Genomic DNA, 72,089 nt, shown 5'->3' on the forward strand with positions numbered 1-72,089 from the left:
TTCCTCCGACACACCTCTTCACTCACCTACAGCCCTGTACATTAGTCAAAGATGGCAAAAAAGGAGGCATGCAGGCTGTGGCACTCCAGAAGCTTGGCCCTGCCTTCTTAAAACTTGGCGATTTTTGGAAACCATCAGCTCTAGTAAATGTACAGTTCACTTTTACACCTTAAAGGGGTACTCCGCTGCCCTGTGTCGGAAACTCCGCTCCCCAGCGTCCAGAAGTTTATTGTTCCGGATGCTGTGTGCGGGCTTCCGTGTTCAGGGCTGCCCCTCGTGACGTCACGCCCGCCCCCTTCGGCCATCGCGCCCCCTTCCCATAGACTTTCGCTGAGGGGGCGGGCGTGACGTCACGAAGGGGGCGGACGTGACGTCATGAGGGGCAGCCCTGAACGCGGAGCTTCCGACACAGGGCAGCGGAGTACCCATTTAAGTGTATGTTCACAGTATGAAATTCCACAAGGAAAATGTTCTCATTGAATTTCTCTATGGGTCTGCATCCTTTCTGCTCCATGGTAACTAATGCTGAATCAGCACTTATTTTCCACTAAATTTATTGTGGAAATAAGCAGCAAAAATCTAAGTACCATTGCCTCATGAGCCTTTATTACCGGATTCTGGCAGAAGACTTTACATGTTCAATCTTCCGCCAGAATTCGAATCCCTATCAGACGGTCCGATGCAAAAATTTCACTGTGTGAACATAGCAAAGAAAACCCCATTGAAGTCAATGACAGTGTGATGCAAGGTGGAATCAACACTAAATTCCTTGTAGACATCTCTCATTAAAGAGTACCTGTCATCAAACCATATTTTCCAAACTAACTCAGATTATATTCCCTAACTACTCCTAACACCCTTCCTGCCCTTACACTTTTTTTTTTTTTTCAAGATTTAAAAAGCTGTGTATCATACCTTTCCCCTTTCTCACATTGTGTGAGCTCCCGGCAAGAGAAAGTGAGCATTCCCCAGTAGGCGCGAGATTAATCATGTGAGAGCTATGCCTTGCCATGCCCCGCACGCACTTCCTGAGTTTGGTCACCTGCCAGGCCAGGAGGAGACCAAACTAACTGTTTGACTTGCACAGGGAACAGAACAGAGCCACCTAGTGGACGTTTTTTGAATCACATAAAAAACATATAAAGGTTTCAACAGCAAGTAAGTGGCAAAGAGTCTTATAATTACATAAGGAACTATATATATTAAACTTTTAGTTTGGTGACAGGTACTCTTTAAATTTCTGTAGTGTGGATGAGCCCTAACAGCTATCCAACGGTGTCTGCAGCCCTTAGCAGCAAATACAGCTTACAGATTCCCTTTAAATGGGCACTGTCAGATTCAAAAACTTTTTATATGTTGTACATCTTGGCGAAACATTAATCTTACTAATATAATACATAAGAAAATTGTATTTCCTTTTATCGAAATCATGGCTAATAAAATCATGGCTTTGTCCAAGCTGAAGCACAGCTATGGACAAAGTCCAGTAAGTGAGGGTGGGCTTGCACTCCTCTGTGCTGTCTGTTGTCTGATAAGACAGGAGAGAGCACAGAGGAGTACTACCAGACGGGAAAGAACACAGAGGATTCCTACCTGAAAGGAGAGAGCACAAAGGAGTCCTATCAGACAGGAGAAAGCACAGAGGAGTACTATCAGACAGGAGAGAGCACAGAGGAGTATTATCAGACAGGAGAGAGCACAGAGGAGTATTATCAGACAGGAGAGAGCACAGAGGAGTGCTATCAGACAGGAGAGACCACGGAGGAGTGCTATCAGACAGCAGAGAGGACAGAGGAGTACTATCCGACAGGAGAGAGCACAGAAGAGTACTATCAGATAGGAGAGAGCACAAAGGAGTGCTGTCACATAGTAGAGAGCACGGAGGAGTACTATCAGACAGGAGAGAGCACAGAGGAGTGCTATCAGACAGGAGAGAGCACAGAGGAGTGCTATCAGACAGCAGAGAGCACAGGAAAGTACTATCAGGCAGCAGGGAGCCCAGAAAAGAACTGTCAGACAGAAGAGAGTACAAAGGAGTGCTATCAGACAGGAGAGAGCACAGAGGAGTGCTATCAGACAGAAGAGAGCACAGAGGAGTGCTATCAGACAGGAGAGAGCACAGAGGAGTGCTATCAGACAGGAGAGAGCACAGAGGAGTACTATCAGACAGGAGAGAGAGCACAGAGGAGTGCTATCAGACAGGATGGAGCAGAGAGGAGTCCTATCAGACAGGAGAGAGCACAGAGGAGTACTATCAGACAGGAGAGAGCACAGAGGAGTGCTATCAGACAGAAAAGAGCACAGAGGAGTGCTATCAGACAGGAGAGTGCTCAGATGAGTGCTATCAGACAGGAGAGAGCACAGAGGAGTGCTATCAGACAGCAGAGAGCACAAGGGAGTACTATCAAACAGCAGGGAGCACAGAGAAGTACTATCAGACCGAAGAGAGCACAGAGGAGTACTATCAGACAAGAGAGAGCACAGAGGAGTGCTATCAGACAGCAGAGAGCATAGGGGAGTACTATCAGACAGCAGTGAGCACAGAGAAGTACTTTCAGACAGAAGAGAGTACAAAGGAGTGCTATCAGACAGAAGAGAACACAGAGGAGTGCTGTCAGACAGAAGAGAGCATAGAGGAGTACTATCAGACAAGAGAGAGCACAGAGGAGTACTATCAGACAGGAGAGAGCACAGAGGAGTACTATCAGACAGGAGAGAGCACAGAGGAATCCTATCAGACATTAGAGAGTACAGAGGAGTGCTATCAGAGAGGAGAGAGCACAGAGGAGTCCTATCATCCTATCAGACAGGAGAGAGCACAGAGGAGTGCTACCAGACAGGAGGGAGCACAGAGGAGTCCTATCAGACAGGAGAGAGCACAGAGGAGTCCTATGAGACAGGAGAGAGCACAGATGAGTCCTGTCCGACAGGAGAGAGCCCAGAGGAGTGCTATCAGACAGGAGAGAACACAGAGGATTACTATCAGACAGGAGAGAGCACAGAGGAGTCCTATCAGACAGGAGAGAGCACAGAGGAGTGCTATCAGACAGGAGAGAGCACAGAGAAATACTATCAGATAGGAGAGAGCACAAACGTATACTATCAGACAGGAGAAAGCACAGAGGAGTCCTATCAGACAAGAGAGAGCACAGAGGAGTGCTTTCAGACAGTAGAGAGCACAGAGGAGTCCTATCAGACAAGAGAGAGCACAGAGGAGTGCTATCAGACAGTAGAGAGCACAGATGAGTCCTATCAGACAAGAGAGAGCACAGAGCAGTCCTATCAGACAAGAGAGAGAGCACAGAGGAGTGCTATCAGACAGAAGAGAGCACAGAGAAGTCCTATCAGACAAGAGAGAGCAAAAAGGAGTCCAATCAGACAGGAGAGAACACAGAGGAGTGCTATCAGACAGGAGAGAGCACAGAGGAGTGCTATCAGACAGTAGAGATCACAGAGGAGTCCTATGAGACAAGAGAGAGCACAGAGGAGTACTGTCAGACAGTAGAGAGCACAGAGGAGTCCTATCAGACAAGAGAGAGTACAGAGCAGTCCTATCAGACAAGAGAGAGCACAGAGGAGTGCTATCAGACAGAAGAGAGCACAGAGGAGTCCTATCAGACAAGAGAGAGCACAAAGGAGTCCAATCAAAAAGGAGAGAACACAGAGCAGTGCTATCCGACAGGAGAGAGCACAGAGGATTGCTATCAGACAGGAAAGAGAACAAAGTAGTACTATCAGACAGGAGAGAGCACAGAGGAGTACTATCAGACAGGAGAGTGCACAGATGAGTACTATCAGACAGGAGGGAGCACGGAGGAGTCCTATCAGAGAGGAGAGAGCACAGAGGAGTACTATCAAACAGGAGAGAGCACAGAGGAGGGCTATCAGACAGGAGGGAGCACAGAGGAGTACTATCCAACAGGAGAGAACACAGAGGAGTGCTATCAGACAGGAGAGAGCACAGAGGAGTGCTATCAGACAGTAGAGAGCACAGAGAAGTCCTATCAGACAAGAGAGAGCACAGAGGAGTGCTGTCAGACAGTAGAGAGCACAGAGGAGTCCTATCAGACAAGAGAGAGCACAGAGGAGTGCTATCAGACAGAAGAGAGCACAGAGGAGTCCTATCAGACAAGAGAGAGCACAAAGGAGTCCAATCAGACAGGAGAGAACACAGAGGAGTGCTATCAGACAGGAGAGAGCACAGAGGAGTGCTATCAGACAGTAGAGAGCACAGAGAAGTCCTATCAGACAGTAGAGAGCACAGAGGAGTCCTATCAGACAAGAAAGTGCACAGAGCAGTCCTCTCAGACAAGAGAGAGCACAGAGGAGTACTAGCAGACAGGAGAGAGCACAGAGGAGTGCTATCAGAGAGGAGAGAGTACAGAGGAGTACTATCAGACAGGAGAGAGAACAGATGAGTACTATCAGACAGGAAGGAGCACAGAGGAGTCCTATCAGAGAGGAGAGAGCACAGAGGATTACTATCAAACAGGAGAGAGCACAAAGGAGGGCTATCAGACAGGAGGGAGCACAGAGGAGTACTATCAAACAGGAGAGAGCACAGAGGAGTGCTTTCAGACAGGAGAGAGCACAGAGGAGTCCTATCATACAGCAGGGAGCACAGAGTAGTACTATCAGACAGGAGAGAGCACAGAGGAGTCCTATCATACAGCAGGGAGCACAGAGGAGTACTATCAGACAGGAGAGAGAGCACAGAGGAGTCCTATCAGACAGCAGGGAGCTCAGAGGAGTGCTATCAGACAGCAGGGAGCACAGAGGAGTGCTATCAGACAGCAGGGAGCACAGAATCATGGCACAGATTTTACCTTTGAAATAATTTTACACATAGAATAAGAATTTACATATGAAATATGAGGCAGAGAAAAGCCTCATAGAAGTCTTTAAGTGTGGTTAATAGGCTCCATACCATTCAGAGGTTGTGCAGCGCTAAAATACAATACGAAGTCTAATACATAAAAATTCTAATACCTACTTTCTCTGGGAACGCGTGCACAGTGCACAAAAATAATGCTTATGTTAACTGCACCTTTCTGGGGTGTAAACATTTTCAATATTTTATTGGTAATATTTATACCATTGATATGTGACATAATACCTAAAAGTAAATCGTGGCGTGCCTCATTGTAAATGTGTGCCCAACAGAGATGCTTCAAATACACCGTACAAGGTTCAATTTTCTACTATTCTCTGGCACTTTATAAAAGGATTGTTTAGGCAGAAGCCTCTAATCTTCTCCTCGTAGTTCTCCAGCCTCGGGCAGCTGGTTGCTATACCAACCAGACCGGTCCTGGACTAATGGCTATTTCAGGAAGTTATTTATGGCGGCGATTAGAGCGGATGCAGGATTTATGATGGCTATCTCTCAGAAGTCACATATATAAACACATGTGTACATATATTTATAAATTGGGGAGAGAAAAGAGAGAAAATGCTGTTTCTTGATTGGATAAAATGCCAGAAATGACTGGCCATAAATCCCGGCTGGACGGCACACCTGCACTGCTCTATACTTTAAGCCGCACTGTCTAAACCATTTTGTCCATTAAAATAATCTATGACATTGTGTGCATGCTTTATCTGTTACTTATGGGCTGAAACAAAAACTACAACTCCCATGATGCATTGTAGGTAATAAAAGCAATCATAAAGCACACATATTCTCACACAGTGAAGGTAACAGTCCATCATGCCATTCCTACTGTACAAATATACCATTTCTTTATAATAACAGAAAATTTACAGCTGGCCACATGCAATGCATCCACTGGCACACAGATATTAAAGGGGTACTCCGGTGAAAAACTTAATCTTAAACCTTTCAGTACTTATTAGCTGCTGAATACTACAGAGGAAATTCTTTGCTTTTTGTAACACAGAGCTCTCTGCTGAATCACGAGCACAGTGCTCTCTGCTGACATCTCTGTCCATTTTAGGAACTGTCCAGAGTAGGAGAAAATACCCATAGCAAACATATGCTGCTCTGGACAGTTCCTAAAATGGACAGAGATGTCAGCAGACAGCACTGTGCTCGTGATGTCAGCAGAGAGCTCTGTGTAACAAAAAGAAAATAATTTCTTCTGTAGTATTCAGCAGCTAATAAGTACTGAAAGGTTTAAAAAAAAATTAATAGAAGTAATTTACAAATCTGTTTAACTTTCTGGCACCAGTTGATTTAAAAAAATGTTTTCCACCAGACTACTCCTTTAAAGAGGAATGGTCACAAGAATCATGCTGGCAAGAGAACCATTCTCTAATAGGGCAAACATGCCACAATAGGAGCATATGCCACCCACAGAAGTAATGAAAATACAGCAACCCTGATTGGGTGACTTTTACTAGTGGGGTATCGCAGGGGTCAGTTTAGGATCTTATTCTCCTTATTATAATGCCCTTGTTAAGGGATTGTTTAGTAAAGTATCAATCTTTGCAGATGATACTAAGCTTTACAATGCAGTTAACACAATAGAGGACACTGCATTGTTACAGATTAAGCTGTATAGGTTGGAGGTTTGGGCTGAGAAGTGGAAAATGAAATTTAACACTGATAAATGTAAGGATATGCATATGGGGAGGGAAAATCAAGTCTACGTGTGTGTCCTTTTTTGGGTTTTCTCTGTAAAATGGAGAGTTAGTCGGGTTTTTTTCAATTCTGGCGCAAATTCGGGTGCAATGCGCCAGAATCTGGTGCACAACCTGACAAAACATGTCAGTCAATAGTAAATCAGGGCCAGTGTTTAATGTCCTCAGGGGTCAATTAACAGTAGTGGGTAATGACGTAATATAGAAACAAAATTAGATCAAAACAATAAAATGCAGCCAAGGCATGCATGGAGAGCTTAGAGAGTTACAAGAGGATAAAGTAATAGAGTTACTCGCAGATGATAAATCAACAGACCACCAGGGACTTTTGTAACAGTAGTGATAATAATCCCTGTTCAGCACTGTGGACTAAGTTTTTCATAATTAAATATGCTCCCCCTTTCCTATTTTTTGGAGCTATAATCCATTATAACATGCTTTGTATGAGCAGGAGGTTCTCTTCAACTTGGCTATAACTACTTAAAGGGGTACTCTGGTGGAAAAAAAGTTTTCTAATCAACTGGTTCCAGAAAGTTTGTAAGATTTGTAAATTACTTCTATATTACTTCTGAAAATCTCAATATCTTTCCAGCACTTAGCTGCTGTATGCTCCACAGGAATTTGTATAGTTTTTTTCTGTCTGACCACAGTGCTCTCTGCTGCCACCTTTTTCCATGTCAGGGACAGTTCTTGCTCTGGACAGTTCCTTACAGAGTTGTCAGCAGAGAGCACTGTGGTCAGACAGAAAAGAACCATACAACTTCCTCTGCAGCATAAAGCTGCCAATAAGTACTGAAAGGATCAAGATTTTTAAATATAAGTAATTTACAAATCTCTAACTATTTGGCACCAGTTAATAATAAAAAAAAATGTTTTCCATCAGAGTACTCCTTTATTCCAGCCTAAATTAATAGGTGACCTTGTGTTGTCAGATATACTAGGTGACTAGTCAGATATGATAGGTGACATTGCTGGTCATATATATACTTCATTCATTCCACCATAGTGGCTCTAAACAGTGGGTATTTGTGGGAATGATATGAGCAGGATCACTCCAGATACACTTTGACTTTCTCCAACTTACAGATCCAAGTCTTCTGCTTGTCTTTATATCGCCTTCAAAATTTTGGGCTTCTGGGATGGACAAGCCACTCCATTGAGTCTCTCCACTGTTCTTTTACCCCAACCCCTATATTCGATAACCCAGTTATTCCATTAGGTGTTGATGCCCCACAGTTACTGGGTATCCCTCGCTCCTATGCCATAAAACTATGGAACCTCACTGGTGGTACTATGCTTCATCCCAAATTCTAAAGTCAGCTGGTACAGACTGCAGTACACTATGGGAAGCTGACAATGAGACTTAGGGATATATACAGTTAGATCACTGTTGTCAAACATCTTTTATTTTCTCTTTAAACAGAGAAATACAATATAAAACTAAATAAAGTATGCAAAACATACATAGTATGTACAAAGTTACTTAACTTGACATTTACATGTCATCCGGCATGTCAGCTGGATAGGAAAACTCTGCAAGATGCATTCTCCTATGCAGCGTTTGGACCAGTTTGGCATAACAACTGACAACTGGCGTTACACCAAATGCCAGGAACAACCCCAGGCAACAATGAGATTCTGGCATCAGTTTCCATCCATTGTTTTTCTACAACATCAGAGGGAAACTAAGACGGCTTGTGGGGCATATGGGAATGAGCCCTTAGGTCACGTTCATGAATTCTGCATCCGCATTTGTTCGGTTCAGAATTCTGCAGTTTTTAAACAAATGAATTTTGTGCAGAATTCGTGCAGAAATGTCCGCATGGATTCTGCGTGATTCACCATCTCAGTAAAAAGATAGATTTTATTTAACTGAACAGTGATAGTATGTGCAGATTCCACACAATCTGCATTCCACGTGAATTCCACACAAATTCGGCAGAAAGTCAGCCCCATTAACTTCAATGCGACTCCACAGCCAAAGTCTGGAAAAATATAAGACCAGATTTATACTTTTTGGACCGTGAAAAACAGAATTTCAGCAGCGGAATTCCGCATGCGGAAATTCTGCTGTGTGATTGACATTGAGAAATCCCATTAAAGTTAATGGGCAATAAATTTAGGCAGAATTCCGCATGGAAACTTTACACATAATTTCCGCCGTGTGAACGCGGCCTTACACTTATCATGCCACTGGTGGATTTTCAGGCACTGATGCTTATGGAAGATTATTTACATAATTACAATGATTGCTCATATATCTTATTTATACTTTGTCCAGTTAGATTTTGGTCACATACTTGTACATGCATTAATGCCCCGTACACACAACAAATTTATTTCCTTTTACCGATTCTACATCCTTTCATGTTTTTTTCAGTCCGGTGTGTTATTTTTTATTTTTTATTTTTTTTAAGATTCGGGAAAAGGTACCTTTAAATAGGATGCATATTTTATATGTAAAATGCCTGATATTTTTTGATAGGGGTGCTCAGTGTCCCTGCAGTTTTGCTGCTGGCTGTAGGCATTCCTTGTCTGACTGTTGGCGTTCCTAGTTTGCCTTGGTGGGGGAGAGATCCATTAGTAGCATGAAGACCTTGCTCTTTTCTCTCCTCCCCCCCCCCCCCCCCTCTCCTTTGTCACATGGCCTAGACTGAAGCATCCACCGTATAGGGTGCAAGTCCGCAAGAAATCTGTATTGATGGTCAGTGTTAGAGATGAGCGAACTTACAGTAAATTCGATTCGTCACGAACTTCTCGGCTCGGCAGTTGATACCTTATCCTGCGTAAATTAGTTCAGCCTTCAGGTGCTCCGGTGGGCTGGAAAAGGTGGATACATTCCTAGGAAAGAGTCTCCTAGGACTGTATCCACCTTTTCCAGCCCATCAGAGCACCTGAAAGCTGAACTAATTTATGCAGGATAAGTCATCAACTGCCGAGCCGAGAAGTTCGTGACAAATCGAATTTACTGTAAGTTTGCTCATCTCTAGTCAGTGTGCATGGAAATTGCTGTCCACCTCTGTAAACGCTGTATATGTCTGGCTCTTGTATTCCTTTCATCAAAACCTTTGCAGAGGAAAAATTGCTGAGTTGCCATAGCAGCCAATCAGATCGCTTCTTTAATTTTTCAGAGGCCTTTTAATAAATAAAGGAAGCGATCTGATTGGTTGTTGTGGGTAACTCAGCATCTTTTACTTTGGACAGGTTTTTATAAATCTCCCCCACGGTGCTCACATTTTTCTGTTATTTAGTCAGTTTTGCACTTCCTCTTACTAATGTACACAGGTTAAATACCAAAAGTGTGTGCTATAGGTGTACTACATTTTTAGACAAGTTAATTATATGTGCAAATTGATTCCATTCAATGGATGGTGTAAAACCCACAACCACCTATAGCAGTGGTCTTCAACCTGCGGACCTCCAGATGTTGCAACACCACAACTCCCAGCATGCCCGGACAGCCGTTGGCTGTCCGGGCCTGCTGGGAGTTGTAGTTTTGCAACATCTGGTGGTCCGCAGGTTGAAGACCACTGACCTATATATAGCATTTAGAGAAAGTTTTTTTCAGAATCAACAATTTGTTGGAAAAAAGCTGTGTTGTGATGCAGTTTCTGAGACAGAAGTGGATCCAGCAGGAAGGCAAAGTATAAGTCCTTCCTTTATATGTCCAATTCCTTTGAATCCACTTCTAGATTTGACTCAAGAAATGGAATTAAAAAAACTGTTGCAAAAACTAGAGTGTTTTTTTATCGGCTGAATGCATTTATTGTGCAGCTAATAACATCATTGTTACTAGCTACACACTGCCCTGTGTAAACAGGGAATATGTGACCAACAATGATCAATTTAAATGGCCTTAAGAACAATCCAGTGACTGAACTATGTAAAGGCTTAGGCTGGATTCACATCACGATTTCTCCATCCGACTTGAGTACACGATTTTTATAGCTTAAAATCGTATGAAATTGTTTATAAAGTCGGATCCATTGACCTCCATTAAAAAATCGGATCCATTACACACATCCGATTTGATCCGCCTCCGATTTCACACGATTTTTGTTCGGGTCTGAAATCGGGGTTGACCACGATTTCAGACCTGAACAAAAATCGCGTGAAATCGGATGCGTATCAAATCGGATGTGTAAACAATTTCATACGATTTTAAGTTATAAAAATCGTGTACTCAAGTCGGATGGAGAAATCGTGATGTGAATGCAGCCTTAATAGATGAGCGCCAATCACAGTGATCAGCGCTCATTATCAGACCTTAGGCTTGTGTTACATACAGCGGTTTTTTTCATATTTTTTTTCTGTGGCTTAATGTTATAGTGTCTATAGCGTGTTATTCAGGGCCGGCCTTAGGGGTGTGCGAGCTGTCAGGGCGCCATAGCAACAGGGGTGCCGGGCGGCCGACACAGCTCGCACCAGATATATGTAATTTGTATTGCCCGACGTGCAGTCCGGGCGCCGGGCAGGTAACTTCTTCAGACATTTAGCGCTGCTTTGGGCAAGTGGCGCTAAATGGCGGTGTAATGAAGAAAACTGTGCCCTGTAGCTGAATGTGACCCTCCGCACAGGGACACAGTTTACTGCTTTGCAGGCCGCTCCCTCACATTCCATTCCCACTACCCTCCCCCAACTGTGTCCCTATGCGGAGGATCACATTCTGCATCAGGGAACAGTTTTCTTCATTACACAGGGAGGTTTCACTTACCCCCGCCCTCCTCTGCGTCTCTGATTGGCTGGCCGGCCCGAGTCTGAAGAGGGACGTCGCACATGTGAGGTACCTCCACAGACCCGCACAGGAGGACGTCAGTGACGTCACTCGTCAGGCCGACGCCGGAGAGAAGCGCAGCGGAGGACAGGTAAGTGTGTCTATGTGTGTGTGTGCATGTGTGGGTGTCTGTCTGTGTGTGTGTGTGTGTGTGTGTGTGTGCATGTGTGGGTGTCTGTCTGTGTGTGTGTGTGTGCATGTGTGGGTGTCTGTCTGTGTGTGTGTGGGTGTCTGTGTGTGTGTGTATGTGTGGGTGTCTGTGTGTATGTGTGTGGGTGTGTGTGCGTGCATTTGTGGGTGTCTGTCTGTGTGTGTGTGTGTGTGTGCGTGCATGTGTGGGTGTTGTGTGTGTGTGTGCATGTGTGGGTGTCTGCGTGCATGTGTGGGTGTCTGTCTCTGTGTGTGTGTGTGTGCGTGCATGTGTGGGTCTGTGTGTGTGTGTGTGTGTGAATCCGTGGGGGAGGGGGGGCCTGCTACTACCTAATGTGGGGAACCTGCTACAACCTAATGTGGGGAACCTGCTTCTACCTAATGTGGGGGAACATGCTACTACCTAATGTGGGGGACTATACTGCACCTAATGTGGGGAACTATACTGCACCTAATGTGGGGCATTATATGGCACCTAATGTGGGGGAACTATACTGCACCTAATGTGGGGAACTATATATAGCACCTAATGTGGGGAACTATATGGCCCCTAATGTGGGGGAACTATACTGCACCTAATGTGGGGGAACTATACTGCATCTGATTAAGGGGAGCAGGGGACTGGTGAAGGGGTACATGGGACTGATTAAGGGGACAGGGGACTTATTATCACAAATATTTTTTTCCTCTTTGTGTATGTTTATGGGGGGGGGGGGGGCACAAGGTTAGCTTGCACAGGGCGCCTGAACACCTAAGGCCGGCCCTGGTGTTATTAAATGCACTACATACAAAACATTCTACATTTGCATTGTAGGTGTAGTTTTTCTAGAAATGTAGCATATTCTAGGTATGGCATTTTGTTTCTGTCATATTTTCCATAGGCTTTTAAAACAATCTGTTCATATAGATAAATAAATTCAAATGTTCAATTAGTGTCGACCAAGAAATATTACAGAAAGTTTTCAATCTGATACGGTGGGTTAAAGTATTATTGTTAGTTGCAAAGGCATCTTATAGAAAAAAAAGCATTCCATCTTCTATTCTATTCTTCTAGCTGCATATACAATTACAATTCAGCTTGCCTCAATGATGGCCGTCAGGACTGTGCGGCCCTGAGCTATGTATGTCACATAAACAACTGTGAATTAAAGGGCAGGATGGATCACCATTTAAATATACAGATATGCAAGTAGTGTGTCAGTATAAATATTCCACCTGAGAGGACGGTTTACATTTAAGAGTGTTAAAAGTGTTTAATCAATAGAGGAAAAGCAGTCAATGGGTTAATCTGGCCAGTGGCTCCTGTGTGTTCCTCTCTCTGCTGCAGCCATAAAGATGAGTTACTGGCCTGGCCTGGTCCAAGGAGACAGGGCGTAAATTATCTGCAACAAGAAAAAGGACTGTGGGTTAAGTAAATACAGCACCATATTGACTCTGGCATTCTGTCAATGGCAGCGTCTATCCTGATCCAGGGGAGGGGTGTGGGGGTGCTGAGACTGGGGGGGGGGATGGGAAAACTGCCTATGGCACGTAGCTCCAGCCTAGTCCCTCTCAAATTAACTGGGGACATTCTGGTCTTGTAATAATAATCATAAAAACAAACAGTAATTACATTTATTAAGTGTCTTTTCTAATCTACAGTCAGGGCTTATGGGAGAAAGCTTCCAGAGCGAACACTCTTATAAGGTACAATAACCATCACATCAAAGGAAGCCGGTGTGGCACTCACGTGAACAGTACAGGCCAGGGATTTGGAGCATTGTTAAAGTTAACCCCATAAACTGAAGGTTTACTGTTGTAAACTTTATTTCTCATTAAAAATGACAAATATGGTGTGGGTGCTGCTTAGTGCAGGCTAATGTGCCACAACAATGTCTACTGTGTGAGCTGGAGCCCTGTAGACTCTTAGGCAAGGACTACAAAGATAGACATATATATATATATATATATATATATATATATATATATATATATTGCAATTTGTCACATATTCTGAAAAATATCAATATTTAATGATTAATGTTGCATGTGATCACATGGTCTTACGGAACTCCCTCATTTCTAAGGTGTGATGTGTTGCTAGGACGGCCAACTATTGGCCTGTAATTTAGCAAGCTTTGTCTGAAGTTAACCATCACATTGTCAATGAACATTCCTAGGAATACTCATTCAGCCAATAATCGGCAAGCCAAAAGTGGATTTAACCCCTTAAGAACCAAGCCCATTTTGGACTTAAAGGGGTACTCCAGTGAAAAACTTATTGTTTTAAATCAACTGATGCCAGAAAGTTAAACAGATTTGTAAATTACTTCTTTAAAAAAAAAAAACTTAATCCTTCCAGTACTTATTAGCTGCTGAATACTACAGAGGAAATTCATTCCTTTTTGTAACACAGAGCTCTCTGCTTAATCATGAGCACAGTGCTCTCTGCTGACATCTCTGTCCATTTCAGGAACTGTCCAGAGTAGGCAAAAATCCCCATAGCAAACATATGCTGCTTTGGACAATTACTTCTATTAAAAAATCTTAATCCTTCCTGTACTTATTAGCTGCTGAATACTACAACGGAAATTATTTTCTTTTTGAAACACAGAGCTTTCTGCTGACATCATGAGCACAGTGCTCTCTGCTGACATCTCTGTCCATTTTAGGAACTGTCCAGAACAGCATATGTTTGTTATGGGGATTTCCTTTTACTCTGGACAGTTCCAAAAATGAACAGAGATGTCAGCAGAGAGCACTGTGCTCATGATGTCAGCAGACAGCTCTGTGTTTCAAACGGAAAAGAAATTCCACTGTAGTATTCTGCAGCTAATAAGTACAGGAAGGATTAAGATTTTTTAATAGAAGTAATTTACAAATCTGTTTAACTTTCTGGCACCAGTTGATTTAAAAAAAAAAAAAAGTTTTTCACCGGAGTACCCCTTTAATGACGTTTTATTTATTCTGTGGGTCAATACAATTTAAATGATACCCATAATTACATATTTTTCTATTATTGTACCGCTTAAAAAAAATCTCACTTTTTAACCAAATTCGTTTAAAATCCCTCTATTTTGACAACCTATAACTTTTTGTGGCGGTATGAGGGCTCATTTTTTGCGTACTGTACTGTACTTTTTATTGATAGCACATTTGTATATATAAAACTTTTATTAAATTTTTATAAATTTTTTGGGGAATATGATGTGACAAAAAAAGCAGCAATTTTTTTTTTTTTTTATGTTTATGCCGTTCACCATACAGGATAATTAACATTATATTTTAATAGTTCAGACATTTACGCATGCGGCGATACCAACTATGTTTATTTTTATTTATTTTACGCATTTTGGGGATAAAATGGGAAAAACTTACATTTGACCTTTTTATTGGGGGAGGGGATTTTTCAATTTTTTTTACTTTTCTATTTTTTTACTTCTATTTTTACACTTTAATAGTCCCCATATATACCTCATCTGTATTGATCACGGCATCTGAGGGGTTATTGGCACACATCAGAGGGATCGATGATGTCCGCCATTACCGGCGGGCCCTGGCTGCTGATAGCAGCTGGGAACTGCTTCGCATCGGTGCTTGCGGTCATGTCTATGACGTAAATGTACATCATGGTGCGTTAGGTACCACCGCACCATGACGTACATTTATTTCCGATGTCGTTAAGGGGTTCAAAGGAATGAGAAAAATAAAGGAAGGACTTATTTTTCTTCTTCCTGCCAGATAAATTCTTGGCTTTTGCTCAAAAACTGCATCAAAAACTGCATAGGCAGTTTAAAAAATTAATAAATGCTGTGTGTGAAACCATCCAAATAGAAACAGAACTGGGAATTCACTGGCATACTAATGCTGCCTAGTACATGACTTTCATTGTACATCTTTGTTATTTGGTCACTATGTAAAAGGGTTTTTTACACAGGGTGATTACTGACCAAACAGATCACTTATTTCCCCATGTAAAAAACACAATAAATAAGCAATTGCTAGTTTGTCATCAGATCTCTGGGATCTTGCAGCTATAAAACTTATTGTTGGTTGGTTGCACATCTCCCAATAATAAAATAAAAGGGCCAAAAACCCAGCCATCATTCATGCAGCCTTGGCAGCACAATCCATTGAGCTGTGCAAAAAGTTAATTAAACAAGCAGCAGTCTGCTATTTTGGTGCTTGTGTGAGGAATAGATCTGCCAGTATGAAAAGACCCTAAGGCCAAGTTTCCACTAGTTTTTTTATTTTTTGGGGCGTTTTGCCCAAAAAAACACCAAAATTGCCCCCATGGCGTTTTTTCATTGGAAAAACGCTGCAGCCAGATGTTAGCTGTAAATCAATGAAAAAAACGCAAAATTCTTTTTCCACTTTGCATTTTTCAGTTTGGCGTTTTTTCCCCTGAAATCGTGGCGCTTTTCTCCCATAGAAGTCTATGGGAGTATAAAAAACGCCCAAAAAAATGCCATGTGGGTTTTAACTTTGGCGTTTTTGCAGGCGTTTTTTATTTTTTTTTTGGACTTTAGCGATCCAAAAAAGTGATGGAGATACCTTTTTTTAATAACATTTTGTAGGGTACCATTAAAAAAAATTCTAAAAAAAGATACAGTAGTGATGGAAAAAATTGTATTTAACGAAATTTATATTTTTTATAACGACATTTTTATTAATTTTTAAATAGGAATCAAATTATGTGGGTCGGTAACGCACTAAAAATTTAGCTGACAATAATAAAAATGTAGTGTGTGTGTGTTTTTCACTTTTTTTTAAACATTTGTTAGGTAGTACTTCTACTACTCCCAGCATGGAACACACTGTTTCATAATGGTAGTAGTAATAGCTGAACTAATTCACAGATCGCCCCAGGTCCGTTGCGATCCTTCTGTATAACTAATAGATGCGGCCGCTCTTCTATGGTCCCCTGCACTGCTGTATATATATACACCTATTCATATTTCCCGCAGAGAGCTGTGATTGGCCAGATGGTTCCGGACAATCACAACTCTCTGTGGGAAATATGAATAGGTGTATATATATATATATATATATATATATGTCAGTGCAGGGGACCATATAAGACCGGCCGGCCGCTCGCACCTATTCATTATACAGGAGGATCACAGCAAGTGCCAGGAGTGACATCCACTGTGATCTTTCCTTAACTGCAGGTACTACAGCTCCCAGCATGGAGCACACTCTTCTCCATATTGGGAGCTGTAGTACCTGCATTAATAGACAGATCGCAACAGGTGTCAGGAGTGATACTCTCTGCGATCTGTCCTTTAATGCAGGTACTACAGCTCCCAGCATGGAGCAGAGTGTGCTCCATGTTGGGAGTAGTAGTACCTGCAGTTAAGGACAGATCAAAGCCGATGTCACTCCTGATACCCAATGCGATCGTCCTATCTATTGCAGAGATGCGGAGCGGCTTTCCTCTGCGCTCCACATCTCTGCTCTGAACTCCGGCCGGCCAGTGATATGAATAGAACACCACTCATTCATATTTCCCTCAGAGAGCGGTGATTGGCTGCAACCATTCGGCCAATCCCCACTCTGGGTGGAAAATATGAATGAGTGATGTTCTATTCACATCACTGCCCAGAGTATAGTGCAGAGATGTGAGCGCTATATAGAGCCGCTCCGCATCTCTGCTATATTATGGACAATCGCATTGAGTGTCAGGAGTGACAACCGGGGCAATATGTCTATTAATACAGGTACTACTACTCCCATAATGGAACAGTGTGTTTCATGATGGGAGTAGTAGTACTACCTAAAAAAATTTAAAAAATTTAGAAAAAAAGTGAAACCCCTAAATTTTGCTATAAAATTTTTTAATCTTGTTAAATACATTTTTTCCCATCCCTACTGCATGCTTTTTAACGTCAGACACAGGAAATTGCACTGGTGTTTTTTTCAGTGAAAAAAACGCTGCAAAAAAAACCAAGTGGAAACTTAGCCTTAGACAAGTGTAGTGATTTTGATACACCAATTCATGATCAGTTAGGGTTAGGCAACGTTTCTACACAGGTTTTTTCTGGTGTTTGGGGGGAAAACTGCCACTGCAGTTTTTGAGCCACGGCCAGAAGGGTATTTAAAAGGAATGGGAAATATAAAGGAGGACTTAGGCGATGTTAACACTTTTAAATGTCCACACTGAGAATCTCCATGTGGACATACTGCAGACTGCAGGCGCTGGCATAACCTGCTGGTGCTAGAACCGCACGGGATTGCACTGTGTCATAGACGGCTATACATTCTGTGTGGAATGTGCAAAAAGAATGGAGTTGTTCATTCTTTCTGCGGACACGGAAATCAGAATTTTCAAGCCAGAAACAACTTGCATGGAAATTCCGCCGGGTGCACAGTGCAGCAGAACCCCATTGAATACAATGGGACTCTGCTGCTGCAGAATTTCCGTGTGGAATTCCAATGCGGAATTCCGTATGGAAATTCTGAGGTGTGAACATAGCCTTATACTTCTCCTTCCTGCTGGATCCACTTCTGACTTGGCTCAAAAACTGCAGTGGCAGTTTAAAAAAAAAAAAAAAAAAAAAAACACCTGAAAAAAGCCTGTGTGGAAACCTAGCCTTACAATGGTCAGCCTTACCAATCAGATATTTATGGCATACCCTATGTCATATGCCATATGTCTTTTAATTTGTATAATACTTAGAAGGGGTTTGCTAACAAATAACACCAAAATACACCAAAACAACATTACTTCTCATATACCAGGTACTTGTGCAGACATCAGTGTCCCAGCTAAAGAATGAATCTGTAGTTGACCAACTGAATTACATTTCAGTAACATATGTGCAATGCCATCAGATTAATAGCTTGCCACATTTCTGTCATCTGTTGTTTTAATTTATTTCCCACAGCGTTGTAGAATGTAATGAGACATAGAAGGATTTCCATTCATGAGAACAGATGAGATTTATTGCACGACACTGTATGAAATGAATAGCAGTCCAGAGTACATATACTACTTAGGTATAGGTACAGGAGACACATGCAAGAAAATACGTCTTGTGACCTGTGCGGTGATTTTCTGTCATAGCATTCAATTAAAATTGCTTATAATAACAGACATTAAGACTAATATATTAGTTTACTTCCCTCAACATGAATAGTTCCATCAATAGGTAACACTAAGCTGACGGCTGAGATGGTCCATGTTTTTTGGCTAACCTAGCTACTGCCATTTTCCTTTTTTCTTTGCTATTCCTTTCCTCTGGTGCATAATTACATGCTATCTATAGGGATTTGGGCAGACAATAGCTATGCATATATATTTTTGCAGCAATCATGGTTATGTCTATATTGCTACCAATGATTCACAATACTGAGCAACACAGTTAGTGAATGTGTGGTAAGCCAAGGGATCCTTTAGGTTATAGGTTGAAAATGGGGGTTGTAGTCCTAGATGTCACATGGCTGAAATGGTGCAACTCTTGATCCTTATGCGTACTCAACAATATCCCTGTAACACCTGCTCTCCGGCCAGACACGCCGGCCGTGAGCGCTCTCTGCTTATGTCCCTGCTGCCGTCGGGGGTGGGATTCATGTTGCGGGACGTGCCCGCATGCAAATCCCAGCCCGTCACTCACCTCTCTCATCTTCCACCTCTCCGTGTCCTTGCAGCCCCGGCGCACATGCCCCCGCTTCCTAAGGCGAGCGCGGGAGCTCTTTCACTTAAAGGGCCAGTGCTCAATTAATCAAGTGTCTACACCTGTCCCCTGTCCTTAAATATCAGCTCCTCCCTTGGTTCCCTTCGGGATCTTTGGTTACCTTGTGCCATAGAGAAAGTCCTGTGTACCTTTTCCTGTGTACCTGTTCCTTGCTACCTTTCTTCCCCTGCACCTTACCTGCCCTGACCTACTGCCATCTTGCCACGTCCTGCCAGTCTCCGTCTGTGCCACGCCACCTCCCAGCTACCTGTGTGGTCGAGTCGTGCCAGGGGTAGCGACCTGGGTGCCGCCTGCCACAGCAAGTCCATCTCAGGGAACCAAGGGTGGAGCTGATATTTAAGGACAGGGGACAGGTGTAGACACTTGATTAATTGAGCACTGGCCCTTTAAGTGAAAGAGCTCCGGCACCCTAGGAGATGGGGGCACGTGCGTCGGGGCTGTGAGGACACAGAGAGGTGGAAGTTGAGGGAGGTGAGAGACAGGCTGGGATTCGCATGTTTCACTACCATAAGCTTCCTCAGGGAGCTTCCTCAAGCCCTCTGAGGAAGCTTATGGTAGCGAAACATACGGTATGTTAGGGTTTGTTATATGTCTGGTAAGGCTCAATCTATGAATGCTGGGACTCTGTAATGCTCTTTATATGCTGCTATATTGTTCATCTTTTACTCTGCTACAAGTGTACTGCTATAATATGCTGCCATAGCCTCTGTAATGCCCTGTATATGCTGCTATATTGTTTATTTTTCTGCCCTATTACAAGTGTGCTGATATTACAAGCTACTATAGATATTGGTTTACTATTTTCACAGGCTGCTAGTGTGCCTGTTTACCATACTATATATACATATATGGAGTACATCTAGGGTGTATATTATATAATTACCACATGTTGTTATAGTGTCTATATTATTCTATGCTGCTATAATACTTGCTCCTCTTGTATACATATATTGAGTGCTATATCCCTGTATGGCATGAATTACATTATGCCACCCATATTTTAGTAGCCTTTTCATGCCATATATTGCATAAAAATAGTTACTGGTGCCATATATTTTTACTTATATTTTATATATTGTGTATTCATTAATGAAGACTTATATTTTTCTTGGAGTACTGTGTGACAGTGTTTTTGTTTTGGTGTATAATGGGCAAAGGCTGTAAGGAACTTGCAGGCTTCTGACGTGGAGTCTTACATCTTCTAAGGTGACCAACTAGCAAGGAAGAATGTCCCCAATTCAAGACTTTATATCTGAGTTTAACAGGCACAAAAGATATCACAGGGGGAACAAGCGATCTTGGCAATATTGTCCCCAACAAGTGATTTCACCAGATGTCCAGACAAGTTGTGGAGAATGACGTTGAAGCCGAGGAAGACCAAGAAGAAGCTCCGAAGTACAATGTGGTGGCACATAGAACTCAATTTTTTCTTAGGCAAATTTCCTACTTGCATGACGAGGGGTTCCGTGCGGAAATGCTCCTTACAATTCAGATTCTGTCCATTAAAAGAAGAGATGTAGAAGGGCTTGGCAAGACGAGACACTGGAAGACTGTGTTTATGGACCTGGGAGGCACCAATGAAGTTACCAGCGGAACCGGAGTCCAAAAGAGCAGAAGTGATGAAAGACGTCTTGGAAAATACTTGAACCGGGGTGGTCAAGCGAGGAGAGGTAATATTAACATCTAGGGAAGCCACTCCTACTTGTCCAAGTTGAGGGTGTTCTCCCAGACGCGGAGGACATATAGAACAGTCTTTGATAAAATACTCCGGACTTGCACAATATAGGCACAAATTCTCATTGCGTAGACGGGATTTTACCTGCTGCGTTAAGTGGAAACGGTCCACTTCCATATCCTCATCGGCAAGAGGCAAAGTAGAGAGTAGGGGTGGATGTTGGAACACGGGGGCCAGATGAGGTAAACGCTGTGTTCGGGCAGGTTCTTTATCCAAAGGAAGTTCCTCCTGCCTCTTGGCAAAATGCACATCAATTCGAGTGGCTAAATGGATAAGTTTGCTTAGGTTAGCCAGAGAATCTCGTGCAGCGAGAGCATCCTTGATTCGAGAGGAAAGTTCTTTTTTAAAGGTAGCACACAAGGCCTCGTTGTTCCAAGAAAGTTCAGAGGCAAGAGTGCGGAACTGAACCGCGTAGTCGCCAATGGAGTAGTTCCCTTGGCAGAGGTTCGGTAGAGCCTCTGCAGAGGAGGCTTGCGCGGGTTCTTCAAATGCATTGCGGAATTCTGCAAAAAAGGCTGACCGGTTCAAGGAGACCGGATCTCTACGATCCCAGAGAGGAGCAGCCGTGGCCAAAGCTTTTCCAGACAGTACACTGAACACAAATGCCACGGGCTAACTGCGCCTGATGGGATAACTTCTGCGACTGTTGAGCCATGACGGTGGGAAGATCCGAGACATCTGGCAAAGGCACCCCAGCGGGATCCAACTTTAGACTTTACTGAACTATTCCCTTTACTTGGTGAGCTATACTGGCTCTTGTAGTTCAAATTGAGGTTTTTGTAGCTGTGTGTAGCTGCTTGGTGTCCTGAATAATTTAGCAAACTGTCTAGGATATTCATGGGAGGTGAGCAGTGGTAAACTATATACATTTTCCTTCACTACTTTATGATATGTCACCTTTGACGCACCCAGGAGAAGTTTTCCGTTGGTTAGGTATGGTGCTTGATCGGAACCTGAGGCAGAATGTCGCCAAGTTAATGAAATGTGAGTATTTTCCCATCAAGGCTATCCCAGTCTTCTGTACTTTTCTCTAACAGTGTATATCCTTGCAGCAGGACTTTCTAGGTAAAATAGACTTGGATTTGGATGGTGGATAGTACTGGGAAATGGTGGTCTTACTGTAAAGGTGTGCCTGACGATAGCTACACCTAAGCCTCACTATGTGGAAGACTCCTTAAGTGGTGATAAAAGTAGCTGAGCATCATGTGCTCTTCTGACCAAGGCCAGAACCACATTACACTGACTAGAAGTTCAAACCTCCTAGGGCGTTGGGGCAGGACAACAATTGGCTATGGGTTGGACATGTGATCATACTCTGTGCTCTTAAAGGGGTACTCCGCTGCCCCAGCGTTCAGAACATTTTGTTCCAAATGCTTGGATCGGGCGGCGGAGGGTCGTGATGTCACACCACGCCCCCACAGTGCAAGTCTATGGGAGGGGGCGTGGTGTGCGACATGCCCCCTCCCATAGACTTGCTTTGAGGGGGTGTGGTGTGGTGTGATGTCACGATGGGCATGGCCGTGAAGTCTTGACCCCCGACGCCGGCACCCAGTATTCTAAACGAATACCGGGTGCTGCACAGAGATCGTCGGGGTCCCCACATCTTATCCCCTATCCCTTAAATAGGGGATAAGATCTCTAGGGGCGGAGTACCCCTTTAATGGTGCAACTGAATTTTATGCAAAACCTTGTATTATGCTGATTTCTATGAAGAGTAACCTAGTTCCATGAAGGTTAGTTCTATTTTCTATCTTCTATTTAGCCAAAACAGTGACATGTCTGCAATATAAAACTCATGCTGTATGGACTATGCAAATTCTGAAACAATAATAGGACATAGATTTTACAGTCGTCATGCAGATTCTGACAAATAATCCAAAAGAAAAAAAACTGTGTGAATAGGGCTTAAGGACTATCACATAGCAGTATTTTGTCTTATAATTTGTAAGTCAAAACCACAGGGTACACATAAAACATAAAATGTAACATAAAACATAAAATGTAGAACGAACAGATTCATTTTCGACCTATTCCTCATTCAGTCATAAAAATAATGATACAAAGATACTGACATATATAGAAAGTGGCCTTAATATCAGGCCCATGTTGTTTTACTCCAAATGTTAGAACAGTTATTTTGTGCTAGAGAATTTCAGAGAGTAATGTAAAAAGGCCCCTACTGAATTACTGAAATGGTAGTGCATGTAAACAATTTATGGTTTTCCCTATAAGGGTGGAACCACACTTACTATATTATCAAGCCAGTTACCAAAAATTACTCTACAGTAAAGGGCAGTAATGCCATAACATTAAACTCTCTGACATGTGAAATGGATAGCATTATCTCATGACAATGGCAAATGTCAAGGGGTGGGGTATAATAAGCAGAGAATGAACAGTCAGATCTTGCAGTTGATGTGTTGCACTCAAAAAATGGGTGGGTGTAAGGATATGTCCAAAATAACGTCCGTAGGCTTTCCTTTGTTCCCCACATCCATCAGTGAAAGCAGCCTAAGAGTTACTTTGAGAGGTATAACATACCTAAACATTGTTGCATACCAAGTACACCCCTACAAGGCAACAATATTTACTACTAGCAATGGCCTCTTTCAACAGGATAATGCACCCAGTAATGGTGGAGAATTGTTAAAATAAGGGGTTGAAGAACACAAAAGAGAGCTCAATTTGGTGACTTTGCCTTTAATTTTCCAGAATTGTGCAGAAGAGAGAAATTGTTCAATTGTTATTAATTGTCCATTCGAGACACATAAAATCAGGGCATAGATGAGGGGGTGCAGGACAGAGCGAGGGGCGTGGACTGCACACTCTGTTCTGCACCCCTTCCCCTATGCCCTGATTTTATTTGTTTAGAATAGTCTCTCTGTACATGGTGACTCCAATTTCTATTTCTCTCTTTCTCTCTGGTGAGTGCTCCAATTTCTATTTTTCTTTCTTTTAACAGTTGTGGATTTAACTGTCTGGAATGTCATATGGTGTTTGGGCAATTATCTGGCTAATGTAAGACTTGAAGTCTATCTGCTAGATTTCTGTATTGCCGCACTCTGTGCTTCAGTTAGATCTCATTTTAATTGAGCATCTATGGGATGCCGCCTTGTTCTGAACAATGCCACAGGCAGAGAAGCAGACAGGGTATGAATTAAGCAGTTGCTGGCTGATGCATTCACACATGGTAGATTATTTGCAGACATTTCAAGGCAGATATTGCACAAAAATATGGCTAACATAACTTACATCACATTGTCAAGGTATTTTAGACGCTTTTGTTCCTCATCCAACAAGGGGGCAGGAAAGTGTGTGTGGCTTCTGTATAGAGGTGTGACTGAAATGCACACTGTAATATCTGGCACTTTCTTAAACTGTCTAGTCTCTGTACTTCAGATAAAATTCAGCTGAACCTACCCCCTCGGTGGGTTCAGCCGACTGTCTCAAGTGTATAGCGACCTTTCGACAGATGATTTGGGGGGAGAGAAGGGGCAGGCATGGTGGAACTTAGCTGCCCAACACTATTGATTTGGGAGAAATAAGGCACCATTGGCATTGTCTGGCAGTGTCTTACCCCTCCCTTCTACTCTCCATGGAGGATGCATGTACATTCAGCCATTCAGGAAGACCATGGAAGACAACTGTCACCCCTCCCTTAAAGGGGTCATCCAGGATCAGTAAAACATATCTGCATTCTTCCAAAAAGAGTGCAACATCTGTCCTCCATTGACTTTAATGGAACTGAGCGGCAATGCCACACACAAACTGACATGAGTGGTGCTGTTCTGAAAGAAACAAGCTAATTTTCTAATCCTGGATAACTCTTTAATTTTATACTAAGAATTAGACAGTTTTTTATTCCCCCCCCCCCCCCCCCCCCTATAGTGTTTGAAGGTATAGTTACTTTACAGGGTGTGTTATCTTTATGCTTTATTAGTTGTTTATTTAGATTCCTTGCTTAGACCAGATTTCTGATTTCTTCAGTTCTCATGATATTAGAAATATATATTCATATAAGCATAGGCCTAATTGGTAAGTGTTAACTCTGCAAATCTTTCATTTTTATCCTTGTTGTACCTCTAATTTTTTTCTTGGGTCAGACTTTTAGGACTTTACTAGATTTTTACATGTCAAAAGTATGAAAATCATCCTTGCAACTAGAAATGCACAATGTCCAAAAAAAACACTGATAATAAAAAAGCATCTGCTGCTAACATTTTGGTGGCAGATATCACAAGACACCTTCAGAAGTCTAGTGGAGTCCATGTCCCCAATGGATCAGAGCTGTTTTCATGCTTGCGAGGGTGTCTACTCAATATAAGCCGGATTGTTTTAATCTTATGGCTGATCAGTGTTTATCACAATAGCTACGAGGAGATGAAACAAAACTTCACATTATTCAGAAAATTAATACATAACCAATCAGAATGATAGCAAAAGATGTCAAATAAAACATGAAGAAATGAAATGATACGAGGAGACGAGAAGTGACAATTTGTAGACATAAACATGTGAGTGAGCTACAGTAACAAGGAGAAAAAAGAGAGAAAATATAATAAAAAGAATCAGTGAGATGTAAAGTGAGAGTAGCAGATGGTGAGAGAAAGAATTTATTTCTAGGCACTCTCCTCTCTGCCCTGCGGGTAACAATTTTAATGCCATTTTTTTCCCAGAGACATTTAGAGGAATGCTTTACTTACTCAGCATACTAGAGTAAAAGCTTTCTCTCCATCCCCCATTGCCTTTCCTTCTCCTCCCCATTGCTTCCCCCTCCTATCCACCTCAAGAAAAAGACCAGTGTACATGCTCTGCAGAGCCCCATAAAAATGCAGATTACGGACTCAGGATGAAATAACATCCCATATAAATCCCGCCTCAGGAAGATGGATCTGGCCAGAATTGAAACATTCCTCTGCAGCGCCTTTTTAACTCTTTGCTTTGAGCCTAATTCTGTGTTCTTTCTCAGCCCACCCACAGACTTCCCTGCATCTACCCTAGAAAATATGCCTGTCGGTAGACTGCCAGAACCTACAGGCAGTGAAAGAGTTACAGACACCATAAATAAAAATAGGGATTCCTTGTCAGGATTAATTGCATTTTTACAACTTAATTTTACTAGTGAATCCGTCTAGATGTTTTCAAGCCATAATGTGGTTGACCTAGAAAGAGAAAAGTCCCACAAGATTTTTAAAGAAATGGGTTACTAGAATACTTAGGAAAATTAAAAATGTGTACAATGACCTAATTCTTTGTGGCTTGAGGATATTGGAATAAGTTGTGAACAGCGCAGAGTACTCATCTTTTTATAAGGCGTGCACATGTTAACTCTTCAATAGACCTGCCTTGATAAACACTCAGGCCAAGATTCTGATGAGCGAACATGTCTTCCTCTGTTGGCACCAACATAGCTTGAGTCATGGTGCCTGTGGTTAACTCACTATGGCTTATAGCTAATAACTTTCGATGCATTAAGTGACCCAATCTGGCTTTACAACAGACTTAACAGTACCAACCTGACAACAAAGACTGAAATTGTCAGACTTGCTTTGTTCTTTGAGCAGAAAATACAGTTTTCTGCCATCCTTTCCAGACCTCTATGCTGGCTTGCCCTAAACGCCATTTTCCAAACATTTTCATTCATAGTATGTTAACAGGACCATATTTACCACCATGGGAATAACTGCCGCATAAAGATGTTCACATGTTTTATATCAGTTGCTTTTAGGTTAATATAGCAGGACTTGTGCTTTTTTAGTTTATAGAAAGATATTTTAAAGGGGTTGTCCAGCCCCACAAAATTCTTGTTCACGGACCTCTGGACTGGCAGGAAGGTCAGCCAATCAATCAATAAAGCAGAAAGCACTACTCACTAGGTTGGCTCATTTTTCCACTTTTTTCTTTGATCGGATTCTAATAACAAGCAACAGTTGCCCAAGCATAAGGGCAACTCATCTGCAAAATTTGGTTCCAGTTAGACAATATCTTCTGTTTTCACTACAAGGTTTATGCTTTACATGGGAAATGTTGCTTGAATTGCGCAGAAAAGTATTCTTATACAGCCCCCTGCTCACTTGATAATGTATTGTATCCAACAACCATATGTAAAGTCATCTGAGTCATCTTCAGAAGATCTGAGCCTAATCTGTGTTAAATAAAGATGGCAACAAATTGACCCTTAGTATCAAATTTGGGCAAGGCCTGTCTGGATAAGAGAGTAGATAGAATTTGGTGATGACGCTTCTTGACCACATACACCAGGTCACAACACAGGAGGGACTGTAATGCTGACATCTGGATTATCGCAGGTAATCAGTTTAATATAATCCTTAGCTTCAAAATTGAGATTAGGCACAATTCAAGGCACATTTCCCACGCAAAAGTCAGTTCACACTTCCCTATTTTTGCTGCAGATTTTCTGAAGCAGATTTTGCTGCCAATTGACTTACATAAGTAGCAAAATCGACTACAGCAAATCTGCAGCAGAAAATATGCATAAAATATGCACGCATAAAATATGCACGCAATAAACATGAAGCAGAAAATACTGTCCGATGGGAAGCAAATTTTTGCATGAGTTGCTCTTATTGGTGGGCGGCTTTTGTTGTGTATTAGGGCTCATTCACACTACGGATTTTCCAGGTGGTATTCCACTCAAAATTCAGCTCGGAAAATATGGTGCAGCAGCCTCCCATTTGGGGAGATTTATCAAAACATGTGCAGAGGAAAAGTTGACCAGTTGCCCATAGCAACCAATCAGATCGCTTCTTTCATTTTTGGTTGATAGGTTGCTATGGGCAACTGGTCAGCTTTTCTTCTGCACAGGTTTTGATAAATCTCACCCATTGTTTTCAACTTCTGCGGCAGACATTCCCGCCGTGGAAATTCCTGACCCCAGACTCTGCTAAAAGAATGAACATGTTCATTCTTTTGGTCAAATCTGCTCTGAAATGCATTACTGTATAATGAAACAGCACATTGTCATGTAACGGACCTGGGCCCGCGCCTGTTACATGACACTGCACTCAGCATATCACCAGCCAAGGCGGAAGATCTCTGTGGCCTGCAATAAGCTGATCGATGTGTGACTTGTTGGGCTCCAGGATGCGTAAGAAGACTGGGTCCAGAAGACAGAAGAGTGATATAGGCATACTGGAGGAGCGGCAGAAGGTGAGTTAAAGTTTGTTATTTTATTTTTTGCAGCCCTGGCACAATGGAGAACTCCTTTAATGTAAGAGAAAAGTCGGAAACAATATTTATTGAAGATAAAGTAACATTCAAGATGGCAGTGGGGTTGAGTACCATATGCCAAAGTTGATGCATTGGGATTAAAATAAAAATCTAAATGTGTTTTACATTTAGAGATGAGCGAACTTACAGTAAATTCGATTCGTCACGAACTTCTCGGCTCGACAGTTGATAACTTATCCTGCGTAAATTAGTTCAGCCTTCAGGTGCTCCGGTGGTCTGGAAAAGGTGGATACATTCCTAGGAAAGAGTCTCCTAGGACTGAATCCACCTTTTTCAGCCCACCGGAGCACCTGAAAGCTGAACTAATTTATGCAGGAAAAGTCATCAACTGCCGAGCCGAGAAGTTCGTGACGAATCGAATTTACTGTAAGTTCGCTCATTTCTATTTACATTTTTGTTAGAACACAATACACAGATGCATATACACCAGAAGACATTTTTAAATATTTTAATAAATAAATACAGTGTACAATACATACATTGTACAATACAGTGGTGCCTAAAAGTTTGTGAGCTTTTTATATATCTGCATAAAATTTACCTAAAACAACATCATTGTCATCCAACTTTAAAAGTAACGAGAACCAAATCAAAGATATGATTAAACCTGGTCATTTATTTATGACCAATATCACATATCTGTGAGCATCAAAAGTATGTGAACTTGTGCTTTCAATGTCTGTTATGACCCCTTAGTGCAGCAATAACTGCACCTAAACCTTTCCATTAATTGTTGATTAGTCCTACACATCGGCTTGAGGGTATTTTAGCTCATTTCTCTGTACATATTCAGCTCTATCACGATGGTAGGTTTACGCCTATTAACTGCTTACCTTAGGTAGTTCCACAATATTTTTGTTGAATTACGGTCAGGACATTGACTTTGCCAATCCAAAACTTTATTCTTATTTAACCATTCTTATTTAACCAGTAAAACGCCATGTGTGCTTAGAGTTGTTGTTTTTCTGCATGACCTATGTTCTCTTCAGATTCAGCTCATGGACAGACATCCTTAGATTTTGCTGGAATAATTCAGAATTCACTGTTCCATCAATTATGTCAAACTGCCCCAGCCCTTAATCAGCAAAACAGGCCCAAAGCATGATCCTACCACCACCATGTTTCATAGATAGTTTGAGATTTTTATGCTGAAATGTAGTGTTTTCCCTTCTACAGTCATAATGATTCTAATTTAAACCAAAAAAACTCTATTTTGGTCTCATCCTTCCACAAAACATTATTTCAATAGCTTTCTGACTCGTCCAAGTGATCTTTAGCAAACTGCAGAGCAGCAGATTTGTCTTTGCGATCCTGCCATGTGCACCATTGTTTAGTGTCCTCCTGATAGTTGACTCATAAAGATTAACATAATCTTAGCTTTGGGTTCCTCTGTAACCTCATAGACTATTATACGATTTGCTCTTGGTGTCATCTTTGTTGGCAGATTCTTGGGGGGAAGCGGCAATAATGGTATTGCATTTCCTCCATTTGTACATAATCTATCTGACTGTGGCTAGGCGGAGTCCAAACTCTTTAGAGATGATTATCAAGCCTGATGAGCATCAACAACTCTTCTTTTGAGCTGCTTAGAAATCTCCTTTGTTTGTGCAATGATACACGTCCACAAACATGTGTTGTGAAGGTTAGATCGATAGATCCCTGTTCTTTAAATAAAACAGGTTGCCTACTTACAACTGATTGTCATCCCATTGATTCAAGAAACATCATATTTTTATTTCACCTTCAAGCCGTCTACTAATCCTAAAGATTCACATATCTTTTCCACTTACATATATATGATATTGGATTACTGTATTTTACGGCATATAGGATGGCTTTTTAACCCCGTAAAATGTTCTCAAAAGTCGGGGGTCATCTTATACGCCAGGTGCTGCAGTCGGTCGGGACGCCCGGGGTATGGATTATCCATACCCCGGGCGTCCCAGCCGAGATTAACTTCCCCCATCACATTCGGGACATCTCTGTGTCCCGAAAGATCTTTTTGGGACACAAGGATGTCCCCGTTACCTTTCTGTGGCCCCGCGTTAACTTTAAAAACGTAGGGGCCGCCGGAAGCAAGCACATGCAGAGACATCACTGACGTCCCATGCGTGCACTCAAAGGAATGGAGGAGTGGAGCATCAAGGAGGAGGACGCGCGCTGGCCAGCATGGTAAGTTACCAGCTGCACGTCAGCTTCGGTGCTCCGACCACCGCTCCTCTTGTCCCTTGACCTACTGCTATGGAGTATAGGCTATAGCAGTAGATTGTGACCCCTGACTGGAGGAGAGGTGGACAGAGCACTGAAGTGGGGCAGTACACAGACATACAGCCTCCAGTCATACACTGTATATGGCTGAAGGCTGTAGGTCTGTGGGGGAACTATACTGCCAACCTAATGTGGGGGAACTACAACCTAATGTGGGGGAACTATACTGCCAACCTAATGTGGGGGAACTACAACCTAATGTGGGGAAAACTATACTGCCAACCTAATGTGGGGGAACTACAACCTAATGTGGGGGAAACTATACTGCCAACCTACTGTGGGGGAACTATACTGCCAACCTAATGTGGGGGAACTACAACCTAATGTGGGGGAAACTATACTGCCAACCTACTGTGGGGGAACTATACTGCCAACCTAATGTGGGGGAACTACAACCTAATGTGGGGGAAACTATACTGCCAACCTAATGTGGGGGAACTACAACCTAATGTGGGGGAAACTATACTGCCAACCTAATGTGGGGGAACTATACTGCCAACCTAATGTGGGGGAACTACAACCGCATGTGGGGGAACTATACTGCCAACCTAATGTGGGGAAACTATGCTGACAACCTAATGTGGGGGAACTATGCTGACAACCTAATGTGGGGGAACTATGCTGCCAACCTAATGTGGGGGAACTACAACCAAATGTGGGGGAAAGTATACTGCCAATCTAATGTGGGGGAACTATACTGCCAACCTAATGTGGGGGAACTACAACCTAATGTGGGGGAACTACAACCTAATGTGGGGGAAACTATACTGCAAACCTACTGTGGGGGAACTATACTGCCAACCTAATGTGGGGGAACTACAACTTAATGTGGGGGAAACTATACTGCCAACCTACTGTGGGGGAACTATACTGCCAACCTAATGTGGGGGAACTACAACCAAATGTGGGGGAAACTATACTGCCAACCTAATGTGGGGAAACTATGCTGACAACCTAATGTGGGGGAACTATGCTGCCAACCTAATGTGGGGGAACTATGCTGCCAACCTAATGTGGGGGAACTACAACCTAATGTGGGGGAAAGTATACTGCCAATCTAATGTGGGGGAACTATGCTGCCAACCTAATGTGGGGTAACTACAACCTAATGTGGGGGAAACTATACTGCCTACCTAATGTAGGGGAACTACAACCTAATGTGGGGGAAACTATACTGCCAACCTAATGTGGGGGAACTACAACTAATGTGGGGGAACCATACTGCCAACCTAATGTGGGGAAACTACAACCTAATGTGGGGGGAACTATACAGCCAGCCTAATGTGGGGGAACTATACTGTCAACCTAATGTGGGGGAACTACAACACCAACTTAATGTTGGGGAACTATGCTGCCAACCTAATGTGGGGGGAACAATACTGCCAACCTAATGTGGGGGAACTATAACCTAATGTGGGGGAAACTATACTGCCAACCTAATGTGGGGGAACCATACTGCCAACCTAATGTGGGGAAACTACAATCTAATGTGGGGGAACTATACTGCCAGCCTAATGTGGGGGAACTATACTGCCAACCTAATGTGGGGGAACTTCAACCTAATGTGGCTGAACTATACTGCCAACCTAATGTGGGGGAACTACAACCTAATGTGGCTGAACTATACTGCCAACCTAATGTAGAGGAACTATGCTGAAAACCTAATGTGGGAGAACTATGCTGACAACCAAATGTGAGGGAACTATGCTGACAATCTAATGTGGGGGGAACTATGCTGCCTACCTAGTGTGGGGGAACTATGCTGCCTACCTAGTGTGGGGGAACTATGCTGCCTACCTAATGTGGGGTAACTATACTGACAACCTAATGTGGGGTAACTATACTGACAACCTAATGTGGGGGGAACTATGCTGCCTACCTAGTGTGGTTGACCTATGCTGACAACCTAGTGTGGGGGAACAATGGTAAGGTACTGTATCGCGGTAGAGGGGTAGTCTTATATGGCGAGTATATCCCAAACTCTATATTTTAACTGTAAAAGTTGGGGATAGTTTTATACGCCCAGTCGTCTTATACGCTGGAAAATACGGTATTATCCTCAATAAATAAATAACCAAATCAAAAATTAATGACTTGATAAGTTGGTTTTCTTGTGTGAAAATGTGGTGTAGTTTTAAGTCAAACTTATGCAGAAATTCTGAAGGGTTCCCAAACTTTAAGGGTATGGTCCCACGTAGCATATATGCAACATATGGTGCATATTTTCTATAGCTGTTTTGCTACTCACTCATTGATCTCAATAGGTAGTAGTATATATATGCAGAAAAATACACTGTGTTTACATTACGTGGGACTGTACCCTTAAGCGCCTGAATGTAATTTGTAGATGTAAATGTAGTGCTAAGTTGTCAGATGGGGCCTTGTTTTTACAGCACATCCCATTCAACTGGATTGAGATCTGGAAAAAATATGGAGGCCCGGTCAACACCCTGAACTCTTTGTCACCTAAACTACATATGATATTGCACACTGGGAATTGAACTATCTATATGACCACTAGAATAAACCATGACACTCCAAATTATGGTGCAGTAGCAAAATGCAGTTTTTTATTAGTGCTCTTAATTTATGACACCAAAATAAGGAGGTTAGTAGATAAGATGAAGCAGGTAATTCAATATCAACCAGATCCAGTCAATTGGTAGCATTTTGCCTGAACTCTTAGTCACATTCCTCAAACTATTCCCGAACAATTTTGCAGTGTGACAAAAATATATATATATATATATATATATATATATATATATATATATATATATATATCTCTATCTCATGTGTCACCCATGGCATTTTTTTTCAGAAAAAAAAACACCTTCAGTGTCACCAAAAACAGAGAGATTTTTCACAGAAATGGTACTACTGTATGTTTTTCTATAGATAATGTATATGTGGCCAATGTGAACTTGAAGGACCACATGCAGTGAATTGAGATTTTTCACATTTTGGAACATATTATAAGGATAAAAAGGAATTAGAATTATTAAATGGGCACTCTCATTAAAACTTTTGCTATTGCCCTCCTCATGGTACATAAAAAATCTATCTATATGTACTTTGCTTAAATGGGCACTGTCATGATATCCAAAAATTGATATGTTGTAGTACTTAAGTACTACAACATATCTCTAATATACTTTAATTAAAAAAAGTGATTTTAAACCAGTTTAAAATCACTTTTAAATTCGGCCACTAGGGGTCGCCCTCCTAGTGGCCGAATGCATTCGGCAGTGGCGTTACTACAGTATTTGGACTCATTTAAGCCTGGCAATAAGTCGAAATTCAGTCACTGCGGCGCTCGCTCCCACCTGTCAATCAAACAGGTGAGAGCGAGCACGCTGATAGCTGGGGCTGCGCACATTGGCCAGCTCCACTGGCCTCGCGCACGGCCCTGCCCACCCCCGTTACCCTGTCCGGAGGCAGCGCGCGCACTCATTGCTGCGCTGATCCTCCGGATGGGTAAGTCTGATAAATATATATGTTATATACATCTGGCATGAGTGTTATTTATCTAATAGGGTGCCTCCAGCTGTTTCACAACTACAATTCTCAGCATGGCCTGACAGCTTATAGCAATCATGGCATGCTGGGAGCTGTAGTTGGGAAACAGCTGGAGGCATCCTATTAGAAAAAGAACACTCATGCATAGACGATCTGAGGGAGGAAGTAAGGGTGTCGCGCCTGTTGGGAAGCGCTGCTTCCTGCCCTGCATTATAGAGCAGATTTAGAAGCACTAAATCTGCTCTATTAAAGCGATTAAAAAAATTTGAAGCCAGGTAGGGGGTTAGGGCTAGATTACTACTAGGTAGGGACTTATTAGATTATACAGTACTTGGTGGGAGCTACCCTTTAAAAAAATTATGTTTTAACGGTCAAACCAAGAAGCTTTTATTGTAGCATAAAGTTCACACAAGAGTATACGTAGAAAATGCAATGGTATGGCCAACTTGACCAAAACAAAAGTCAAAAAAGAGGTGTACAATATAAGGTTCAATGACATATGAAGATCCAATTAACAAAGGACATATAATCAAGACAAAAGTAATGATAAAATGATTACCAGGCTAGCTGACCTCCAGGAGCTAAAAGGAGGCTCTCCCTTTTAATACAAAGAAAAACAAAGCATATCCGGGCTATGTTGTGAAGAGAGCTACGGTTCCCACACTACATCGAATCGGTCCATCGTATCTTCTCTGCTGCTATTTTCTCATACAACATGATAAGATTTACTCTATTAACTACACTAGTGCAGCTCAGACCAGTCTGCTTTCACTAAGCGGCTAAAAGAATCAAGTGCACAAGACGGAAAACTCGGTAGGTCATCCTACTAAGTCTATGACCCAAGAGGCAGAAGGCAGGCATCCTAGGGATATGGCTTCAGAAAAGAGAGGTAAGAAGGACTACAACTTGGGTCTAAAAAAAAATAATTTGTGCTTAAAAAAGCTGCCACTAAGTGTCTCCCTACTTGTCCAGAGCACATTTCCCCCCCCCATCTCTTGCACAGACTTTGGACTCCTGCTGGCCTGGCAGAAATCTAAAATCAGGAAAAGCAGTCTGGAGTGCAGAGGGGTGGGGGTTTGCAGCCTTAGCCAATCATAGCTCATCTCACACACTGAACTGCTATGGGCTGTATGTAGCAGAGTGAGGGAGGAAGTTCTCCCCTGTATGGCTTCCGATGATGTCATGCCTGCTGGGTAACGCCCCTTCCCAGTCTGTGAATGAGACAGAGCAGAAAATACAGAGCAATATCAAGGTAGAAAACTAAAATATAATAAAAATAAAGGCAGGGGGTGGTTTATCATGATGGGGGCAGTGAACTGGGGGGATTATAACATTTAACAAGATATTTAACAAGAGATTTGCCATGACATCTATTCTGCCCAAATGAAAAATCTCAGAAACTGCTTATCACTAGTAAGAACATGAGAGGATCAGTCAAAGTAAATCTAAAGGGACTGATAATCTTTTATCTTGTGAACAGATGTTTTCTGATACGTATACATATTAGACTGAAAGTCAGGGATGAGATCTGCCAACAAATTTTATTGTGTAGGGGCAGTCTGATGGCATCTGAAGTCTGAATCAGATGAAACACAGATTAAATTTTTTTTTGCCAACCACAGGTTAGAGGTCATACTGTATATCAACAGTGTTTGTAGGACACTCACGTTTTCGTAATGCTTCGTAAATGTTGGCACGCCTGAAATTTTTCAAGAAAATGAAGTATTTCTCACAGAAAAGGATTGCAGTGATACATGTTTTGTTATACACATGTTTATTCCCTTTGTGTGTATTGGAACTAAACCAAAAAAGGGAGGAAAAAAAGCTAATTGGACATAATGTCACCAAACTCCAAAAATGGGCTGGACAAAATTATTGGCACCCTTTCAGAATTGTGGAAAAATAAGATTGTTTCAAGCATGTGATGCTCCTTAACCCCTTAACGACGCAGAACGTAAATGTACGTCCTGGTGATGTGGTACCTAACGCACCAGGACGTACATTTACGTCCTGAGCATAACCGCGGGCATCGGAGCGATGCCGGCATCATGCGCGGCAGGTCCCGGCTGTGGATCGCAGCCAGGGACCCGCCAGTAATGGCGGACACCCGCAATCCCGCAGATGTCCGCCATTAACCCCTCAGATGCCGTGATCAATACAGATCACGGCATCTGCATCATCGCGATCACTTAACAGGATGATCGGATCGCCCGCAGCGCTGCCTCGGCGATCCGATCATCCTGCACGGCAGACGGAGGTCCCCTCACCTGCCTCCGCTGTCTTCCGGGAGTCTTCTGCTCTGATCTGCCTTCCCACAGACCAGAGCAGAAGATGACCGATAACCCTGATCAGTGCTGTGTCCTTTACATAGCACTGAACAGGATTAGCAATCGAATGGTTGCTATAAATAGTCCCCTATGGGGACTATAAGAGTGTAAAAATAAAAGTGAAAAAAAATTTGAAAAACCCCCTCCCCCAATAAAAACGTAAATTGTCCCATTTTCCCTATTTTACCCCCAAAAAGTGTAAAAAAATTATTTTATATACATATTTGGTATCGCCGTGTGTGTAAATATCCGTACTATTAAAATATAATGTAAATGATCCCATACGGTGAACGGCGTGAACATTAAAAAAAAAAGTCCAAAATAGCTGTTTTTTTATAACATTTTATTCCCAAAAAAATTGATAAAAAAATTTAATAAAAGTTTTGTATAAGCAAATATGGTATTAATAAAAAGTATAGATCACGGCGCAAAAAATTAGCCCTCATACCACCGCTTATACAGAGAAATGAAAAAGTTATAGGTCTTCAAAATAGGGGGATTTTAAACGTACTAATTTGGTTAAAAAGTTTGCGATTTTTTTAAGCGCAACAGTAATAGAAAAGTGTATAACCATGGGTATCATTTTAATCGAATTGACCCAGAGAATAAAAAAAACACATGCCATTTTTACCATAAATTTTACGGCGTGAAAACAAAACCTTCCAAAATTAGCAAAATTGCGGTTTTCTTTTTAATTTCCCCACACAAATAGTATTTTTTTGGTTGTGCCATACATTTTATGGTAAAGTGAGTGATGGCATTACAACGGACAACTGGTCGTGCAAAAAACAAGCCCGCATACTAGTCTGTGGATGAAAATATAAAAGAGTTATGATTTTTTGAAGGGAAGGAGGAAAAAACGGTCCAAATGGGCTGAGTCCTTAAGGGGTTAAAACTCACATGGGGCAAATAACAGGTGTGGGCAATATCAAAATCACACCTGAAAGCAGATAAAAAGGAGGGAAGTTCACTTAGTCTTTGCATTGTGTGTCTGCGTGCCACACTGCATGGACAACAGAAAGAGGAGAAGTGAACTGTCTGAGGACTTGAGAACCAAAATTGTGGGAAAACATCAACAATATCAAGTTTACAAATCCAGTTTTGCCTTTGTCCACAGTGCGCAACATTATCAAGAAGTTTGTAACCCATGGCACTGTAGCTAATCTCTATGGGCGTGAATGGAAGAGAAAAATTTATGAAAGGTGTCAATGCAGGATAGTCCGGATGGTGGATAAGCAGCCCCAAACAAGTTCCAAAGATATTCAAGCTGTCCTGCAGGCCCAGGGGCATCAGTGTCAACATGAACTATCCGTCAACATTTAAATGAAATGAAACGCTATGGCAGGAGACCCAGGAGGATCCCACTGCTTACAGAGACATAAAAAAGCAAGACTACATTTGCCAAAATTAACTTGAGTAAGCCAAAATCCTTCTGGGAAAACGTCTTGTGGACAGATTAGACAAAGATAGAGCTTTTTGGTAAAGCACATCATTCTACTGTTTACCAAAAACGGAATGAGGCCTACAAAGAAATTAACACAGTACCTACAGTAAAACATTGTGGAGGTTCAATGATGTTTTGGGGTTGTTTAGCTGCCTCTGGCACTGGGTGCCTTGAATGTGTGCAAGGCATCATGAAATCTGAGGATTACCAATGGATTTTGGGTTGCACTGTACAGCCCAGTGTCAGAAAGCTGGGTTTGCGTCTGAGAACTTCGGTCTTCCAGCAGGACAATGACCCCAAACATATGTCAAAAAGCACCCAGAAATAGCAACAAAGCGCTGGCCAGCAATGAGTCCAGATCTAAATCCCATTGAACACCTGTGGAGAGATCTTAAAATTGCTGTTGGGAAAAGGCACCCTTCCAATAAGAAAGACCTGGAGCAGTTTGCAAAGGAAGAGTGGTCCAATATTCCGGCTGAGAGGTGAAGGAAGCTTATTGATGGTTATAGGAAGCGACTGATTTCAGTAATTTTTTCAAAAGGGTTTGCAACCAAATATTAAGTTAAGGGTGCCAATTATTTTGTGCAGGCCATTTTTGGAGTTTGGTGTGACTATGTCCAATTTGCTTTTTTTCCTCCCTTTTTTGGTTTAGTTCCAATACACACAAATGGAATAAACATGTGTATAGCAAAACATGTGTTACTGCAATCCTTTTTTGTTAGAAATACTTCCTTTTCTTGAAAAATTTCTGGGGTGCCAACATTTTCGGCCATGACTGTATGGTCAAGAGCCAGTTATACATGAAAATTTTTTTTTACCTTACTTGTTTCTCCATTGGACTACTAAAGAGAAAACACTCTGTACTTCTGCCAATTATAAGGGGCCGTAAAAAAAAAGTTAGATTATTGTTAATCATAAGTGAAGTCCATGCCTCAAAGAATTCAGTTTACATGGTTATAAAAGCCCAAGGATGAGGAACAAAGTCCTAACTGGGAATGTATTTAATTTTTTTCCAATTCAAAAAGGGTTTTTATTAAGTAAATAACACATGAAAATACATAGAGCATATAATAAAAGGCAATGAGGATACATAGGTGACCACTTAGGTCCAGGTATCAGACAATGCTCAAAAAGTATTAGATGCAAAATATGGTTGCAATCAATTTTTAAGAAAGGGGGGGGGAGATTTGAAAACAGGAGAAGAGTACGCAGAAGGGGCAAGAGGGAAAACAGGGTAAAGGGAGCAGGAGGGGAAAAGCATGGACAATGAGAGAGCAACCCAATGGGGCAAATAAGAAAAGTAATGGCTGGAGAGTGAAGGTAAATCAAGAGGCATCACGGAACAGCTGAGAGCTTTACTAAAAGCTATTCCAAAAATAGAAAAAAGATAGCATAATAAAGAATGCGAGGGTAAAAAAAAAATGTGTGTGTGTGCAGTAGAGACAGTAAGAAGAGAAGGGGAAGAAGGTGGAAGAGAGTTAAGAGGCTACCCGGTGGCCGCACTATGGGAGAAGGACTCAGAACGAAAGGTATCCGAAGAACAGAAACTAGACCAGGGCAGCCAAGTGGAGGCATAACGAGACACTTCAGAGGGGGACGCAGCCAGTAGTTCTTCTATGCGTTGAGTAGAGGCTATTTCAGCAACCCACTCATTTACAGTAGGCGCTTCCCATGAGTGCCAATGCCGCGGGATTACCATTTTTGCTGCCTGTAAGAGATGCCGTAGAAGTGAACGTTTAAATTTAGGAGCAGACATGGGGAACATAAACAATAGGACTGCACCTGGTTCATGGGGAATGGAGACGCCAGACACCGTTTGCATGATGGACAGAACGGAGCGCCAGAAAGAGGACAAAGCTGGACAACTAAACCAGATATGAGTCATCGTGCCCTCGGCAGTTCTGCATCTCCAGCAGGAAGCAGGGACCGATGGATACCAACGGTGGCACACGGTACCAATGGGAGAGAATTTTGAAACTGGTCTCCTGGGCCTTGGTGGCCATCACCGACTTATGAGTCAGGTTAAAACAGCAAGACAATTGCTCTGGAGAAAATTGGCGGCCTAGTTTGGCCTCCCACGACCCACAGTAGGACGTGGGTGTCCGTGACCTGGAGGAGAGCAAAAGAGCATGCAGTTGGGAAACGGAATGCCGAGGGCAGGATGAGGCCATGCAAAGGCGCTCAAAGGGGGTCCGTGAACGAGCAGCAAGGAGGGTACTAAGTAGAGTAGAGTAGAAGTGCTTCAGTTGCAGATATTCAAATACAGCATGTCAGGAGACCGGCCAGGACTCCTAAAGGGATTCCAGAGGCATGAGGACCCCTGTGGCCAGGACATGACATAGGCGCATGGGTTTGGAAAGAGAAAGTGCCCAGGAAGCAGCCCTCTGAGGACCAGCCAGGGGGGGAAATCAGGATGGTCAGAAATGGGGAGTAGAGGGCCCAAACACCGGTCCACCAGGGAGCTCCCCCCGCCTGCTGAATATATGGTGGCCAGGGTATGCTTGGTGGAGAAGGAGAGCGGAATGGAGTCTGAGAGTGGGGGAGACCAGGCCCAGGGGAGTGTGGAGAGGGATCGGGGGCACAAAGCTTGGGCTAGTTTAACCCACAACTTGCAGTCGCGGTTATGGAACCAATCCAACATCCTAGCGTGGGCGCCTGCAAGGTAGTAGTGTCTGCCATCAGGGAGTCCCACCCGAAAGTCTCTGGCGAGTCAGAAGGAGTCTGTTAATCCTGGAACAGGAGGACGACCACACAAAAGAACTGAAGCATCTCTGGAGGTGCAACCAGAACACAGAGGGAATGCGTATCGGAAGCGTTTGGAGCAAATACAACAAACGCGGCATGATCGTTATCTTCAGTATGGCAATCCGACCGAACCAGGAAAACTCCCTGCGATCCCAGGCAGCTAGATCGGAGCAAATACGTGTCAGCATGGTAGAAAAATTAAGAGAAAACAAAGTGGACAAATCAGCAGGAATGACAGTCCCCAAGTAGGAGATACCCCAGGAGGGCCAAGTGAAAGGGAAGGAGGAGTGTAAGGTCGTCAGTTCGCGATCAGGCAATGAAACACCAAGCGCCTCAGATTTGGAAAAATAAAATTTCAAGTTGGACCAGCGGCCATCAGAGCTGGAAGAGACAGCACCGGATGAGTGAGGTAAACCAGCAGGTCATCAGCAAATGCCGAGCACTTGTATTCATGATCACTCACCAAGAGGCCTTGAATATTAGGATCTTCACGGATGGAGGAAAGCAGGTGTTCCATTACCAGAACGTACAGGAGGGGAGAGAGGGGACAGCCCTGCCGGGTGCCATTCCGTATTTGAAAGGGAAAGGAGAGGGAGCCGTTGATTTTTAGCCGAGCGGACGGGGAATTATACAGTGACATAACTTTGGCGATGAAGGTGGGGCCCAGCCCAATACTTTGGAGGGTTTGCAACAGGGAGGATCAGGACACACGATCAAAGGCCTTTTCGGCATCCAACGAGAGGACCATCAGGGGGATCCATCATGACGGGGCATAGTGAATGAGATCTACGGATTTCAACGTGTTATCCCTGGCTTCCCTCCCCGGCACAAAGTCTACCTGGTCCAAGTGAATGAGGGAAGAGGGGACGGTGTTCAGGCGATTGGCCAAGAGTTTGGAATATATTTTAATATTTACATTCAGCAGGGAGATAGGGCGGTAGCTACCACTGACTTGAGGATCTTTCCCGGGCTTGGGGAGAACTACTACTTTTGCTAAGGTGGAGTCCAGTGGGAAGGGAGCTGTCAGGGAAATAGAGTTGAAAGCGATGAGCATGAGGGGAGAAAGTGAAGATTCCAGAGTTTTATAGAACCGGGCCGTGTAGCCATCAAGGCCCGGGCTTTTGCCCCCTGGGAGGTCCTCTATTACTTGAGATAATTCCTCAGCTGAGAAAGGGGCCTCCATATGATCTATTTGAGCAGGAGAAAAAGAGAGGAAAGAGGAAGGAATGGAACGGTGGGACGGTGGGGGGGGGGGGGGGTTGGGCAGGTTTTAAAGTTCGGAGAAAAAAGTATGTAATACAGAAAGAATGTCAGCGGTGGTATAGACCAGGGACCCGGAGGGAGATTTAATGCAGGATATGTGAGTCTGCGCCAATTTAGAGCGTAACGCCCTGGCCACCATGCGACCTCGCTTGTTGCCGTATTCATAAAATTTGCTACAACCGACTTGTATAAGGCAGTCCCAAGAGGCCTCAAGAAGGTGTCTCACTTCCAATCTAGCTAGTTCAAGGTCCCGGAGGACAGGAGTGGAGAGGGATCGCTTGTGGGCCAGTTAGAGGGAGGCTACATTGGAAAGGACATTTCTGAAATCAAAGGCCTTCTGGCGTTTAAGGCGGGCACTATGGCGCATAAGCACACCTCGGAGAACGCATTTAAGGGCTTCCCAGCGAATTGAGGGTGGGGTGGGATCAGTTGCGTGGTCGGCAACAAAGTTGCAGTCTTGCAAACAACAAACAGGGGTACTGGTGTGCAAAGGGTAAGCGTGGTTCACCTGAGCGCTCTACTCTGCTTGACAAAGAAGGCGTTGCCTTTGAAACATTGTATGGACTTCCACACCCTTGGGTACAGGAGATGGCCGTTCCAATGGACACAGGTTATATGAATACAAAGAACCTGGTGAGCTGCTAAAAGATCTCCACCGGACACTGCTGTTATATTTTTTGTGAACATAGATGAATATATTTTTTTGAGAATTGTATTTCTCTGTGAAACTTTATAAAAGAAGAATATTGAGTGGCAACAAAGTTGGTCACAGTCTGCTTGAGATGTGCAACACACACAGTGTCCAGGAGCAGGGATTCATTCAGCCTCCAAGACCACACAGAACTGGACAAAAAGGGAACAGTAAGAGAGCAATACACAGGTGCGTGATCTGACCACAAAATGTGACCAACCGAAGCCGAAGTCGGCCAGGGGAGGGAACTGTGCTGTAACAGAATTAAGTCAATGCGGCTATAGGAGGCATGGGGAGAAAAGTAAAAGCTATAGTCCCTGTCGAAGGGATGTAAGAGACACCAGGCATCGCAGAGCTGGAGCAGGGCAAGTGAGCATTTGACTCTCTTAATAGCAGAACAGGAAATGCAGGAGCAGCCGGAGGAGTTATCCATGGTAGGGTCAAGGGTAAGGTTAAAGTCTCCATAAAAGAACATGGTGCCATGCAGCAGGGGGAGGGCAATGTCAACTAAGGAGACTAAGAAATCGACCTGGCCTTGATTAGGGGCGTATGAGTTAATGATGGTGAACGTCCGGCCACCCAACGTGAGAGATAGTATTATGTATCGGGCAGCTGGATCAGCCGTCACCGAGACAACCTGGTGAACCCGGGATTTGTGTAAGGCAATAGCCACCCCCTTAGAACGGAAGTCGGGATTGTCAGCACAAAACCAAACTGGGGAACCTAACTTATCCTATATACATAGGTGGATACGTGTCTGATCAAAGAGGGTCCGACTGCTTGGACCCCTGGCGATCAGACTTTATCCCCTAGCCTGTGGATAGAGGATAAGGATAGGAGATAACTAGCTGATCATTGGGGGTTCCTCCACTGTGACCACCACATATGACAAGAACAGAGGTCCCCTGAATCAATGTAGCGGCAGCACGCATACTCGACCACCACTGCATTCCACCTTTTATGGAACTTCCAAAAATAGCAGGATACAGCACTTGCCAATGTTTGTAAGTTTATGGAGAATGAATAGAGTGGTGGCTAAGCATGTATGCTGCCGTGACAATCACTCGAGGGCAAGGTACCTCCATTCTTATGATCAGTGGAGGTCCCAGCCATTGGACTCCTCCACAGCCAGCTTTAAATCTTATAATAACGCAATTTCTATTGTTGTTCTCTCGGTCATTGTTGTTTTAGAGCAAAGCTCATAGATTTTTGGGCAGTATGTTGATGAGGGCACATACAAGCATTAATATAAGTTGAACATGATGTGGGTATATACAACTTCTTCGATTGATTCTAGGATAAGGGTAAAGCAGAACTAAGAAATACTGAGTTGGAGGTGGCAGTTGACTTTTGAGCCAGTAGACTTGTGAGCATGGGAGACAGTAGACTTGTGGCATGGGAAAAGTGGGAATTTTGTCCGAGTGATTATTTTATTAATTTACCATACGAGGAGCCGCATGATTCATTTTTTAAACAGAATTGTTAAATCTACTTCAGTTTAACCATGATGCCCTACAAAGAGAAGAAGTCACCACACATCCACATACTTTAGGCCCTACCCCGACAGCATTATGAGGCTGTTGGCTGAGTGTGTATCACATCCTTATTTTTGATACTGTAGCTAACTGGTGCTGTCTGGTACTGTCCCAGCCCATCACAAGGCAAATTACTGTGCAAAAATTATTTAAAACAATGTCAGCGTCCTTTGCTCATGGAAGGTTTGGACTTAGCACTACCTCTAACTAGCAGCAAAGAGATTGGCATTAAATGTGGGACAAACTGAGTGGAGCATAATGCATCAGAAAACACTGACAACACAGTCTAGACGTGCAGGAACAGGTGTCAGTGTTGGGGAAAGGGGGCATGGAAAGTAAGTTGCACTGGGTTATGGAAAATGACTTCTGTGCTATAGAACTATTTATGACATGGCTTATTAACTAATTCCTTTGATGAAATACCAGCTAGCATTCTTTCATGGAAATTGGTAAACCCCATTTAGATCCCTATGATGCAGTGATCAAACCTGCTGTCGGGCTGGAACACACAGTGGTAATACAATACATTCATAATAAGCTTGAGTTAAACTGACCATAGGCTTTTAGCATTTTGCAGAAAAATACTATGGGGGAGATTTATCAATACCTGTGCAGAGGAAAAAAGTTGACCAGTTGTCCATAGCAACCAATCAGATTGTTTCTTTAATTTTTAATGCGGCCTGTGAAAAATGAAAGAAGCGATCTGATTGGTTGCTATGGGCAACTGGTCAACTTTTCCTCTGCACTGGTTTTGATAAATCTCCCCCCTATGAATTTTAGTGTGTGGCTTTTATTTTAATTTCATTTTTTGCCAAATATGCTATGGCCAGATGTTAAAATGTACCTGCACTTTCAGGTAACTTTTCAGGATAAGCTGTTCTGTGTACAAATGGAGTAGCACTATTTCAATCCATTTTATAACTTTGTAATGAAAATGTTAACAAATTTTTCACTCTGCTGGCTCCATCTCAGTTGTCCCTGAGTTAGTGTGTAGAGACTATCTGCTATTATTTTTCCTTGTAATGCTGACAGCTTTCTCTCTCTCTCTCTTGCCGCAGCTCGTCTCAGGCTCACTACTTAGTGTAGAGCCATTAACTGTAAATTATTTTTCTGGATTTTTCAAATCTATTTTAATGTGAGTCAACATTGAATTGGTTGCCCCATCATTACAACTTATCTTTTATCCTGCAAATAAAGCCGAGCATCTCCCATGGACATTGAATTGTGTGGAAGTGTGCAAGAATGTCCAAGCTTCATTGTGATAGGAAACTATGGACCCCATTAACTAAATTGTGGGTAGTCCAATCATACTCCCTATGTTGTGGATTTGGGTTTGTCTCCTTCCCGCCCTAGGACGTATGCATACATCCCAGTTGCTGACATGTTAGTAACATATAAAAACATTGCCCTTTGCCAATAAAACCCTGTATTATTGCCCCCCCCCCCACCACCAAAAAAAAAACACGCCCAAACCTATACAAAATAGGCATTGCCATGTCCGTAATGATTTGTGCAATAAAACGATAATGGTATTTATCCTGCACTGTGAACACCGAAAAAAAAAAAAAATTTGTTCAAAAAAGGTGGAATAAAAAAGATCAAAAGGTAGCACGAATCGCAAAAATTGTACAATTAAAAAGTACAGCTTGTCCTGCAAAAAAAAAAAAAACAAGCCTCCACACAATGCGGTTGGACAAAGAGTAAAAAAGTTATGGCTGTCAGAACATGACAACAAAAAAAAGGGGGGGGGAAAGGGATTTTGTTGAGAAAAGGAAAAAAGAACATAAGAAAGCTATATCAATTGGGTATCGCCATGATCGTACCAACCACGGAATTATAATACCATACAGTGAATGCCATAAGAAAATAATTTTTAAAAAAACTACAGAAATTTTCCAATTTTTCAAAATATTTGGGAGTTTTTCACAAAAAAAAGGCTGCATAAATCAACAAAGATTTACCACCAATATAAAGTAATACCCTATTAAGATATAACTTTTATTGTATCTTTGTTAAAATGTATTACTAATACTTCCAGCAAGCTGCTGTATATATAGATAAAAATGATGCTCACATCTGGTTATTGTCTAGACATATCATAGGTATGCACACGTGACAATACAGTTAAATGCAGACAAGTCAATAATTAGTATAGATAGATGTAACTCACGTACTGCAAATTGTATTTCCTTTTCATTCCTTTGGAAGAGGAGACTGTAGTGGGGTAAGATGCAGTTAGGGTGGTATACAGATATATATAATATATAATAAACAGCCTAACTACCACTCCTATCAAATACAATGCCTTACGTAGGGTAGTTAGGCTGTTACACAACAATCATTGATCCACGGATAATACCTGCACAGGGAGGCATGCAGTGTGGCTACACGCATGCCTCCCTGTGCAGGTATTATCCGTGTATCAATGATTGTTGTGGAACATTGTTTCCATTTGTAACTGCACAGTAAGTTCTTTGGTAAAAACCTCCTGAGGAACCCCGGCCACCATTCTGCTACCGGGGGGAAACGCGTAGAGGTGTTCCATAAGTTTACATTTTATCCTTCTTTACCCTCTTCTTCTATTTTTGTTATTTGGTGAAGGATGTAATTTGGATTATTATTATTATTTTTCTCACTTATCTATACACATAGATGTGCTGTATAGTGATGCATCATTATATATTTTAATGGTTATGTATTGACATGTATGTACACATTGTTTAGTCAGCCTGAGGGAGTGGAGAGTCAACGGTTGAAGTGGGGGCGCCTCCCCCCCTGATAGGTAGGGTAAGGCATTGTATTTGATAGGAGTGGTAGTTAGGCTGTTTATTATATATTATATATATCTGTATACCACCCTAACTGCATCTTACCTCACTACAGTCTCCTCTACCAAAGGACTGAAAAGGAAATACAATTTGCAGTACGTGAGTTACATCTATCTATACTAATTATTGACTTGTCTGCATTTAACTGTATTGTCACGTGTGCATACCTATGATATGTCTAGACAATAACCAGATGTGAGCATCATTTTTATCTATATATATATAGCAGCTTGCTGGAAGTATTAGTAATACATTTTAACAAAGATACAGTAAAAGTTATATCTTAATAGGGTATTGGTTATATAGTAAGCTAGTGTTGCACATACCCACACATATGGTATTATTTGTAAAACACCAATATAAAGTACAATATGTCACGAAAAAGCTGTCTCAGAATCATGTCGCTAAGTATAAGCATGTCAAAGTTATTACCACTTAAAGAGACACATGCCAGATTTGAAAAATTGGTCTTGGTCATTAAAGGGGTACTCCAGTGGAAAACAACCCACTGGTGCCAGAAAGTTAAACAGATTTGTAAATTACTATTATTTAAAAATCTTAATCCTTCCAGCAATTATGAGCTGCTGTATGTTTCACAGGAAGTTCTTTTCTTTTTGAATTTATTTTCAGTCTGACCACAGTGCTCTCTCCTGACACCTCTGTCCATGTCAGGAACTGTCCAGAGCAGGAGCAAATCCCCATAGCAAACCTATTCTGCTCTGGACAGTTCCTGACATGGACAGAGGTGTCAGCAGAGAGCAATGTGGTCAGACTGGAAAGAACTTCAAAAAGAAAAGGATTTCCTGTAAAACATACAGCAGCTGATAAGTACTGGAAGGATTAAGATTTTTTAATAGAAGTAATTTACAAATATGTTTAACTTTCTGGCACCAGTTGAGTTAAAAAAAAATATTGTTTTCCACACCCCTTTAAGGTAAAAACAGGTGGCATCCTTAATGGGTTAAACTGTAATAGTGAGACAACCCTTTAAAGAGTACCTGTCACCCAAACTAAAATTTCAATATATTGTTCCTTATGTAATTATAAGACACTTTGCTATTTACTTGCTGCTAAAATTCTTAACCTTTATGTTTTTAATGTGATTGAAAAAATGGCCACTAGGGGGCTCTGTTCTGTTTCCTGCGCAAGTCAAACAGTTAATTTGGTCTCCTCCCGGCCTGGCAGGAGACCAAACTCAGGAAGTGCGTGCAGGGCATGGAGAGGCACAGCTCTCACAGGCTTCAGTGATGTCACACCTGCTGGGGAACTCCTACTTTCTCCTGCCAGGAGCTCACACAATGTGAACAAGGGGAAAGGTATGATACACAACTTTTTAAAGCTAGGAGTAGTTAGGGAATATAATCCGGAATAGTTTAGAAAATATGGTTTGATGACAGGTACTCTTTAAAGTAAATCTGTCATCAGTATCACCTGACAATAAAGACGTGGTCTCAAATGGCTTGAGGTGCTGAACCCCAAATACAGTTGTGCATTTATACTGGGGGAGGATTCTATTGTGGTGTAGGATTCTATCTGGTGTAGGATTCTATTGTGGTGCTTGTAGTCCGCTGCAGGCATCCTCCATTGTATGCATTTTTATGCTGGGGATCGCCCCTAGTGGATGTGTAACAATTAGAATAATACAGGAATATGGGTGCACTACTGTGGTAGATGTATACAATGACATTGGCTATCCCTCAACACTGATGTTAAAATTGAGACATTAGCCAGTATATCCTTATATGAAGGACATACCAGAGCCCGCACACCAACGCCAAGCTTTCTCAAGTGGCACGGGACCTAACACTAAACCTACCTGTGCGTGATAAGCAAAACCAGGGGCCAGTGGGCAATTACGGCAGCATTAGGCCGACTCACAGCCTCCTCCCTGGTACCCTCCAGTGTGGCTGAGCACACATACAATGGGAGGAGGGAGGCAGACTACAAGCCCCACCTAAGTTGGCTGATATAGTTGCCGGCCTCACAGGTGAACCTTAATGCTGCCTGGAAGATATTCAAGGCGCATTACATATGGAGTTTACACACCTCTAAGTATAAAGTTTAAACAACAACAAAGACGTGGTCTCAAATGGCTGGAGGTGCTCAATCCCCTAGCAACAGACCACAAGGGCAGGATCTGCTCCCCCAGTATAAATGCACAACTGCATGAATGCACAACTTGTTTTTTAAACTTTATACTTGGAGGTGTGTAAACTCCATATGTAATGTGCCTTGAATATCTTCCAGGCAGCATTAAGGGGCACCTGTGAGGCCGGCAACTATATCAGCCAACTTAGGTGGGGCTTGTAGTTTGCACCCCTCCTCCCATTTTGATATATAGAAAGAAAAAAAACAAAAGAGACACGCGCCCCTAGTGAAGTACAGTTTGACAGTATTATTCCAGATAAAAAATAAGAATCCCACTCACCATATTGTGTTGCGCTGAGAGCACAACACCTCTTATCACATGTAGAGTGGTAATCAATGGTCCTGCAGCTCGCTATCCTCCCGGTCACTGGGATCAGTCATCGGTAGTAGGGTTTGCATGAAGGTAAAAAACTGGATATTTCTCTGCAGCGCTGGACCAAAAAGGACGAAGGGAGACCAAGTTCTTGTAGATGAACAAACTGGCATTTATTTTAGCACATACACAATGCGTTTCAAGCCCGTAATGGGCCCTTCCTCAGGACAAGGTGGTGAGGAAGGGCCCATTAATGGCTTGAAACACATTGTGTATGTGCATATTGAGGAGTCAGGCGGAGCGCCCGCCCGGCAGAAGATCACGTGGGGTGCCCGGAGCTCCGGTCCTAGCTCCATACATTCCCCAATGATCTAATTTACATAAAAAGAAAAACAGCGATAATGGCGCAATGGCTAGGCCATTCAGGACATTGTAAGTATCACTTTGATCAATATCACCTGCACTACAAGCCTGTATGACAGGTTAGTGCGGGTGATACTGATGACAGATTTCCTTTAAGGCTGGGTTCACACAGTGTATTTTTCCTGCAGCAGTAATATAATGTGCTGGAGGAAACAACACAGGAGAGGGACCCTAGTAAAGATTGCCTTAGTATTGTCAGCGAATATTAATGCTTTACTGAAACTGAGGTGATACATTAAAATTAACTAAATAATGTGTCTAAAACCACATGTAATATCTTCTTACCTACTCACCTTTCACTTTACACTGGGCCTTTTTTCTTCTCACTGCAGAATTTCCGTTTTCCCTTTGTCTTTTCCTACCAGTTCGCTTTGTTGTTGTAACATATTAGTTTTTCTAGAAAGTATAAATGAGATACTCTCGCACCATATGTTTCTGTTCATTTCTGCCATTGCGTATGTAATACACTGTAGTCTGTGTAACATTTCTTATTGGATTTGATGTTTATTGTTCTACTTATAGTAATAAAAAAAAACTGTGCTAGCTGAGACTCATCCGTCATTTCCAAAGACAAATCTATGCCAATCTCATTCATTCACTGCAGCAGCATCAGACACTGTTCTTCTGGATATGATCAAAAGACCTTTACTCATACCATGGTTTTGTGCACAGTGTTTCTTATATGTCTGTGTCAGTATGCCCCCTTGTGGCCCATGGAACATATGCACAGATACATGAATTCTGGCTGTTATGTTACTTGTTATTCTTGAGGCAACAAGAGCAGATACATTTCAGTTCAGTTTGTTATTTTCTAAAGACATCCCATGGATTTAATAGGAACCTGCTGAAATAAGGCATAAACTTGATATATGCTGTAATAACTCTGTCAAATTACTTGGAGGGCAGAAACAACATACAAGAGAAGCTAACATCTTTATGGGATGAGTTTTAGAAATTTACACACAAAGATAATTGATGTTTGGGGTCCTCACATTTGGACCCCTGGTCTTCTGAAGTGCCATACCATACATTTTCTTAAAATGTGTCCAGCCATTTTAAAGCTATTTCTTATTCCAGGCACCATATAAAATGGGGTTCAATAGTTGAGGGACAAAGACATTAGTGATCCAATATGGAGGAAGTGTATGCCTGTAATGGCTCAAGATGTACAAGAAACGGGAGTAATGACAGCTCAACAAATGTCCAGGCATGCTGGAAGTTGTATTTTGGCAACCTTGGTTGGGAAACACCGCTCTAGGTTCTTGAACTGTGTTATATGTACCTCATAGGGTACATGCTATGCTTTGCTGTGCTTTTGACCCCTTAAAGCAGGGATGGGAAACCTTTTTATCTATTTTCATATTTATGCGATCATTTGGGGGCCAGAAAAAATTATCACCTTAACAATTAACCACTATATTTGGTCAAACATTTAATTACCATAGTCCCCCCATGGCTTGAGCTACTTCTTTTTGGTGAGGTGTGTAATGTTAGCTGGGCTTTATGAATGCTGCTAGGGATAAGCGAATCGAATCTGACAAATCCAAATTTGTTACGAATTTCATGAAAAATTTGATTCGTAATGAATGTGAATATCGCCGCAATTCGATTGCGCAAATCGCTACATTAAACTCCATTTAGTGTGTTCCAGGCTTCGGAGCATCTAAAATGGCGGATCCACATGTGAGGACATGGGGCAAGGAATCCTGGGAAAGAGGGAACAACGGTCGGCAGGATGACCCTGAATCACATGCAGCATGCAGCTTATCAGCAGCCAGCCACCCCATGTCACAGCCCTATATAATTGGCAGCCATCTTGCGGCCACTCACATCAATGTTCTATTACAAAGAGAGAAGACAGACAGCAGTGTGTGTTGCACAGAAAAGCTTTTTTACAGCAGCAATTCACCTCCCAGTCACATAAGCATTCTATTTCAGAGGGGGACCGAGAGCAGTGTGTTGCACAGAAAAGCTTTTTTACAGCAGCGATTCACCTCAAGCCCCAATCCAGCCTAGCAGCACTGATAGGGAAGGGAGTGAGTTCGAGAGACTGCAATTTTGGGTGTAAAACAAAGCGACTGTGTGCTGCAGCACTGGTGTGTACAACAACTGAAAAGCTAATGGTAGCCAGCCAGTTAGGGTGAGCAGATCTCATGTCTGTCTTGGTCTGTGTTCACACACAGCTATTGTATTTGCTTGTGTGTGAACAGTTTTATGTTCCCTGGTTAGGGAATAGTTAAAGCCTTTGGCATTCTATCCAATAGCTCTTACAGTGTGTCTAGATAAGGATCAGCTCAGCCTAGCTTCTGGGCTGGTGATACATTTGACATTTTGGCTTCCCGAGATCCTGACATGCTGCTATGGAGCTCTTGGTGAAACACTCTTTATTTGAGCTTTTAATCTACAGGATGGGCCATTTATATGGATACACCTTAATAAAATGGGAATGGTTGGTGATATTAACTTCCTGTTTGTGGCACATTAGTATATGTGAGGGGGGAAACTTTTTAAGATGGGTGGTGACCATGGCGGCCATTTTGAAGTCGACCATTTTGAATCCAAATGCAAGTAGAAAAGACAGCGTCCAGCACTCCGGTTTCAGTACAGTGGTAGGGTAGCAGGTGGTGGCAAAAAACAGTATAAATTCAGCTGTTCTGGGGTGCTTACTCACTAGAAAGTCAGTTGTAAAACACACTAAAAGAAAAATAAGCCGTGCAGCACTCTAGTTATTGCAGCTTAAAACATCACTTTATTGGCAGGGATTACAGCAACATGCGGGAGGAGAGGAGAACGCGAGCTGCACGGAGTTCGCGGGTTACGGGTTACGTTTCGCGGGTGTCCGCTTAGTCACGCCCACTCCAACTGCCGGCACAGCACCGGAATAAGAAACCTACAGTACCGTGTCAGCGGTCAGCTGACGCAGAGCGCATTGCTAGCCAACGTGACACTCTCGGCCCGGACTGATCATCATCCGCGAAGATTGCCTCTAGATGAGTCGCGGTTGCGCTGCTGGGCCTGACAAATGAGGAACAAGGACAACATACCTGTGTACCACAGAACAATAGAAAAGAAGAAAAAAGTAAGTAGATAAATAAAAGAAAACAAGGGAACAAGAGGAGATGCATTAGAAACAAGCCATTATCAATGTTGCAGTCTTCTGTTATTCCAAAAATACATTAAAGGGGTACTCCGGTGGTTAATATTTTTGCCTAGTTTGCAGCTTCTGTTTATGCTTTATCTTTTTACAATTGACATGTTTTATGGGTTTTGGCAGCATGTGTCATTTTTTCTTACCTGTTTGTGGGGCAGGAAGTTCTGTAGTTCAGAGTACTATCTATTACTGTTGTCCACAGTGTCGGCCATGTTTGGAGTAGGCTGTGGACAACGCATCATGAGAGTGGGTGGCATCTATCACGCCTAGCTTCTGAATATGCATGCTGTTTAGGGAGAGGGCGGGGTGAAGGCAGAGCCGAGGAAGACAGGAGATACACGCCCCTCCTCCTCTCCCCTGTGCCTGTCATCAGTGTATAGCAGATCATGCTGTGTGCAGGGCTGTGGAAGTAACATGTCTGAGGGCTGTGGAAGTAAGGAGGTGCAGGCACTCCGTCATCACTGTACAGGTGAAATCAGGCTGTGGAAAAGGAGGGGGAAAAAACTTCTGGGAGTTGTTGTCCCTATTGTGTGTATGTGTGTGTATGCAAGTGTTTCCCAACCAGGGTGCCTCCAGCTGTTGCAAAACTACAACTCCCAGCATGCCCTGACAGCCTTTGGGCATGCTGGGTTTTGTTGTAGCTTTGCAACAGCTGGAGGCACACTGGTTAGGAAACCCTGCTAGCCGATTCAGCATACACATACCTGCTCTTGTTTGCTTGGTTAGCCATGTTCTCCCTCTACATAGCTGAACCAATCGCTGGTTGTTTCATATGCATGCGTGCTTCTCTTTGTTTGTATGTGCTGTTGCGCTCGCTGTGCATCCAATCAGAATGTATAAGGCGTGGTTTCTTATGCCCTTCATTTCATTCATCTGTTTTTGCTTTTTCTGTGTGCGTGTGTGTATTTTGCGCATACGCATGTATGTTTTTTTTAAGGTTATGTTTGTTTCTAGGGGGTGGAAATGTAGATTGTCTTCTAATGTCCAGGTGTAATTCATTTGTTGCTCATCTTGCTTCCTGACATCACAATTAGCCATGTGAGTTCAAGCAGCAAAAACAGGTGGGCGTCAACCAGGTGTAACCCAGGGGGGAAAAAAGAAACGCCCCAAGCCAAACCAACAGGCCATATAGTATTCTGGGATGTGTAGTTTTTGTCATAGGAAGAAAAAGGATATAGAAACATAGACAGAAAAACAAAGTGGGGGATAAAAAGACAACAAAGAACAGAAAAAAGTTGTCTAAACACTAACAAAAGATAACAAACAATACATACAGGGTAAGTCAAAAACAGAAAAACACGTTGACCACCTGAGTACCCCTTTAAGCTCATTCCGCTCATTAAATCCTAGGGCTCATTTTGAATCCAACTTTTGTTTTTTTCAATAGGAAGAGGGTCATGTGACACATCAAACTTATTGATAATTTCACATGAAAAACAATGATGTTCTTGGTTTTAACGTAACTTTATTCTTTCATGAGTTATTTACAAGTTTATGACAACTTATAAAATGTGTTCAATGTGCTGCCCATTGCGTTGGATCTCTCACCCCACTGTTCACACACTGATAGCAACACCGCGGGAGAAATGCTAGCACAGGCTTCCAGTATCCGTAGTTTCTCGTATCTTCACAGCAAAGACAATTGCCTTCAGATGACCCCAAAGATAAAAGTCTAAGGGGGTCAGATCGGGAGACCTTGGGGACCATTCAACTGGCCCACGACGACCAATCTACTTTCCAGGAAACTTTTCATCTAGGAATGCTCGGACCTGACACCCATGTGGTGGTGCACCATCTTGCTGGAAAAACTCAGGGAATGTGCCAGCTTCAGTGCATAAAGAGGGAAACACATCATCATGTAGCAATTTCGTATATCCAGTGGCCTTGAGGTTTCCATTGATGAAGAATGGCCCCACTATCTTTGTACCCCATATACCACACCATGCCATCAATTTTTGTGTTCCAGACCAATAGCGGTGGTTTTGTTTGTTAACTTCACCATTCACATAAAAGTTTGCCTCATCACTGAACAAAATCTTCTGCGTAAACTGAGGGTCCTGTTCCAATTTTTGTTTTGCCCATTCTGCAGCACCTGAAACAATGCATACTGGAAGCCTGTGCTAGCATTTCTCCTGCGGTGTTGCTATCCGTGTGTGAAGAGTGGGAGAAGAGGGTTGCATTGACAATCCAACACAATGGGCAGCACATTGAACACATTTTATTTAAGTGGTCAGGAACTTGTAAATAACTCATGGAAGAATAAAGTTACGTTAAAACCAAGCACATCATTGTTTTGTGAAATTTCCAATAAGTTTGATGTGTCACATGACCCTCTTCCTATTGAAAAAACTAAAGTTGGATTCAAAATGGCCAACTTCAAAATGGTCACCCTGGTCACCACCCATCTTGAAAAGTTCCCCCCTCACATATACTAATGTGCCACAAACAGGAAGTTAATATCACCAACCATTACATTTTAATCAGGTTTGTCCATATAAATGGCCCACCCTGTACTATCTCTGTCTTAGCATGCACCTTGGATGTTCTGGTTTTAGCCATAGTTATGTGGCATGCTCTTAGTAGATTTTAAGCTGTGTTTGTTTAGCCGGTTTTAGGATTCGTATATCCTTTCTGTTATGTATCTGTTCATACTGTGTTTTCTCTTGTATCCATTTTCTGTGTTATCGCTCTATGGGGACATGAAGGCTCTGATCTTGATATTACCTGTCCATGGGGACTTCGTGTCTACTGGAGGTTTTCTGAAGGATTGCGATTATTCCTGTCTTGCATTCAGTGTGAACAGTGTTCTATAATTATATCCTGTTGTATCTGTTTTCTGAGTTGTAACTAGGCATCTCTGTTACCTGTTCATGGGAACTCCGTGTCTACTGGAGGTTTTATGAGGGATCACGATTATTCCTGTTTAGCGATAGATCCCTGTTACCGGTCCATGGTGACTTTGTGTCTACTGGAGGTTCTGGGGAATTATGCTATATTCCTGTCTGTCCCTGGAGTCTGTTTAGACTCATCCGTTTTCCTGTCTGGTGTTTGATACTGTCCCTCATAGACGTCTGACAGGTAAGTTAAGGTCTTTGGGTTTGGAAATTTTAGTTTGTAACTGGATTGAACACTGGCTCATGGATCGTACCCAGAGAGTGGTGGTCAATGATTCGTACTCTGATTGGTCCCCGGTTATTAGTGGTGTACCCCAAGGTTCAGTACTGGGACCGCTGTTGTTTAATTTATTTATCAATGATATAGAGAATGGTATTAACAGCTCTGTTTCTATCTTTGCAGATGACACCAAGCTTTGTGGCACAGTACAGTCTATAGAGGATGTGCATAAGTTACAAGATGACTTGGATAGACTAAGTGTCTGGGCATCCACTTGGCAAATGAGGTTCAATGTGGATAAATGTAAGGTTATGCATCTGGGTACTAATAACCTGCATGCATCGTATGTCTTAGGGGGGATTAAACTGGCAGAGTCACTGGTAGAGAAGGATCTGGGTGTACTTGTAGATCACAGACTACAGAATAGCATGCAATGTCAGGCTGCTGCTTCCAAAGCCGGCAGGATATTGTCATGTATCAAAAGAGGCATGGACTCAAGGGACAGGGACATAATACTCCCCCTTTATAAATCATTGGTACGGCCTTACCTGGAATATGCTGTTCAGTTTTGGGCACCTGTCCATAAAAGGGACACTGCGGAGTTGGAAAGGGTGCAGAGACGCGCGACTAAACTAATATGGGGCATGGAACATCTTAGCTATGAGGAGCGATTAAAGGAGTTACAATTGTTTAGTCTTGAGAAGAGACGTTTAAGGGGGGATATGATAAACGTATATAAGTATATTAATGGCCCATACAAAAAATATGGAGAAAAACTGTTCCAGGTTAAACCCCCCCAAAGGACGAGGGGGCACTCCCTCCGTCTGGAGAAGAAAAAGTTTAGTCTCAAGGGGCGACACGCCTTCTTTACCGTGAGGACTGTGAATTTATGGAACGGTCTACCTCAGGAACTGGTCACAGCAGGAACAATTAACAGCTTTAAAACAGGGTTAGATACATTCGTGGAACAAAATAAGATTAATGCTTATGAAGAAATATAAAATCTCATCCCTTCCAATATCGCGCCACACCCCTACCCCTTAATTCCCTGGTTGAACTTGATGGACATATGTCTTTTTTCGACCGTACTAACTATGTAACTATGTAACTATGTAACTATGTTTTGAACTCTATTAGTTCTTTATTCAGATCTTTGGAGTTTTTGTACATGCACTGATCTTAGAGAACATGATCACTTAGCTAATGTTTTCCTCTGTGCTTTACCATAGGTCTATAGTTTCCTCTGAACTTAATCTGTTATAGAGTTCTATGTTCCTGTAATGTTTCTGGTTTGTGACCGACTGTTTATTAGTATGTGTTTTTTAAGCCTACTGCACTTTAGCTCAGGGAGGAACCGACACCCAGTTGTCGATCTACCGTTTAGGGTGGATGAGCAAGAAGGCAGGAAGAAATGTTTTAGGGTCAGTTTAGGAATCACTCTCCCTGTCCCCTGGTTGGTCTCTGACAGCAGAGCACTAAAAGCATATTTTCCTCTATTAAGTATAACCTGTGTGTACATCTAAGTGGTGTACCATTTTGTTCCTGTTAAAGTCTAAGGGCCTAGATACTGTGAAAGGCCAGGCAAAAGTGCACACCTGCTGGTGTTGTAGACAAATACTGTTTTAAGCATACTGGAGCTCATTGTCCTCTCCTCATAAGTGCATAACACATGCATACATCTAAGTGGTGTACCATTTTGTTCCTGTTAAAATCTTAAGGGCCTAGATACTGTGAAAGGCCAGCCAAAAGTACACACCTGTTGGTGTTGTAGACAAATGCTGTTTTAAGCGTAGTGGAGCGTATTATACTCCCCTTATATACGCACTAAGTATGTGAAGCAGAGAAGTGCCAGGACGTGCAGAGGAGTGGCAGAGGCCTAAATTCATCAGGCAGAGGTTGCAGCAGACTAGGGGCGAGTGGCAGCAGAAGGCGCAGTGAGAGATCTGAGCTCCAGGTATCAGCTAGCAGTGGTGTCTATACCAGCAACCCATCTGCCGTCATCAATTGGTTATCCCAGCCATCCACTTCATCACAAGTGACATCTGACACCCCCAGTCAACAGTCGTTGGGTTCCTCAGAGTCAACCCTCAGTTGGCATGGCCCGGGAGCAGTCCCTGTCCTCCCATTGCCTCTGTCCTATGCTTTTCCCTCCCCCACAGAAGTATCTTATGCTGTGGGTTTAGCTCCACTATTTAGTGAGGACGATATACTAGAGGACAGTCAGGAGCTACTGCCCAGCCAAGAAGTGGAGACATCCGCCGCTTCCTCCAATAAGTGGGCAAGTAGTGATGAGGAGAGTGGCCTGGGAGGTGGTGTTGCGAGCGTTCAGCAGACACTGTTGAGGAACCTGAGGAGGACATCAGTGACGTGCAGACACAACTCGATGATGATGAAGCCGATCGCACTTGGGAGCTGGGTGCAGAAGGGACTTCATCATCATCAGGAGAAGAGGGTTGCAGGTTGCCCGTGAGGCAGCAGCTGAGCCAGCAAGGTGGTAGCATGGTTGGCAGTCAGCATGGCGGCCGAAGTGGAATGTCTGGAGCCAAACATGCTCGGAGTAGACCCCCTGCTTTGCGACAGCCTACCTTACCAGGAGGTAGTGGAACAGGGGTTCCTGGAGTCGGCGGCAGTAGCAGTCAGTCAGTGAGGACTGTTGGTGGGAAAATCAGATACTCAGCAGTGTGGCAGTTTTTCATCAAGCATCCGGAGGATGTTAACCTCAGGGGTGTGGAAATTTAAAAAAAAAACTACTTGTCCAAGGGACTAAAGCGGAACACAATCTACTTGTCCCTCAAGAAAATCCACTTGACCTGGTTGATGAAATAATTTCAACCAAAATAGTCTGATTCCCCCCACTAGACCACCAGGGATGGATATAAGATCCCTTAAGACACAGCTGACAGCGATGATCTAATGGTTTAATAGGCGATCGCAGTATGCCAGGCTATTAGCGGCGGGAGAGCTGTAGCTCCTCTTACACCCGAGACAAGCCCAGATAAGTCTACATGTAACTTTTTGATCACCTTATGAAAAATTTCTCATATGAAGTGACCAAAAATTAGCAATCCTGGACTATTTTTTACATTTACACCGTTCACCGTACGGTTTAATTAACATTATAATTTAATAGTCTGGACATTTCCACATGTAGCGATACCACTTATGTTTATTTTTGTACATTATTTTTATTTAAAGAAAATTGGAAACTTTTATTAGGAAAGGGGCTTATTCACATATATACGCACCTTTTAAAATATTTTTATCACTATTTTTCAGTCTCAATAGGGACTTATGTGTTACTGGGGGGGTTCTGCTTCTCCATTTTATGTGGTGCATTTTGTGTCAGAAAATGCTGGAAGTTGCATTTAGTTACTAGATAACTACAACACCCAGCATGCCCTGATACAGCCTATGGTTGTGTGGGTGTTGCAGCATGTTGCACTGTATAGTAGGACAGTTAAGGTTATTGTGTAACATGCTGGGAGTTGTAGTTTTGGTTTGTGTCAGCTGCAGACCCATAGGATGTGTCAAGGAATACTGGGAATTACAGTTAGTAACTGCAACACCCAGCATGCCCTGATGCAGCCTATAGCTCTGCAGCTGACCCGAACCAAAACTACAACTCCCAGCATGTTACACTTTATAGTTCTACAGTTTAGGTTATGGTCCAACATGCTGGGAGTTGTAGTTTTGGTTTGGGTGTGTTTGTGTGCATCCGTGGGGCTCTTGGTCGTCGGGTGAGTATGAAGGGGCAGGATTCTGGGGGTGCAATTTAGTGCGGGTGCCACTAAAAATAAATAAAATTAGATGGCACAACTGCCCTAATCCCCGACGTGACAGTCCGCTCCTATACAAAACATTCATACATACACATATCATACATGCACCAGCCACTGCCCCCATATCATACACACACACCCTGCCACTGCCCCCCCCCCCCACATCATACATTACATACACACATACACTCACACCATATATATACACCATACATATGCACACATCATACATACGCACACATCATACATACACCCGCCGCTGCCCACCCCACATCATACATCACATACACACACACATCACACTTAGACATTATACACACATCATAAATTACATACACATCACACATAGACAGACATCATACACACATACACTCACACCATACATATCCACCAGTGTTTCCCAACCAGGGTGCCTCCAGCTGTTGCAAAACTACAACTCCCAGCATGCCCAGGGCATGCTGGGAGTTGTAGTTTTGCAACAGCTGGAGGCACCCTGGTTGGGAAACACTGATATACACCATACATATGCACACATCATACATACACCTGCCGCTGCCCCCCCATCATACATTACACACACACATCACACATACACTCACACCCTACATATACAACCACCCTTCCTGCCGCCGCCCGTATTCTCTGCCTCCTCACCTGAGCCGCCATGAGTGGACATCAGAGCTGTAGTCCCGGCCGGTGTGAGGTGAGATTTCCGTCCTCTCCTCTCTCCCCTCCCCCCTGCTCTGTGTTTTCCCCGTGCAAACAAGCAACCTCCCCGTGGTGGATTAGGTCCTGTCTAGACAGAGCAGGGGGAGGGATAGAGCTGTGTGCGGGGGATGGAGCTGTGTACGGAGCTGTCAACATCCTCTCTCTCACCCTGCTGTGTCTTCTGAGCTGCGTCCATCCTCCGGGAGGGGAGATAAGGGGGCTCTGCAGTCAGCTGGAGGCCGCCGCCCCCTCCATACACTCTGAGAGCTGGTGTGAGGTACAGACTTCCATCGGCTCCTGCGCCTCACACCGGCATTAAAGAAAAATAAGGGGGAAGTCTGTCTGTCCCTGCTAGCCCGATACAGGGCTAAATCTATAAATAATTCACCTGCCCGGCACCCAAAACTACTTGCCCCGGGCATCGGGCTATAGCATTTCCACATCCCTGAACCTGGCCACATGCAAGATGTGTCAGCAGAAGGTGAAGCGTGGCCAGGGTCCCAATGTTGGTACCAAGGCCCTGCATCAACATATGCAGCGTCACCATGAAGTGGCCTGGGAGAACCGTGGCTCTGATGTGGTGGTCCAGCCTGCTGCATCACCCAGTGGCACGCTGCTCCCTGTTTTAGCCAGCCAAAGCTCCACCAACTCAGCCGAAGATAGCTGTGTTTCATACCTATCTTCTGTCGCTCCAGATGCTCCTGCTCCTCCCACTTCGAGTCAGTCATTCCACAAAAAATCCATCGGTGAAGCCATGTCCAAGAGACAACAGTTTGCCCACTCATCCAATGGCGCAGAAGCTGAATATGCTCCCGGCCAAGTTGCTTGTGCTGCAGTCCCTCCCTTTTCAAGTGGTGGACTCTGCACCTTTCAGATAACTGATGGCTTGTGCTGAGCCGAGGTGGAGAGTCCCAAGCCGTAATTTCTTTGCAAAGAAGGCAGTACCAGCCCTGCACAATTATGTGGAACAGAGGGTAGGCCAGTCCTTTAGCCTATCGGTGTGTACCAATGTGCATGGCAGCGCCGACATGTGGAGCTGTAACTACGGTCAGGGTAAATACATATCCTTTACGGCCTTCTGGGTAAATGTGGTTCCTGCACAGCCACAACAGCAACTTGGAAAAGTCACGCCGCTTCCGCCTCCACACTCTCAGGATGTTGGTCCTGTGAAAGAGTGCGACTCCGCCTCCTCATCCTCTACCGTGTCCTCAGCCTCCACTGTAAGGACAAGTCTCAGTGCCCCTCCAGCATACCTTGTGTGCAGGGCACGGCGATGTCATGCTGTTCTTCACATGGTTTGCCTTGGTGAACGGAGTCACAAAGGGGAGGAACTGCTAAAAGTAATTCGTCAAGAAATTGAATCACGGCTTACTCCATGAAAACTGGAAATGGGAACCATGGTGACCGACAACGGTCAGTTGGCCAATGCCATCGTCCATCCTCTCACAGGTGTGACTCGCGAGGGGTGGGGTGGCAGGAGCAGTACCAGCTCCATCAGCAGCAGCCTGAGTCTACAGTCACTCATGAGTAGCTTTCTTCACCCACATAGTGAAGCAACTCATCAGCAGCAGGTAGACCTGGAGCAGGACCTGAACCAGCAAGTGGTGGCATACCTTGACATGACCATGCCAACACACCTTGAAGATTCACTGGACTTCTGGGCTGCCAAACTTGATTTGCGTCTGCAACTAGCAGAGATTGCCCTGGAAAATCTGTCCTGCCCAGCCAGTAGTGTGCCATCAGAGCGGGTGTTTAGTGCGGCGAGGGCCATAGTAACCCCAAGGAGAACTCATCTGTCCACGAAAAATGTGGAGACTGACCTTTGTGAAGATAAATCAGGCATGGATCAGCCAAGATTTCCACCCACCAATGCCTGATGCATCAGAGTAGATTGACCATAGTACCACACCAACACTTCACAAATATGGATAGTGCAAAACATATTTAAGGTGCTGCTCCCCAGTTACAGACATTCCTCGGCATCAGACCACAAGTAAGTATTGAGGATGTGCATTAGCTAAACCTTAACTTTTCTTAGAATAAAATATATGTGATTTTTTTAAATCAAACAAAAGGAAAGGTGTGCAAAAAACACCATGTGCCTACCTATACCACCAAGCATTGATGTGATGCAAAGACCTCTAAAAGGTGGAAGGGAACAACGTATGGTCCATTGTAACCGGTGGGGGTGAAAACTTCCCCTGTAAGGCCCTACTCTCACATCATTAATTCCCTTATTTGCAAATGTTACTCGCCCTAAAAAAGGGCGGCCCCACACAGGAACCTCTCCCTATTTCCACCTACAAACACTACCATTTCACAGGGTTTTTAGGTTGAAATAGGAAGAGTTTCCTATGTGGGGCGGCCCTTTTTAACCCCTTAAGGACCGGGGGGTTTTCCGTTTTTGCATTTTTGTTTTTTGCTCCTTGCCTTTAAAAAATCCTAACTCTTTCAATTTTGCACCTAAAAATCCATATGATTGCTTATTTTTTGCGCCACCAATTCTACTTTGTAATGACATCAGTCATTTTGCCCAAAAATCTACGGTGAAACGGAAAAATCATTGTGCGACAAAATTGAAAAAAAAAATCGCCGTTTTGTTAATTTTGGGGGCTTACGTTTCTACGTAGTACATTTTTCGGTAAAAATGACACCTTATCTTTATTCTGTAGGTCCATACGATTAAAATGATACCCTACTTATATAGGTTTGATTTTGTCGTACTTCTGGAAAAAATCATAACTACATGCAGGAAAATTAATACGTTTAAAATTGTCATCTTCTGACCCCTATAACTTTTTTATTTTTCCGTGTATGGGGCGGTATGAGGGCTCATTTTTTGCACCGTGATCTGAAGTTTTTAACGGTACAATTTTTGCATTGATAGGACTTATTGATTGCTTTTTATTCATTTTTAAATTATATAAAAAATGACCAAAAATGCACTATTTTGGACTTTGGAATTTTTTGGCGCGTACGCCATTGACCGAGCGGTTTAATTAACGATATATTTTTATAATTCGGACATTTCCGCACGCGGTGATACCATATATGTTTATTTTTATTTACACTGTGTTTTTTTTTTTTTTATGGGAAAAGGGGGGTGATTCAAACTTTTAATAGGGGAGGGGTTAAATGATCTTTATTCACTTTTTTTTCACTTTTTTTTTTGCAGTGTTATAGCTCCCATAGGGACCTATAACACTGCACACACTGATCTTTATCATTGATCACTGGTTTCTCAGATTCTACCGCTTGACTGCTCATGCCTGGATCTCAGGCACTGAGCAGTCATTCGGCGATCGGACAGCGAGGAGGCAGGTAGGGGCATTCCCGCTGTCCTGTAAGCTGTTGGGGATGCCACGATTTCGCCGCGGCTATCCCGAACAGCCCACTGAGTTAACCGGCAGCTTTTACTTTCACTTTTCGTTGGCGGCTCAGCTCTGAGCGCGCGGCTAAAGGGTTAATAGCGTGCAGCGCCGCTATTAGCGGCGGGTCCCAGCTTCACTATGACGCCGGGCCCGCTGTGATATGATGCGGGGTTACCGTGTAACCCCGCGTTATATCACGGGAGCAGGACCAAGGACGTACCTGTATGTCCTTGGTCCTTAAAGGGTTAAAGCGAGTAACACTTACAGAGAAGGCAATTAATAGGGCGAGAGTAAGGCCTTACAGGGGAATTTTTTACCCCCACCTGCTACAATGGACAAAACGTTGTTCCCTTCCACCTTTTCCAGGAAAGTGTTACTCGTCTTAACCCCTTAAGGACCCTTGACGTACACGTACGTCATGACACCCTGGTACTTAAGGACCCATGACGTACGGATACGTCATGGAGAATTCCGGCCCCCCGTGGCAGGCATCCCGTGCAAATGCCCAGGGGGGTCATCAGACACCCCCATGTCGGCGATCACGGCAATTCGCAAGTGAATTCACACTTGCGATTTGCGCGATTCCGGGTCATTACGGGTCTATATGGTGACCCGGAATATAAGGGGGATGACGGTTGTCTAAGACACCTACGATCCCCCTGCAGGGATAGGAGTGAGGTGGCAGAGGTGACACCCCTCCTATCCCTGCTATTGGTCGCCAGAAGCGACGACCAATAGCAGATGGGGGGTGGGGGGGGTTTACTTTCATTTTCCCCTTCCTGCCCACCCACAATAGGCGGGCAGGACGGGGAAAACGACAGGGACCGGCACCGAAGATCCACTTACCCATCCGGAAGCAGCGGGCGACGTAGATCGGCGGACGACAATGTCGTGCGGCTGGATCCTACGGAAGTCGGTGAGTTGCCTAGCAACATCTGGAGGGTACAGTTTGAAACCACTATACAGTGGTCTCTAACTTTAGCCCTCCAGATCTTGCAAAACTACAACTCCAAGCATGCCCAGACAGCTGTTTGGGCATGCTGGAATATGTAGTTTTGCAACAGCTGGAGGGCTACAGTTTGAGACCACTATACAGTGGTCTCTAAAATGTATCCTTCCAGATCTTGCAAAACTACAACTCCTAGAATGCCCAAACAGCTGTTTGCTGTCTGGGCATGTTGGTATTTTGTAGTTTTGCAACATCTGGAGGGCCACAGTTTAGAGATCACTTTGCAGTAAACAGCTGTCTCGGTGGGCGTTGTAGTTGCGTACCTCCAGCTGTTGCATAACTGCATCTCCCAGCATGCCCTTTGGTGATCAGTACATGCTGGGAGTTGTAGTTTTGCAACAGCTGGAGGCACACTGGTTGGAAAATACTGAGTAAGGTAACAGAACCTAACTGAAGGTTTTCCAACCAGTGTGCCTCCAGCTGTTGCAAAAGTACAAATCCCAGCATACACGGTCTGTCAGTACATGCTGGGAGTTGTAGTTTTGAAACAGCTGGAGGTTTGCCCCCCATGTGAACATACAGGGTACATTCACACAGGCAGGTTTACATTAAGTTTCCTGCTTCAAGTTTGGGCTGCGGCAAATTTTTCGCCGCAGCCCAAACTCCTAGCGGGAAACTCACCGTAACACGCCAGTGCGAATGTACCCTAAAAACAATACACTACACTAACACATAATAAAGGGTAAAACACTACATATACACCCCCTTACACTGCCCCCCCCCCCCCCAATAAAAATGAAAAACTTATTGAATGGCAGTGTTTCCAAAACGGAGCCTCCAGTTGTTGCAAAACAACAACTCCCAGCATTTACGGACAGCCACTGACTGTCCAGGCATGCTGGGAATTTTGCAACAGCTGGAGGCACCCTGTTTGGGAATCACTGGCGTAGAATACCCCTATGTCCATCCATATGCAATCCCTAATTTAATCCTCAAATGCGCATGGAGCTCTCTCACTTCGGAGCCCTGTCGTATTTCAAGGGTACTCGGGAGAAATTACACTATACATTTTGGGGGGCTTTTTCTCCTTTTATCCCTTATGAAAAGGAAAAGTTTTTAAACTAACATGCTGGTGTTGCCCTATACTTTTTATTTTCACAAGCGTTAAAAAGGAAAAAAAAAGACCCCCAAAATTTGTAACGCAATTTCTCCTGAGTACGGAAATACCCCATATGTGGGCAAAAAATGCTCTGCGGGTGCACAACAAGGCTCAGAAATGAGAGTGCACTATGTACATTTGACGCCTAAATTGGTGATTTGCACAGGGGTGGCTGATTTTACAGCAGTTCTGACGTAAACACAAAAAAAGAAATAACCACATGTGACCCCATTTTGGAAACTACACACCTCACGGAACGTAACAAGGGGTATAGTGACCCTTAACACCCCACAGTTGTTTAATGAAAATTCTTCAAAGTTGGATGGAAAAATGAAAAAAAAAAATTTTTTCACTAAAATCCTGGTGTTACCCTAAATTTTTCATTTTCACAAGGGAAAATAGGAAAAAAAGCCCCCCAAAATTGGTAAGCCCATTTCTTGTGAGTAAGAACATACCCCATGTGTGGATGTAAAGTGCTCTGCAAGCGAACTACAATGCTCAGAAGAGAAGGAGCGCCATTGGGCTTTTGAAGAGAAAATTTGTCGGGAATTGAAGGCCACGTGTGTTTACAAAGCCCCCATAGTGCCAGAACAATGGACCCCCCCCCCCCCACATGTGACCCAATTTTGGAAACTACACCCCTCACGTAATGTAATAAGGGGTACAGTGAGCATTTATGTCCCACAGGTGTCTGACAGATTTTTGGAACAGTGGTCCGTGAAAATGAAAAATTTATTTTTTCAATTGTACAGCCCACTGTTCCAAAGATCTGTCAAACGCCAGTGGGGTGTAAATACTCACTGCACCCCTTATTAAATTCTGTGAGGGGTGTAGTTTCCAAAATAGGGTCATATGTGGGGGGTCCACTGTTCTGGCAGCACGGGGGACTTTGTAAACGCACATGGCCCCTGACTTCCATTCCAAAAAAATTTTTTCCCAAAAGCTCAATGGCGCTCCTTCTCTTCTAAGCATTGTAGTACACTAGCAGAGCACTTGATGTCCACACATGGGGAATTTCCATACTCAAAAGAGATGGGGTTACAAATTTTGGGGGGCATTTTGTCCTATTATCCCGTGTAAAAAATAAAAATTTGAGGGAAAACTAGCATTTTAGTGAAAAAAAAAATAATTTACACGTCCAACTTTAACGAAAAGTCGTCAAACACCTGTGGGGTGTTAAGGCTCACTGGACCCCTTGTTACGTGCCTTGAGGGGTGTAGTTTCCAAAATAGTATGCCATGTGGTTTTTTTTTGCTGTCCTGGCACCATAGTGGCTTCCTAAATGGGACTTGCCCCCCAAAAACCATTTCAGCAAAATTTGCTTTTCAAAAGCCAAATGTGACTCCTTCTCTTTTGAGCATTGTAGTTCGCCCGCAAAGCATTTTAAGTCCTAACATGGGGTATTTCTATACTCAGAAGAGATGGGGTTACACATTTTGGGGGGCATTTTGTCCTATTATCCCTTTTAAAAATTTAAATTTGAGGGAAAACTAGCATTAGTGAAAAAAATAATAATTTACACATCCAACTTTAACGAAAAGTCGTCAAACACCTGTGGAGTGTTAAGGCTCACTGGGCCCCTTGTTATGTGCCTTAAGGGTTGTAGTTTCCAAAATAGTATTCCGGCACCATAGTATTCCCCCCAAAAACCATTTTTAAAAAACTCACTCTCCAAAATCCCACTGTCGCTCCTTCCCTTCTGAGCCCTCTACTGCGCCCGCCGAACACTTGACATACACATATGAGGTATTTTCTTACTCGAGAGAAATTGGGTTACACATTTTAGGAAGATTTCTCTCCTTTTATCCCCTGTAAAAATTCAATAACTGGGTCTACAAGAACATGCCAGTGTAAAAAATGAAGATTTAGAATTTTCTTCTTCAATTTGCTGCTATTACTGTGAAACACCTAAAGATTTAATAAACCTTTTGAATGTCATTTTGAATGCTTTGAGGGGTGCAGTTTTTATAATGGGGTCATTTATGGGGTATTGCTAATAAGAAGGCCCTTCAAATCCACTTCAAAACAGAACTGGTCCCTGAAAAATTTCGATTTTGAAAATTTTGTGAAAAATTAGAAAATTGCTGTTATACTTAAACCCTCTGATGTCTTCCAAAAGTAAAAATATGTCAACTTTATGATGGAAACATAAAGAAGACATATCGTATATGTGAATCAATATATCATTTGTTTGGAATATTCATTTTCCTTATAAGCAGAGAGCTTCAAAGTTTTTTAAAAAATGCTAAATTTTCTTTTTTTTCATAAAATTTTGGAATTTTTCACCAAGAAATGTTCCAAGTATCGACAAAATTTTACCACTAACAAAAAGTAGAATATGTCACTAAAAAATATTCTCGGAATCAGAATGAAAGGTAAAAGCATCCCAGAGTTATTAATGTTGAAAGTGACATTGGCCAAATGTGCAAAAAATGGCCAGGTCCTACAGTGAAAATTGGCTGGGTCCTTAAAGGAGTTCTCTAAGCTAAAACTTTTAACCCCCGCTGTAAAACTATACATAATAAACTTTCACTTACCTGCCTACGATCCCTCCTGCGGGTCGGTGACTTCACTCTGCGCTCCGCCTATCAGCTGCCGAAGCAATGTCCCGTTGCGGCCGCTGATAGGCTGAGCGCAGAGTGAAGTCACCGACCCGCAGGAAGAGGAAGCTGACAGGGACCGGAGCACGGGCGCCGATATCGGAACAATGGAGGAGGCAGGTAAGTGAAAGTTTATTATGTATAGTTTTACAGCCAGGGCACAGCGGGGGATAAAAGATTCCAGTTGGAGAACTCCTTTAAGGGGTTAAAAAGGGTGGCACCACACAGGAACCTCTCCCTATTTCCACCTAAAAACCCTGGGAAATGCCAGTGTTTGCAGGTGGGAAAAGGGGGATGTTCCTGTGTGGGATAATGAGAGAGTAGGGCCTTACAGGGGAAGTTTTTACCCCCATCGGTTACAATGAACCATACGTTGTTCCCTTCCACCTTTTAGTGGTCTTTGCATCACATCAATACTTGGTGGTATAGGTGGCACATGATGTTTTTTTGCACACCTTTCCTTTTGTTTGATTTAAAAAAAAAAAAAATTTGGGTACATATATTTTATCCTAAGAATATTATTAAAAGTTAAGTTTTACGTAATGCATATTCTCATTACTTACTTGATGCCACAGATCTGATGCCAAGTTCTCCTTTTTTCACCCACCTTCGTCACCGAGTACTGGTGTCACCAGGTCACTTTCAGGACTCCTGATGCTGCTGATGCCACCTCCAGGCTGTACATACTGCCACCATATGTTCTCATTCTGATGCCAGTTCCAGGCTGTCTCATTCTGCAACTATATGGTATCCTCATGCTTCTGCCTCCTCCAGGCTGTCATTCAGCCACTATATGGTCTCCTCATGCTGCAATCAACTCCAGGCTGTGTCATTCAACCACTATATGGTCTCGCAATGCTGCCGCCAACTCCAGGCTGTGTCATTCAGCCACTATATGGTTTCTTCATGCTGCCGCCAACTCCAGACTGTGTCATTCAGCCACAATATGGTCTGCTCTTGCTGCCGCCGCCTCCATGCTGTATCATTCAGGCACTATATGGTCTCCTCATGCTGCCGCCACCTCCATGCTGTGTCATTCATCCACTATATGGTCTCCTCATACTGATGCCAGCTCCAGGCTCTGTCATTGTGCCGCTCTGTGACAGTAATTCTAATAGCGATGCCTCTAATCTGCATGTCATACTGAATAACAGTATTATTTCACTAACCCAGCACACACCCTATGCGTGTTACAGCAAGGCAAAGTGTTCTACACCCCTATTGAGGCTCTCTGTAGGTTAGAAATAGCTGTTTTTAATATAGATACGCTGCAAATAAATTCGGGTTGGACAAAATTATTGGCACCCTTAACTTAATAATTGGTTGCACACCCTTTGGAAAAAATAACTGAAATCAGTCGCTTTCTATAACCATCAATATGTTTCTTACAACTCTCAGTCGGAATGTTGGACCATTCTTCCTTTGCAAACTGCTCCCGGTCTCTCTTATTGGAAGGGCGCCTTTTCCCAACCGCAATTTTAAGATCTCTCCACAGGTGTTCAATGGGATTTAGATCTGGACTCATTGCTGGCCACTTCAGAACTCTCCAGAGCTTTGTTGCCAACCATTTCTGCGTGCTTTTTTATGTATGTTTAGGGTCATTGTCCTGCTGGAAGACCCAAGATCTCGAACGCAAACCCAGCTTTCTGACACTGGGCTGTACAATGCGACCCAAAATCTGTTGGTAATCCTCAGATTTCATGATGCCTTGAAGTTCGACCACATTCAAGGCACCCAGTGCCAGAGGCAGCAAAACAACCTCAAAACATCATTGAACCTCCACCATATTTCACTGTAGGTACTGTGTTCTTTTCTTTGTAGGCCTCATTCTGTTTTCGGTAAACAGTAGAATGATGTGCTTTACCAAAAAGTCCACAAGACATTTTCCCAGAAGGATTTTGGCTTACTAAAGTTCATTTTGGCAAAATGTAGTCTTGTTTTATGTCTCTGTGTCAGCGATGGGGTCCTCCTGGGTCTCCTGCCATAGCGTTTCATGTCATTCCATTTAAATGTCAACAGATAGTTTGCGCTGACACTGATGCTCCCTGAGCCTGCAGGACAGCTTGAATATCCTTGGAACTTGTTTGGGGCTGCTTATCCACCATCCGGACTATCCTGCATTGACACCTTTCATCAATTTTTCTCTTCCGTCCACACCCAGGGAGATAAGCTACAGTGCCATGGGTTGCAAACTTCTTGATAATGTTGCACACTGTGGACAAAGGCAAATCTAGATCTCTGGAGATGGACTTATAACCTTGAGATTGTTTATATGTTTCCACAATTTTGGTTCTTAAGTCCTCAGACAGTTCTCTTCTCCTCTTTCTGTTGTCCATGCTAAGTGTGGCACACACAGACAAACAATGCAAAGACTAAGTGAACTTCTCTCCTTTTTATCTGCTTTCAGGAGTGTTTTTTATATTGCCCACACCTATTACCTGCCCCAGGGGAGTTTAGAGGAGCATCACATGCTTGAAACAATCTTATTTTTCTACAATTTTGAAGAGTGGCAATAATTTTGTCCAGCCCATTTTTGGAGTTTGGTGTGACATTATGTTCAATTTGCTTTTTTTTTCCTCCATTTTTTGGTTTAGTTCCAATACACACAAAGAGAATAAACATGTGTATAGCAAAATATGTGTTACTGCATTCCTTTTCTGTGAGAAATACTTCCTTTTCTCGAAAAATTTCAGGGGTGCTAACATGACTGTATATTGATAACCATAATGATAACCATGACTGAATATTGTTGCACAACACGACTGGGATCTGATTCTGGGGTCTGTATTATGGTGGAGTCTGATTCTGGGGTCTGTATTATGATGGGGACTGATTCAGTGGTCTGTATTATACAGGTCTGAGTTAAAATAGTTGTCCTCACTGAAAGGTCCTTACAGCGAGAACAATATATAAGGGAAAATTCTGAAGAAAAAAACCCCCACCGTGAGAAGCCACACCCACAGCAAGCCACACCTATATTGCCGGCACACCAAGCGACATCGAAAGAAATTTGGGAACAGCACTACCAAAAGGTCACCTACCCCTGGGATAGGGGATAAGATGTCTATGGCCGGAATAAAGTAGCGGTGACACTATACAGGTGAAACCTACAGTTATAGTAGCTATGCTTCATCAATTGAATGTATTTACATTATTTCTTAAAGGAAAACTGTCACATATTTTCTCCCGCACTATTCACAGGTATGGGTGGATAGTGCGGGAGACGCTGATTAAAACGAGCCCTACCTTGGTCTGATCCGCGCTGCCGTTCGCCCGCAATTGTAGTTTTAATCTCTGTGTATATCCTGCTGTAACTGGCAAAGGCGGTGCTTCTGCGGGCTAACGGACACTGACGTCAGCGCCGCTCATGAATATTCATCTCTCCCTCTGGTTAGGAGCAGCGAAGAGAGGGAGAACAGGAGGGATGAATATTCATGAGCGGCGCTGACGTCAGTGTCCGTTAGCCCGCAGAAGCACCGCCTATGCCAGTTACAGCAGGATATAAACAGAGATTAAAACTACAATTGCGGGCGAACAGCTGCGCGGATCAGACCAAGGTATGGCTCGT

At 43.1% G+C, this 72,089-nt stretch overlaps 1 long non-coding RNA gene across 1 annotated transcript; it reads right to left on the minus strand.

Annotated features, from left to right (window-relative positions):
* Nucleotides 1–12,766: 12,766 nt before the first annotated feature.
* On the minus strand, nt 12,767–50,122 carry LOC130355283 (uncharacterized). The gene is made up of 3 exons (XR_008888459.1): nt 49,984–50,122; nt 49,235–49,385; nt 12,767–12,906 (listed from the first exon to the last, which is right to left on the minus strand). It is a non-coding gene; the product is annotated as an uncharacterized LOC130355283 (long non-coding RNA).
* Nucleotides 50,123–72,089: the final 21,967 nt, after the last annotated feature.

This window comes from Hyla sarda, chromosome 2, assembly GCF_029499605.1.
Source record: "Hyla sarda isolate aHylSar1 chromosome 2, aHylSar1.hap1, whole genome shotgun sequence".
Taxonomy (NCBI): Eukaryota; Metazoa; Chordata; class Amphibia; order Anura; family Hylidae; genus Hyla; species Hyla sarda.